At 32.4% G+C, this 55098-nt stretch overlaps 3 protein-coding genes across 7 annotated transcripts; 2 read left to right on the forward strand and 1 right to left on the reverse strand.

Annotated features, from left to right (window-relative positions):
• Window positions 1–220: 220 nt before the first annotated feature.
• On the reverse strand, window positions 221–8781 carry LOC140446182 (uncharacterized). Of its 4 annotated transcripts, none has more exons than XM_072538721.1 (3): window positions 8359–8781; window positions 6846–6971; window positions 221–3954 (listed from the first exon to the last, which is right to left on the reverse strand). In XM_072538721.1, exons 1-3 carry the CDS (start codon window positions 8609–8611, stop codon window positions 2771–2773), a joined length of 1563 nt encoding a protein of 520 aa, XP_072394822.1. In that variant the 5' UTR covers window positions 8612–8781; the 3' UTR covers window positions 221–2770. The 4 variants fall into 4 exon arrangements, 2 of the variants coding, with proteins under 2 accessions (XP_072394822.1, XP_072394829.1); XR_011951467.1 differs by lacking the exons at window positions 221–3954; window positions 6846–6971 and adding exons at window positions 6978–7299; window positions 7389–7699 and having other exon boundaries at window positions 8359–8426; XR_011951464.1 differs by lacking the exons at window positions 221–3954; window positions 6846–6971 and adding exons at window positions 6978–7299; window positions 7389–8087 and having other exon boundaries at window positions 8359–8424.
• A 2475-nt stretch (window positions 8782–11256) lies between these two features.
• On the forward strand, window positions 11257–25194 carry LOC140446317 (uncharacterized). The gene is made up of 2 exons (XM_072538860.1): window positions 11257–11685; window positions 22414–25194. Exons 1-2 carry the CDS (start codon window positions 11421–11423, stop codon window positions 25185–25187), a joined length of 3039 nt encoding a protein of 1012 aa, XP_072394961.1. The 5' UTR covers window positions 11257–11420; the 3' UTR covers window positions 25188–25194.
• Window positions 25195–28403: 3209 nt separating this feature from the next.
• LOC140446319 (uncharacterized) lies at window positions 28404–53230 on the forward strand. 2 transcript variants are annotated; one of them, XR_011951482.1, is made up of 3 exons: window positions 38978–39317; window positions 42536–44192; window positions 51944–52047. XR_011951482.1 is itself a non-coding variant. In XM_072538864.1 (2 exons), exons 1-2 carry the CDS (start codon window positions 28813–28815, stop codon window positions 52549–52551), a joined length of 1524 nt encoding a protein of 507 aa, XP_072394965.1. In that variant the 5' UTR covers window positions 28404–28812; the 3' UTR covers window positions 52552–53230. The 2 variants fall into 2 exon arrangements, 1 of the variants encoding a protein (XP_072394965.1); XM_072538864.1 differs by lacking the exons at window positions 38978–39317; window positions 42536–44192 and adding an exon at window positions 28404–29728 and having other exon boundaries at window positions 51944–53230.
• Window positions 53231–55098: the final 1868 nt, after the last annotated feature.

Here is a 55098-nt window from a genome sequence, read left to right on the forward strand (position 1 = left end):
TTTAACTCCAAAATTGAAAACTGATGATATATGTTGAGATATACTAGAAGTTACGGCAATAGAAATTCAAACTGTGCAGTTTTAGGTCGACTTACCTCGCTTTTCAATATTAAAATAATGACCGCTTTGTTCCCGCTCAATCGACTTGTCTGTCATTTGTGGTTTAGTACTACACGTGTGTTACTGTTGGTTTTATCCACTTTTGTTTTGACCTTTTAAATGAGCTTTAAGTATTCGAGAGAAATGTAATAAGTAGTGTAGTGATAGTATACCTCACCTATCAGATTTCTTATCATTTTATACATAAAATAATATATTTTCGGTTTTCTCTAGAGGGGACCGAATTTCCATAAAAAGTAAAAACCAATTTTGGCGTGACAATTTCATTTTTCTGGAAAAAAAAATTGACAAAATTTATTAGTTTTTCAAAAATTTGATATTAATCTGGGTTTTTAGATGAAAATTCCATGATGGGCAATGCGGGTGTTTTCCTTGAAGAACCTGTCTTAGCAGATGAAGATAATATATCAAGTCCTGCACCTTCACTGTCCTGTGAACCGAATGTTCGAAAGACTTTGGAAGAAGTTATTGATCAAGTATGTGGGATTGATGACGACGACAAAGGTTATCTGGAATATCCAGGTAATGAGGAGGCGTTTGATGATAGTGACGCGGACCCAGATTATATACAAGAAAGTGATACCGACTCCGATAATGACATCCCAAAGAAAAAGCTGCAAAAAATACAACAGCACTTATTGCACATGAGTCAGGAAGAGAAATCTTAAAAAATAAACCTTGACGAAAATCGCTAAAAAATGAAACTAGGCTAATTCGTGAGGAACGAAAACAGAACAGAAACCTTGGGTTATCGTACACCACGTACAGTGGGAAGGTTATAAAAGCACGGACATGTCAGGAGCTATTAATTTGCCGCTTAAAATGCAAAGACAGGATAACTGAAGAAAAACGACAGGAAATTTTCAAAGAATATTGGTCTTTAGCGAGCTTTAACAAACGCGTGTCTTTTATAGCTAGGCTTATAACAACAGACGGAAAGAAAACCACAAAACGTAAATTAGAAAACAAAAAACATAAAAATAGGCTTCTGAAGAATACAAAAAATGGCTACCTCACGAGAAAACCCCTGTATCGAAATTCAAATATCAAGAAGTATTCCATTCCATGGAAATAAAAATCAAACAGCCTAAAAAGGATACCTGCGCTACATGCGATAAATATCATATGCTCCTGAAAACAACTAAAGATGCACAAAAAATGCAATAAATTCAAAATTTTCTTGATAATCACCAACAAGAAGCATCAAACGCTTATGAGGCTAAGCGTATAGATAAAAATACTGCGTTAGAAAATGAATCAAAAATCATTTATACGTTTGATTTGCAACAGTGTCTCCCCACACCTGATCTTTAGACTTCAATAGCATTCTATAAAAGGCAGTTGTGGACCTTTAATTTAACATTAGATATATTTAATGATAATCAAGCAATGTGTTTTATGTGGCATGAGGGCGTAGCTGGACGCGGTGCAAATCAGATTGCGTCATGCTTATACAAGCAGATTTCACATATTTCACCTGAAATAAAAGAGATCACCTTATATTCTGATACGTGTGCAGGACAAAACAAGAACTCTTTTCTACCTGCAATGTTCATGATGGTTTTAAAAGAGAATCCCAATCTATCATACATTAACCACAAATTTCTCGTTCCTGGTCACACCCACATGGAGTGTGATTCAGATCACGCAATCATAGAGAAAAAAAAAGAAAAGATATCCATGTTCGATAGAACACCCAAGAGACTGGATGAATTTGGTAAGATTATGTGGAAATAAGCGAACTTTTTTAGTTACTGAAATGTGCAGATCGGATTTTCTTGAGTTTTCTTCTTTGTATAAGAATGTCCTTCAACAAAGAAAAATTTACAACTTAGGAGAAAAAGTCATGTGGAAACAAATGAAATGGTTGAGATTTTCACAGAATCCTGGTGTCCTTGAATACAAAAGTAGTTTAAATGTAGACGAACCATTTAAAAGCGTATGTTTTTTAAGAAAAGGTAATACGTGGCCTAAAAACATAAAAATTCCTCTGTCATATAAAGGTCCCAATCCAATAAACATCGATAAAAAAAAGAACTTGGTACAGCTATTGCCTTATATTTCAGAAACATTTCATGATTTCATGACGAGGAGAGTGTACACACAGAAATTGGAATTTTTAAAAATTAAATAAACTTTTACGTTGTATTTGACCATAAATGTACCCCCTTAAGTAAACATAAAACTTTTCAGTTTCACATTTTTTTTGTTAATGATTGTGAAAAGTGATATGTCATATTTTTTTTTAAAAATTGTACAACTAGGTCCTTTTTACTAGTAGATCTATTTTAATCCAACAAATTCAAAGCCATTTCCAAAAATTGTTTAACGAAAATACCTTATTTATATCCGTAACAACATTAATTTTGAAAAAACTATAATTGCGTTTTTCTCGAAACTTAAAATTTAGACTTATACCACTCTTCTCCAACACCCGCCAATTGTTATAATGTTGTAACGAATAAATTGACTTTATATTTCCCGAAATAATATTACAATACATTTTGTTGGCCAAATGGTTCAAATTATATTAAAGTTATGGTTCTCCGAACCATAATTTTTGAACATTTATACTTTTTATGTGTCAACTCTCAAATGAATATTTAAAATAAGTCTTTGAGAAAACTGCTTAACACTAATTTCATATTGGTCACTTGTCAGTGTGAATTCTCATATGATTATTTAAATTTTGTTTTCGACTTAATTGCTTACCACAAATTTCACATTTATAACGTGTTTCATCAGTGTGAATTATCATATGATGATTTAAATTTTGTTTTTGAATAAATTGCTTACCACAAATTTCACATTTATAAGGTCTTTCGCCAGTGTGAATTGCTATGTGTTTAATGAAATATTTGTAGATGGAAAACTGTTTAAAGCATACTTTACATTTATACGTTCTCTCACAAGTGTGAAGTCTCATATGATTATTTAAATTTTGTTGTCGACTTAATTGCTTATCACAAATTTCACATTTAAAATATGAAATTTCTCCAGTATGAATTATCATATGATTATTTAAATTTTGTTTTTGAATAAATTGCTTACCACAAATTTCACATTTATAAGGTCTTTCGCCAGTGTGAATTGTCATGTGTGTATTTAAATAATTGTTGCGAGAAAACTTTTTACTGCATATTTCACATGTATAACGTTTCTCACCAGTGTGAACTCTCATATGATTATTAAAATTGGATTGTTGGGTAAACTGTTTACTACATATTTCACATGTATAAGGTTTCTCACCTGTGTGAAGTCTCATATGTTTATTAAAACTAGATTGTTGGGTAAACTTCTTATTACAAATTTCACATTTATAAGGTTTCTCACCAGTGTGAAGTCTCATATGATCATTAAAATTGGATTGTTGGGTAAACTTCTTACTGCATATTTCACATGTATAAGGTTTCTCACCAGTGTGAACTCTCATATGATTATTAAAACTAGATTGTTGGGTAAACTTCTTATTGCAAATTTCACATGTATAAGGTTTCTCACCAGTGTGAAGTCTCATATGATCATTGAGATTGGATTGTTGGGTAAACTTCTTACTGCATACTTCACATGTATAAGGTTTCTCTCCAGAGTGAAGTCTCATATGATCATTAAAACTGGATTGTTGGGTAAACTTCTTACTGCAAATTTCACATTTATATGGTTTTTCACCAGTGTGAACTCTCATATGTGTATTTAAAACTCCTCTATGAGCAAATTTCTTACCACAAATTTCGCATTTATTACGTTTCCCTCCAGTGTGTATTTTCAGAGTAATTGTATTGGGGGGGTCTAATGTTTTTGTAATTTTCGTTGAGGTCTCCTTTATGTGAGCCCCTAAAATAAAAACCAAAGTATATATTTATGTAAGCTAATTAAATGCAAAAAGCAAAATATCTATACTTAATACAAGCCAGTCATGTCTGTTATAAATCTTATTTTCCCTTTTAAATTGAATTTCGAATATAAACGCTCATAGAAGGTTAATGCTTATGGAGACGATCTCCCCCATTTTAAATCTATATAAATAAAAATGAATATCCGAAATGTATATATGCGCATAACTTCACGACGACTGCACTAAATTTGATAGTTCTTTTTTTTGTTGTGTTTATTATTATCAGGAAAAGGTTTGTATGAAAGATAATTTTCAAACAATTGAATGGAAGGACGTAAAACTGTTTTTTGTCATTTTAAATAGCAATATAACTAATAGATGGCGCCATTACTATTATTAACAAATGGAAGCTAGTATTAACAAAATAAATGTCAGAATTGATAGATTGACATAACGTCATAGCTGTATTTGGTATTGCGGCTCCAAATAATAACGCTTAAGTTTCAACATATCAGATTGAAAGATATGTTAACGATGTGGTTTAAAGAATCTTTTCATTTTCCATTCACAAACCTCACCCTAGTGTAGTTCATTTAGCTGTTCACCTAAATGTTTTCATTAGGGACCTACACCACCCGTGCGGGCAACTAGTGTAAATAATAAAGCTTTGTAACCGCTTGATACGAGGCGCTAGAAACTGGGGCGATGATTATTTTTATGGATGTCCTTATTTTTCTTCAACATAGATTGATTCCTACTAAGTAAATTCTATTTTGAATAAATATTGGACCTACTGGTAAATGTAGACATTGTAGAGAAAAATTATTGAGAATTTTTTTTTAAGTAATACCTCATAATAGTGAGGACTGTGAAATTTGAACAGTGGATTGTGGTTTACATTTACAATTTACATTGTCAAAATATGAGTTTTTTAAACGAGAAATATAAAAAAAACTAAGAGTTGTCGGCGAAAACTAAGCATTGCAAAGTGAATGTTAAGTTAATGACAATCTTGTGTTCAAATTTCAGAATAATTGAGAATTCAGTCCAATACATGTAGAGCAACAAATCTTATTCTGTAACATTCAAAATATTACTGTACATTTTTACGTGTTGTTTCAAGGTTATTAAAACAAATGTTGGTGTAAACAGATTTATTAAAAAAAAAACAAAAAGAGAAATCAAACGATTTCTACTTAGCGAAACCGAATTCAAATCTTAACCACTGTGTTTCCTAAAATTTGCGAAACAAACAGCTGGATGAATTAATCGGCAAGGGAATCTAAAATTGCATTCCACAAGCCGTTCATCCTAGTCAAAATTCGTAGTGAATTCAGTTTCTCGTACTTCCAACGAAGTAAATAACAAAATACCGTCATTCAGATTTATTAAAGTTCAGGATCGCACAAATATATTTGGATAAACGAGACTTGAACAAACTGTCTTAAATTATGAAATAATTCTTAAATCTTAGATCATGAAAGATTACATTCTAACGTATGGTTTTCTATGTATTTTATTATTTAAGTGAGTAATAATTTTGTAATTAGTGAGATTTCAAATAATTTAATTTGTTTAATATTTCAACGCCACTGCATGGATCTGATCATAGATATTTTATTGTCTGCACAATTAACTGTTTAAAAGTTTTTTGATAGAGCAACAAATTCCTGTATTGTTAAGGCTCGGATAATTTAAATGGTTAATACTATCATTTATGTAAACCTCTTATTTATAGCTAACATAGTTATAATTATAATTGATTAGGAAACAACGAAAACCAAAATTTACTAAGTGAGTCTAATAATATTAGCAGGGACTACAATGAACTTAAAACAAGAATTCAATTATTGAATATGAATGTAAATTTGGTGCTTCTTTTTGGTTGTAAGACATGAAATTTCACAAAAGATTAAATTAGCCAGTATATGCTTATCCATAAATGTATGAGAAACATTTTAAATGTGATGAAGCCAAATCTGGTCTAGAAGAAAAATTGTGGGTACGGCTAGGACAAAAATTATGAAGAGAGGAAGAAAACGGATTAGGCTTATGTTAAGGAAACCTGCAGATGCAATTGAGGATTCTATAAGTATAATCCTCAAAAAGGAAACTCTTGGATGAGGATGAGAATGATTGCTGAGGGTCAACAGGGACAATGAGTGTTAAATTACAATAAAAAGTAGATAAATACCCATAGTTGGCATAACAGAGAAATAAATGTAAAAGTTTTATGAACTATGCTTTCGCATATGTTTCTCTAAATGAACCTTTTGGGCAAACTGTTTCAAACAAATCTCACATTTAAAAGGTTTCTCCCCAGTGTGCACTTGCATATGCCTCTTCATATCACTAATGAAAAAAAATTGTTTAGTGCAAATCTCGCATTGGAAAGGTCTTTCTGTAGAGTGCATTTGTGTATGGCTTTTTAACTTAGAATTATGTAAAAACTGTTTCGAACAAATTTCACACTTAAAAGGCTTTTCACCAGTATGCAATGACATGTGGTACTTTAAATTAATCTTTTGAGAAAACTGCTTCGAGCAAATTTCACATTTATAAGGATTTTCAATAGAGTGGAATCTTATATGGTGTATTAAACTACCTTTTTGTGAAAACTGTTTTGAACAAATTTCACAACTAAAAGGTTTTTCTCCAGTATGTATCATCATATGTCTTTTTATATCACTAGGGTGAATAAACAACTTGGAACAAGTCTCACATTTCAAAAATTTTTCTCCTGTATGCAAAAGAATATGCCGTTGTAAATTATCCTTTCGAGTAAACTTTTTTGAACAATAATTACATTTGTATGATTTTTCTCCACTGTGCAATTGAATATGATTCTTTAAATGCACCCTTTGAGAAAATGACTTGGAACAAACCTCACATGTATAAGGCTTATTTCCAGTATGCAAAAGCCTATGTCTCTGCAAACTATTTTTTCTAACAAACTGATTCAAGCAAATATCACATTGGAAATATTTTTTTCCGGATTTTGAAAGCAAAGGTAAACCTAAAATAATAAAACATCACTTAGATATACAACATAATTTAAAAAATAAAATAATGGTCAGAACAAACATTTCTATTAGATCTATTAGTTTTATTTCAGAATCTATCATATCATCAAATTTTAAAAACTATTTTTATTTTGAATATCTTATTTAATGATATCATTTGAATATATGAAATAAACATTCAAAGATCAAAGTAACAAAGTTTAATTTAAAACAGAATGGGCAGTAAAATGGCAGTCAAATGAAGTAACATAATTGATTATCCAATTTGAAGGTCAACGTGTGTAGCACCTATAAGTCAGTGGCTAGATAGACAGGTTCATCCTGAAATGATACATTATTTAGTTTTTAATTTAAGTTAGTCACTACCATACTTCACAGGAACGAAGAAAGTTTAAGAGAAACATATTTACCTGATTGCGTTGTTAAAACTGTAAAATTTCTCTCAAAAATAATGGTCTAGTCCTTAGGTAAGGGAATAGGCAGACTTTAAATTGTTAATGGGATAATGCTACAAGATCAATACATATCAATAATGAAAAACAAACTTATACCTCAAGTATATGAATGGTTTCCTAATAATGAATGCCTATTTATGCAAGATCGAACCTAATTTTATACTGCTAAATAAGTGAAACAATTCTGGTTGAGAATGGTATTCTTCTCATGGACTGGGAAGGAAATTCTGCTGATCATAATTCCATAGAAAATGTTTGCCATGCTTCTAAAACGAGAATTTTCCAATGAAAAATTTACCCATAAATAATTGAAAAACTAATATATCATTGGAACCACAATGACAAATTGACGTAAAATGCCTTAAAAGCAGTCAAAGTATGCCAAGGCATATACCAGCAGTGATCAAAGCTAGGGGAGAATCTATAAAAAATATATAAAAATGTAATGTTTCAATGTTATTATTACATTAATTATAATATATTTAATTAATGTATTTTACATGAAAAAATGAAATTTAAAAACAAATTTTTAAACAAAAAGTACTTCAATATTTCATAATATTTTATGGAGATTGGCAGAATTCTGCTTTAGAGCTTATTGTAAAATTTTGTCTTTTGACTGATAGGTAACTCGCTTACATAAACTGTTTGGAGCTAAAAATTAAATAAAAAACATTATGTAGCACATAGATACAGTTTAACTTGTGAACAATTTCCAAAGAATAATTAACAAAATTAAAATTTGGGAATATAAGATCCAGAGAAAGAAAAATCTTGGAAAAAACGAAACTACTCTGACAGTGGAAGAGATTTGTCTACAACAGTATTACAACTTATTTATACTAAGTTGATAGAGCTTTATTATTTCATTTAATTCACAAGAAAATGTGACAATAGTTTATAGGCCAGTTTAAATTTAACATACCATGTTCATTACTTTGATTTCCTTCAAAATCCAATGAATTATGATATTCTTCATTTTTCACATTTTCGATATCTGTTTCTGTATGAATTTTGTCCAAATAATTATCGTCACCACACCAGGATGAAGTTTTCTCTTCTTTCTTCACAAACTCTGTTTTCAGTGAGTTTAAAACTAACATAATCTCGCTTTCATTATATTTTAAATCCATTTTAGAATCCTCTGGCAACTCAACATTTTCTTGCTTCACTTTCATTTTATTTCCAACGGGATGATTTGATTAATTTGGAAATATGCTAGAAACACAGATCACTAATAAAACTTATTCCTTAACCACAGTATATTGCTTTATAAATAATTCTTTAGTTAGCAATATACTGAATATACTGTGCCTTTTACAACCACAACACAAAACAAAAACACAACACCAATTGACAGATCGACAGATGTAAATACGAGTGCGATGTTGCCGGTAGCAACTTTTTTCACCACTTCCCATTATTAATTTCACTACTTTTCCTTTTGATTAGATCATTTCTAATAAAAGACAAGTGCATGTAGTTTAAAGGCCCCAAAACAGTATCTTGATACGATAATATCTTGATTAATTTCCATCTTATAAAAATAAAAGAAACATCAACATTTTCAGTAAACAAATTTTTATTTTCTTAATTATATTTTTCTTTAAGTACAAACAATGTTTGTATTTTGAGAACGATTTCCGAAGTGGAAATTGAAACGTCAATATACGTATTTTAACCTTTAATTGTGGCTTATTCCCATTTAAATAGTAATTAATTTAAAATGCCACAAGAAAATAGCTTCAGAACATTTCTTATTCTTATTGGACGTTGTTGATTTTATTACACCCATGTACCATTTTACACCCTATTTTACTATATTACACCCAACAAATGTTTGTTATAGAACAAAAAAACGGGTGTGGCAGTCCAGTGGGACTGCAGGTAGAAGTTATACTCCTATACACGCGTTCGCCGTTAAAAATTTATATAGGAGTCAATCTACACAATCATTACATATGTAATGCTGTAGGTAAGAGAGAGCAGAAAGGGAAAAAGAATTAGTTATATAGGTATATGGTGCATCGTTTGCTGTATATAAACATTTGACCTGTAATAGGAGTATAGTAAATGAAGGATTGTATCAATATTTTAATGAAAATATATATTTTTATAATGAATAAAAGGAGTTGAATGCAAAAAAAATTTTTTTACACATACTTTGCAGTAAAATTCATTGTTTATTTTGTTATTAATATAAAAATTACAAAACAATAAATACACTGCAACATCATTTAATATAATAATACAATATAAATTAAAATGTAATATTCATAAGTATTTAAAACTGCCAATATAGATAACTTACTTTACGGAGATAAAAATAAAAAATCAACAACTCGGATTATGTTGTAAATTTTCATTTTATTTTAAAATTCATATTTTTTGCATAATTATTTTAGGCTTTTGTATTTCAAAATAATCACTGTATGACAGACAACTGTCAATTTTGAAATCCGTTAGTATCATGTCTAATTGGCAAATCTTTTACGTGTTTGGTTCATACGCTGGTGTACTTGAGTTCGAATCCCAATATGAATTTCCTTTTTTATTTTTGAAATATTTAAAAACCTCACGTTAATGTTATTAAATATATGTAATATACGCAAAAATGCTAAATTTTAAAATAAAATGAAAATTACAACATAATCCGAGTTGCTGGTTTTTTATTTTTATCTTCGTAAAGTAAGTTATTGGGTTGCAGTCTATTGTATTGTAATTTTTATATTAATAACAAAATAAACAATGAATTTTACTGCAGAGTATGTGTAAAAAAATTTTTTTGCGTTCAACTCCTTTTATACATATATGAAAATAAAAATATATATTTTTATTAAAATATTGATACAATCCTTCATTTACTATACTACTATTACAGGTCAAATGTTTATATATAGCAAACGATGCACCATATACCTATATACCTAATTATTTTTCTCTTTCTGCTCTCTCTTACCTATTGCATTAAATATGTAATGATTGTGCAGATTGACTTCCATATAAATTTGTAAATTTGTAACGGCGAACGAGTGTATAGAAGTATAACTTCTACCGGCAGTCCCACTGGACTGCCACACCCGTTTTTTTTGTTTACTTATTGCGACTTGGGAGATATTTTACTAAAGAATGTAGACGCATAATCTATATTCTTTGATTTTACTTTCAACGTTTCTTTGGGGAAATTATAGAAACACTCAAGTGAATAACTATTAAATCAATGGGCCAAAGTATAGAAAAAGTGCCGATGAAGGTAGCTACAAATGATCCGTCAAATTTGTGTTTGCGGTATTGCCATGTCCTTATTATGTATATGTTTTCTGCCTCAAATATGCTTTGAAACAGTACATTTTTATTATATTATTTTATAAAATCGGGTATTTTTTAAAATTTTTTAAATTTATATAAAACACGAACGAATGAATATTTGTTTCTTTTGATATGAGTTGCAGTTAGTTATTAGAAAAAAAAAATTATAATTGGCCTTTGGTAGGTTAGCAAATAAACTTGGCAATATTGTCAAAACTGTGAAAACACTAGTTGCCAGATTGCAACAGATGTTCAGCAGATCTCAATTTTATGCCTATTTTCTTATAATTTTGGGATGAAATGGTACCTGAATACTTTAAAAACTTAAGAATTTAAAAACTTAAAAAGTTAAAGTTAATTTAAATTATAATAAATTAAATTTAAATTAATTAAAATTCTTTTAAAAACTTAAAAGGAATGTTTGTTTGGTAACTTTAATATTATATCGCATGCTCTTTCGTGATTTATTTGTGATATGGCAACACTGCCAAATACAAATCTGTCCCTCATTTGTAGCTAACTTAGTCGGCACTTTCTCTATACTTTTGCCAATCAATGGAATGGAAGTAAAACAAGAACTAAATCATGTGTTGTGTTTTTGTTTTGTGGTGTTGCGGTTGTAAGTTGTGAGGAATAAACTTTAGCACATTTTCAAATTAAGCATCCTGTTAAAATAAAATGAAAGTAAAGCAAGAAAATGTTGAGTTGCCACAGGAGGATTCTAAAAGGGATTTAAAAAATCGTGAAAGCGAGAGCGTGCTAGTTTTAAACACATTGAAAACTGAGTGTGTGAAGAAGGAAGAGGACACTTCATCCTGGTGTAGTGATGATAATTGTTTAGACCAAATTCACACAGAAATTGATATTGCTAATGAAAAATATGAACAAAGTGAAGAATATCCTAATTTATTGGATTTTGAAGGAAATCAAAGTAATGAACATGGTATGTTAAATTTAAATAGGAATGTAAACTATTGTGGCATGTTAAGTAATAAACATTTTCTTGTGTATTAAATGAAATAATAAAGCTCTATCAACTTAGTATAAATCATTTGAAAAACTGGTGTAGACAAATTTCTTCCAGTCATTAGTTTTCTTTTTCCCCATGATTTTTCTGTCTGTGGATCTGATATTCCCAAATTTTCATAGTGGAGATTTTGTTAATCATTATTTGGAAATTGCTTCACAAAATAAATTGTATCTATGTGCTATAAAATGTTTCTTATTTAATTTTTTGCTCCAGAAAGTTTATAACAAAAGACAAAATCAGTCAAATTGCCTAACTATAATGTCTCTATTAATAGCAGACATCAATTTTTATTATTCCACTATTTTTTTGTTTAGAACTTATTTTAATTTTTTTATCTACAATGCATTAATATATCAACTACCTATATTACATATTTACATTTTTTTACTATTTTGTTTATCCCCCTTAGCTTTAATCACTGCTGGTACGTGTCTTGGCATACTTCGCATTTTACTTCAATTTGTATTGTGGTTGCAATGATGAATTAGTTTTTCAATTAAAACAATTTTGTTGGTGATTTTTCATTGGGATTTTCTCGTTTTATAAGCATGACAATAAATATTTTCTATGGAATTAAGTCAGCAGAATTATTAGAAAACCATTCATACAGTTGAGGTATCAGTCTGTTTTTCTATATTGATGTATTGATCTTGTAACATTCTCTCATTAACAATTTGAAGTCTGCCAAGTCCCTCACAAATCATACAAGACTAACCCATTATTTCTGCTGGAAGTTTTACAGCTTTAATAACAATTTCAGGTAAATATGTTTCTTGTCAGAGCTTTAACTACCAATCGATACATTACTAACATTCTGCAAGATATTTTATCTTTCAGTACACATATTGCAAAAAAGCAAAACAATGGCATGCATGTTCACCGGTCTTAATCCCAATAGAATATATCTGCTACCACACAGTCAAAAAAAACTGTATTCTAATTGTATTGTAAATTGATGTGCTCCATAAATGTGTTGGTGTATGGTTTAAACTGGCCAAAAATTTCCAATTTTTTGACAAGTTAAAATTGTGTATAAGTAAATTCCTAGAAAATTTTAAGTGTAGGTTAAACTGGTCCATAGTGGGATGCGGTAAGTAGTGGGACACAGTCCATAGTGAGACGGAGTCCATAGTGGGAATTTCACTCTCCTGGCTATTTTATTGTCACGGTAGAGCTATATTTCACTGTGTGTGCTATCATAAAAGTGCCGCCTCCAAATTTCGTGTTAGTTTTTCAATTAGTACTATGCGTTTCAATATTTTGGAAATTCAGGTGAGTGATCAGCTGAAAATTTTTATTTCCATGTTCTGATTTTTTCGAATAATTTGTCGGAAAGTATCCTATTTATCTTGAATTTTGTATGGATATCTAAAACATACATATCCTCAATATCATCTTATTCTGTTTAAACCTAGCTCTACCACTTTGATAAAATTTTTGGTAATTTGTATCTTGATGTGCCATGGTCCATAGTGGGAATAAAAAAGCTGTCCATACTGGAATGCAGTCTATGCTGAAATATACTAAAACATGCTAAATATTTTCATTCGTTGCAGAATTGAATATGCCACAACTTCCAAGATTCCAACTGTCAGCAGTTTTTGAAAAAAGCCTAGAAAATCGTGAAGTATATGCAAGGTCTGTGCATTTTGCAGTAGAAGATGTAAAACATGTCAACTGTAAATCATCAAATGTGTAAGCAAGTCGGCTCTACAGCACAATGTGAAGTTAGCTAATGAAGCTAATGAAGACAACACAAATGATTTTGAATATGGACGAACACATGGTTTCAAAACAATATTTACAAGTAGAGAAGAGCAGCTATTGTGCGAGTACATAATTCAGGCTTTTGAAATGTGCTACAGCTTAACATTAATACATACTCGTGAATTGGCTTATAAGTATGCCATTACTAACAACAAAACAATGCCTCGAACTTGGCACTCTATGTTATTGCTTCGAAAACCAGAAGCAACTAGCCTTGTCAGGGTTACCAGCTTCAACAAGCATAATGTGGCTACATTTTTCACAAACTTGAGAAGTGTGATAACGAAACATAATATCCAGTTGAACTAGATATACAATTGGGATGAGACTGGTGTGACCAATGTGCATAAACCCGGGAAGGTACTTGCTACCATTAAACAAAAACAAATTGGAAAAGTAACAAGCGCTGAAAGAGGCACATTAATAATAATGTGCACTGCAATATCTGCTAATGGGACTTTTGTGCTTCCATTCTTTGTATTCCTGAGGAAAATATTTAAGTCTTTCATGCTTACTGGGGCTCCTCTAGGATCAGCCGGTGCAGTGTTTCCCTCTGGTTAAATAACGGGGGTAGCAATTTAGAAAACTTCACATCAGGAAATCAAGATTTGTCTATTCAAAGTCATGACTATGTTACAGTAAGATACATGATAAAAAAACCTGTTAAACAGTATGTCAGTCAGGTTATTAAGATAAGAGGAGATGAATATAATATCTCTTTCATGAAGAGAATTGTGGCCGGCACATTTGTTTTTCCCAGCAAACCCGATGTAGATACCGTAGAAGCAGAAGATATTTTACTAAAGCTGCCCCCTCCTGCCATTAGTGGAAGTGCAGCTAGGGCTACTCGCCAGTTTATGTTCCCTGTGATTTTTTTCCAATTTAAAATAGAGTAAAATGGTTTTTTTTTATTAAAAAACCTACTATGGACCACTATGATTCCCACAATGAACCATATAGTGGTTCATATTGGGACGAGTGGTCCATAGTGGGACTTGTTGAATAATATTTATTATAAACAAAGGATTACTTGAAATTATTATTAGTTTGCTTCCTTACATCCATACCCATGCATAGGTACCCTTACTATAATTTACAAACACTTAATCAAAGTGCTATACACTTTTGAAAAAAAAATGTCCCACTATGGACCAGTTTACCTTAACTAGCTGTTTGATTGAATAACTTTGATGTTGAATCCTTTTTTTACTACAAAAAGTTGATGAATAAAATTAAATAGTGACAATAAAAACTTTATGTGCTTATAGGGCTAAGTGGTTCCAAGATTGTGATTATAGTCCAGGAAGTTTTCTATATTTGTTCTATATTTTAATAAATAAAATGGATACATGCGCCAAGTGTAATAACCAATTTGACTTAAACCTAGTTTTTGCTTGTGATGAATGCAGAACTGTGCTTTGTATGGAATGTGGTAATCTAACAGCATCTGAAGTTAAATGCATGCAGTTGAAAACAAAACGTAAACTGAAGTTTTTTTGTGAACAGTGTGAGATGTGATTTCAGAAGGTATAATATATATTTTACCAGCTCTGTTAAAAGAAGTGAGGAAGCTTACTGGAAGGAAAATACTGGAGAGGCAAAATAGGGCTTCCAATATAATTATATTTAATGTTAATGAATCTGTTAAAAATAATCAATCGGAACGTAATTCAGAGCACAAACAAGCAGTACTAAATATTTTGTCTGATTTTAATATTAACAAAAATAATATTAAACTATTTAGATTGGGAAAATTTGCTATTGAAAACAGAACGAGACCCATTAAAGTAGTATTAAATACAGTTGAAAATGCTAAAACTGTTCTCAAAAATAAAAGATTAATTAAAGTGCCGGATGTCAGAATTTGCTTGGATCAACCCAGCAGGAGTATTTCAAGAAAATCAAATTACAGTTAGATGATATAGTTAAGAAAGGTGATATATTCTAAAGCAATCAAATTCATTAATAATAAGCTTACAATAGTGAAAAAAGACATAATTTTATCTTAAAAAAACTAGTAAGTAGCTCTAGTATATTATTTAATATTGATGTTTCATTTTTAAATGCACAGAGCTTGTTGAACAAAATGGACCAAATCAAGTTAAGTCTGCTGTGTTACTGTCCTAAAATAATAGTGGTTAGTGAAGCTGGAGTTACAAATGAAATTGAAGATTCTGAAATTGCTTTGTATGGGTATAAGGTGATACGCTGCAATTCATCCAAACGATCTACAGGAGGTGTTGTGCTATATGTTCAGGATAACCTTAAGTGTATGCTGCTGCAGCTGTTAGAGTTGGGGATCAGTTAACAGACGACATAAAGATAAAAAGAGGTGTGCGACAGGGATGTATATTGTCCCCATTATTGTTCAATACATATTCAGAGCACATTATGAACCTAGCACTAACGGACATGGACGAGGGAATACTTATAAACGGAGAACGATTGAACAGCATAAGATACGCTGATGATACTGTCATTTTCGCAGACAGTCTTGAAGGTCTGCAGACACTTGTCTCCAGGGTGGAAGAAGTAAGTAGCAGGTTTGGGCTTGAACATAAAAAAAAAGCAAATACAGGGTTATAAGCAAAAATAGGATACCACCTGGTCAATTACTAGTTTAGCAACAACCTATAACACAAATCACCAACTTTTGTTATCTGGGTGAAAACTTAAATGAACAGTGGGACCAATCGACGGAAATTAAGATAAGGATCGAGAAGGCAAGATCAGCTTTCGTCAAAATGAAAAAAATAACAGCCACGATATAAAATTGGAAATAAAAGTTCGTTTACTAAAATGCTACGTATTCTCTGTTCTTTTATATGGCGTGGAGTCATGGACCTTAACTGAAGCATCACTGAAGAGACTCTAAGCATTTGAGATGTGGTGCTATAGACGCATGTTGAGGAATTCCTGGATAGACAGAGTTACCAACGAAGAAGTACTACACAGAATGGGTAAAGAGCGCGAACTAGTCGTAACCATAAAACGTCGCAAACTGGAATACCTGGGCCATATAATGCGCAATGAACAACGATATGACCTACTTCAGACTATACTTCAAGGTAAAGTGCATGGGAAAAGAGGTCCAGGACGAAGAAGAATATCCTGTCAACAAAGTCAGAATAGCCATGTTAGTGTCCAATATCCGTAACGAATAGGCACCATAAGAAGAAGTACTGCCGCTAAAACTTTTGTTAAAGAAGATAATTTTTGGTGTAAATTTATTAAAGTAGATATTGGTTCTTACAAGATTGTTTTGGGCAGCATATATCATTCACCTTCTAATTCTAATGCAGTATTTTTAGAGAACTTAGAGCATAAGTATTTTTGATGAATTATTTAAAAGTAATGTCAATTGTATTTTACTTGATGATTTTAATTTGGATTTTTTAAGTACTAGCTTCTACACCCAGAAAATTAAAGCAATGTTTTTACAATGTGGCATTAAGCAGTTAGTAACTGAACCTACTAGATTTACGAATTTTAGTGAAACCTTAATTGATTATGTTCTTGTTAATAATGATCTGGTTAGTTGTTTTGTTCATTCAACTCCCAAGTTGAGTGATCATTCAATAATATCGGCCAGTTTTAGTAATAGTTTTCAAAATTTTAATGTCTCTAGTAAACGTTACAAGAACTACAATATAAATACAATAACAAACTACAATATATTGGCTGAATTGGCAATACCACACAAGCTAATTAGACTCAAAGCCACAATGGATAAATCTCAGGTATGTGTATGAACACAAAACCACCGGACAGACTTTTTCAAAATTTCGCAGGTAGATGGGCTGGCACCAACTTTGTTTAACCTGGCACTGGAGTATGCGGTTAGGCAAATGCAAACTGGACGAGGAAACCTACTGACCAACCGAACGGTTCAAGTGGCCGCTTATGCAGATGATAGTAATATTATGAGTAGAACATTAACAGGAGCACAGGAAACATATATAAAGTTAAAAACGCAAACAAAAATGCTAGGTCTGGAAATTAATACAGAAAAAACAAAAATAATGATACAGACGAGAAGAAATATAGTCCCACAAAACATTATACATGAAGATTACACTGGAACGTTTGGAAAGTTTACATACCTAGGAGTAGAAATATATGACGACGGATCAGAAGATGGAGAAATACGGAAGAGAATAACACAGGCAAACAGAGCTTATTTTGCCATCTCCCATATATTTCGGTCTAAGAGTCTCCACCGAAATACAAAGATAAGAATCTATAAAACCTTCGACCAATAGCATGCTATGGCAGTGAAGCATGGGTCCTGAAAGAAACTTCCAAAAGCAAACTCGACACATTCGAAAGGAAAATACTGAGGAGAATACTAGGACCTGTGAGGAAAAACGGAATCTTCAGAAGTCGATACAACAACGAGCTTTATCAACTTTATAAGGAAGCACCACTGTCAGACTACATTAGAATACAAAGATTGCAATGGGCCGACATGTGATAAGAATGGGAGAGGATAGGCTACCAAAAAGAGCATTGAATGCTAGAATGCAGGGAAAGAGACCGGTTGGAAAGCCAAGAAAGCCCTGGGGAGACACAATAAACCGCGACGCACAAGCCCTTTTGGGAGTCCGTGTATGGAGATCATACACGGACATCATGGTCCCTGTGGCTGATCTTCTCCATACACGGACAGCAAACACGGAAGGCAAAAAATAAAGGAGGCCAAGGCTCAATTTGTGCTGTAGTTCCGTAGAAGAAGAAGAAGTAAACGTTGCAGATGTCTTAACGAGGAAAAAATATATCAAATCCAAATGAATTTACTTTCTTGTGATTTACTTTCTTGATTCTACTGATGTTAATACTATTTAGAATGAAATTTTATCAGTCTGTTATAAATAAAATAGCACATATTCAAACATGTCAGATCAAAAGTAACATACCATTGTTTGACAATGAAGTTAATAGTAAAATTAAAATTAGGGACAAATTATAACGTTTTTAAAAGAGCAAGAGATGTGGTAATTAATATATATTAAAAGCAAAAAAAGAACAATATTATTTTGATAAAATCGATAGGTATAAAAATAACTCTAGACTTATGTGGAAAACGCTAAAAACACTAATTAACAATAATTGTCAAAAATTCCCTTATCGTATTGAATTTCATGGTTAAGTCGTTAGATAATAGGGGTAACATTAATGAAATACTAAACTCCAAAATATTATAAGAGTTTTTTGTAACTTGTGGTCACTTGTTAAATTTTATAAATACTTCTCTTAGATCATCAAAAATTCCAGATTTATTAAAAATCAGTACAGTTGTTCCAATACCAAAAGTTAATAATATTATTAAGGCGGATGATTTTAGACCTATAAATATACTTCCGCCCATTGAGAAATTATTAGAATTGGTAGTATATCATCAAGTCATGGATCACATTGATAAAAATGAAATCTTAATGAATACTCAGTCAGGTTTTCGTAAATAGTATTCCTGCGAAACTGCACTGCAACTTTCACTTTATGAATTCAGGTCTGAATTGGACAATGATAATTATTTAGTAGTAGTTTCCTTGATTTAAAAAGAGATTTTGAAACTATTGATCGTAATATACTTCTCACTAAATTAGAAGGCTATGGTATTGGAGGAAATATGCTTGAATGGTTTAAAGATTACTTATTGAATAGAAAACAACAAGTTAGGATTGATGATATTACTTCTTCTGAAATTAGTGTTAATATTGGGGTACCTCAAGGTAGTGTCTTAGGACTCCTTTTGTTTATACGGTATACTCCCTCGAAACGAATACTTTAGTTAGACAAATAAAAACGGAACACTGGCAGAGTTTCTCAAAACAGATTGAACACAGAGGACAAAGAAAAGAGATGAACGAACTAACCAAAACCAAAACACATTCAGAAGGAAATATGGGTAGACTACTTTTGATCCCTGTTTGTTAAGGTGACGATGATGAACCACCAACACCAGAGGTGACGACAAACGAAGAAATAAATATTGAGGAGGAAGAGATAAAGGAATCATTAAGGAAATTAAAAAATAGAAAATCACCAGGAGAGGACAGAATATCGAACGAACTCTTAAAGTACGGAGGACACGATCTGACCAAACAACTATTAAAACTACATAATTCAAAAAATAATAGAACAAAACAGAATTCCTCAAGAATGGAGATCAAGTATCCTAATACCCCTCTTCAAAAACGGAGACAAATCGGACCCGGAAAATTACAGACTAATTAATTTGTTAAACACAACACTAAAATTAACAACCAAAGTGATAACAAATAAATTAAATGAAATTATAACACTAGCAGAAGAACAACAAGGTTTTAGGTCGGGAAGATCATGTACCGACGCTATATTTATAATGAGGCAAGTGCAAGAGAAATCATTAGAATACAACAAACCGGCAAATCTATGTTTCGTGGACCTTACAACGGCATTTGACCGGGTAAAATTAAAAGACGTTATCCATTTACTGTAGGCAAGAGAGATACCTCTAGGAATAATCAAAACGATCGAAAATATCTACCAAAACAACACAGTAAAAGTAGAAGAACTAACCGATCCTATTGAAGCTGGCAATGGGATAAGACAGGGAGATTCCCTGAGTCCTTTATTGTTCAACCTGATTATGAATAAAATAATAAAAAAAGTAAGAACTAAAAAAGGATACCAAATGCGAGAAAAGCAACTTAAAATAATCTGCTATGCAGACGTCGCAATACTACTCTCTCAAACTGAAGATGATTTACAACGTATGCTGCAGCAATTTAATATAACCGCCAGAAAATGTAACATGTTAATTTTCCCAACAAAGACAAGATGCATGGTTACAACAGCAAATTTAGTAAGACGTAAATTGGAGCTGGAAGGTCAGATAATAGAACAAGTGATGGAGTTTAAATATCTAGGTATCACATTATCTAGCTACGGAAAGCTCGAAACTGAAGTGGAAGATGGAGATGGAGATGGAAGATGAAGATACCATGGAATGGAGTAAACAGAGCGTCAGGCTGCCTAAATGAAACAATATGGAGAAATAAAAATATCGGGAAAGAATCGAAAGGCAGAATTTACAAAACAGTCATCAGACCAATAATGACATACGCGGCAGAAACAAGACCTGACACAGAGAGGACAAAAAGTATATTAGAAACAGCAGAGATGAAAACACTTGGAAACATTGATGGTAAGACACTATGGGGCAGAGCTAGAAGTACAGATATACGACATAGATGCAAGGTGGAGAACATCAAAAACTGGGTAAGAAATAGAAGAGTAAAATGGAACGATCATATAAGCCGAATGACAACAAATAGAGTAGTAAAGACGGCAAGAGACGGTTCCATAATAGAAATACGATCATTAGGAAGACCACGAAAACGATGGAATGACAACTTACTGGAGGCACATTGAAAAACAGACAGAGTTATGTCTATATAAAAAGAAGAAGAAGACTCTGTTCAATGACTTCATGCCACTGACAAATTATCTGTCTCTCAATTTTACCTTTTTTCGGAAGCTGTTTGTTGTTATAATAGTTTTTCTGTAACCAATTGACTTATTGTACATCTTCCATTGATGTAAACTTTTAGATCAGGTTTTAGTGTTAATGACTAATTAAGTAGCCGAAACTGACAGTATTGGCTTCATTAGGCTGAGACTGACACAGTTTCTCGAAGTGACTTTTTTTATTCTGGGCGTTTCTCTAATTTTTCCAAAACATCTAGAACATTTTTAGATACTGCTATTCTTTTTAATTAAACAGCTTAAAAATTATAAGAAAAACACAAAAATAAAATTGATGATAAATGTAGGTCACTCAACGCATCTGACAACTCGAACATGTCAGAAAAACAACTATGACGAGATGTATAGATAACTAATAAGTATCGGACCGGGTTGTAATTAATAATAACAACAGTATAGGAAATACTACCGACTTTAATTACCACTCCAAAACGTAATGCAAAATAACAATATACATTAATTAAACCATCGTCGCGTCTATCGTCCTGAGTTTTTGCCCAGCTCTAAATACGTTGGAGGTCTTCTAATTCGAGTTGGTGGCTTTTTAACTTGCGGCGGCCTGCTCTACAATTTCCGGTTCTGGGTCCGCAAATTTGTTTGGATGCAGAAACAGCGGTTGTGGAGTTACGGGTCATTTTGGTCAGAATGAAGACGTAAAATTTTACCACTAGGGGTTTGAACTTTGTAGCTTAACGATCCAGTGGTTTCAATTATTTTGGAAGGAAGCCACTTTTGACCACCTGGAGCAAATGACCTTGCAAATACAGTCTCGCTTTCTTGAAAACATCTGTGTACTGTTTTGTAAGAATATTTCATCTCTTGCTTAGATAACATCTCTTTTCTAAAGTTGGGCTGTAAACAATCAAATAATGAGCCCAATTTTCGCCCAATTTCGAATTTTAAAAAAGTCTGATTGATGTTTGCGTCAACTTCTGGCCTAGTTTGACGCTGCGATGTTGCGCCAACGCTAAAGATGAAGGACATCTATAGGGGTTGACTCTTCCTGTTGCTCAATCTAGGCGAGGCAGCTGAAATCGACTTCAATCCTTCGGATCAAGAAGAAGATCCAGAATTTATCTTCCCATATGATATGCTGAAATTTGTTGCAGTCGTTCTGAAGTTATGCGTGTACATACATTACCGTATATTCATTTTTATTTATATAGATTTAAACTAAACGACATCGTCTCCATAAACCTTCTATGAGCGTCTGTACTCGTTGGCTAAACAAAATTTACAAGGGAAAATTCGAATGATAGCAGACATGATTGGTTAGCATTATAAAAATTTTTGTTTTTGCATTTATTGAGCTCACATAAATATATACTTGGGTTTTTGTTTCAGGGATTAACATGAAGAAGACCTCAAAGAAAATTACAAAAATATTAGATCTTCCCAATACAAATGCTTTGAAAATACAAACTGGAGAGAAACTTAATAAATGCGAAATTTGTGGTAAACAATTTGCCCATAGAGGAGTTTTAAAGACACATATTAGAGTCCACACAGGTGAAAAACCTTATAAATGTGAAATATGCAGTAAGAAGTTTACCCATCAATCTAATTATAACAATCATATGAGAGTTCACACTGGTGAGAAACCTTATACATTTGAAATATGCAATAAGAAATTTACCCAACAATCCAGTCTCTATGATCATATGAGACTTCACACTGGTGAGAAACCTTATAAATGTGAAATTTGTAATAAGAAGTTTAACCAAACATCTAATTTTAATAATCATATGAGAGTTCACACTGGTGAGAACCCTTATACATGTGAAATATGCAATAAGAAATTTACCAAACAATCCAGTCTCTATGATCATATGAGACTTCACACTGGTGAGAAACCTTATAAATGTGAAATATGCAATAAGACATTTACCCAACAATCCAGTTGTAATAAGCATATGAGAGTTCACACTGGTGAGAAACCTTATACATGTGAAATATGCAGTAAGAAATTTACCCAACAATCCAGTTGTAATAATCATATGAGACTTCACACAGGTGAGAAACCTTATACATGTGAAATTTGCAATAAGAAGTTTACCCATCAATCTAATTTTAATAAGCATATGAGAGTTCACACTGGTGAGAAACCTTATACATGTGAAATATGCAGTAAGAAATTTTCCCAAAAATCCAGTTGTGATAAACATATGAGACTTCACACAGATGAGAAATCTTATACATGTGAGATTTGCAATAAGAAGTTTACCCAACAATTAAATTTTAATAATCATATGAGAATTCACACTGGTGAGAAACCTTATACATGTGAAATTTGCAATAAAATGTTTTCCCAAAAATCCAATTTTAATAATCATGTGAGAGTTCACACTGGTGAGAAACCTTATACCTGTGAAATATGCAGTAAGAAATTTACCCAACAATCCAGTCTCAATGATCATATGAGACTTCACACTGGTGAGAAACCTTATAAATGTGAAATATGCAATAAGAAATTTACCCATCAATCTAATTTTAATAATCATATGAGAGTTCACACTGGTGAGAAACCTTATACATGTGAAATATGCAGTAAGAAATTTACCCAACAATCCAGTCTCTATGATCATATGAGACTTCACACTGGTGAGAAACCTTATAAATGTGAAATATGCAATAAGAAATTTACCCAACAATCAAATTTTAATAATCATATGAGAATTCACACTGGTGAGAAACCTTATACCTGTGAAATTTGTAATAAGAAGTTTACCCATCAATCTACTTTTAATGATCATATGAGAGTTCACACTGGTGAGAAACCTTATACATGTGAAATATGCAATAAGAAATTTACCCAACAATCAAGTTGTAAAAAGCATATGAAAGTTCACACTGGTGAGAAACCTTATACATGTGAAATATGCAGTAAGAAATTTACCGAACAATCCAGTTGTAATAAGCATATGAGACTTCATACAGGTGAGAAACCTTATACATGTGAAATATGCAGTAAGAAATTTACCGAACAATCCAGTTGTAATAAGCATATGAGACTTCATACAGGTGAGAAACCTTATACATGTGAAATATGCAGTAAGAAATTTACCCAACAATCCAGTTGTAATAAACATATGAGACTTCACAGAGATGAGAAATCTTATACATGTGATATTTGCAATAAGAAGTTTACCCAACAATCAAATTTTAATAATCATATGAGAGTTCACACTGGTGAGAAACCTTATACCTGTGAAATTTGCAATAAGAAGTTTACCCAACAATGTAATTTTAATAATCATATGAGCATTCACAATGGTGAGAAATCTTATACATGTGAAATATGCAGTAAGAAATTTACCCAACAATCTAGTCTCAATGATCATATGAGACTTCACACTGGAGAGAAACCTTATAAATGTGAAATTTGCAATAAGAAGTTTACCCAACAACCCAGTTGTGTTAAACATATGCGAGTTCATACCGGTGAGAAACCTTATACATGTGAAATTTGCAATAAAAAGTTTACCCATCAATCCAATTTTAATAATCATATGAGAGTTCACACAGGTGAGAAACCTTATACTTGTGAAATTTGCAATAAAATGTTTTCCCAAAAATTCAATTTAAATAATCATATGAGAGTTCACACTGGTGAGAAACCTTATACTTGTGAAATATGCAGTAAGAAATTTACCCTACAATCCAGTCTCAATGATCATATGAGACTTCATACTGGAGAGAAACCATATAAATGTGAAATTTGCAATAAGAAGTTTACTCAACAATCCAGTTGTATTGGACATATGCGAGTTCATACCGGTGAGAAACCTTATACATGTGAAATTTGCAGTAAGAAATTTACCCAAAAATCCAGTTGTGATAAACATATGAGAGTTCATACAGGTGAGAAACCTTATACATGTGAAATTTGCAATAAAATGTTTTCCCAAAAATCCAATTTTAATAATCATGTGAGAGTTCACACTGGTGAGAAACCTTATACCTGTGAAATATGCAGTAAGAAATTTACCCAACAATCCAGTCTCAATGATCATATGAGACTTCACACTGGAGAGAAACCTTATAAATGTGAAATTTGCAATAAGAAGTTTACCCAACAATCCAGTTGTATTGAACATAATGCGAGTTCATACCGGTGAGAAACCTTATAGGTACATGTGAAATTTGCTGTAAGAAGTGTACTCAACAATATAATTTTAATGATCATATGAGACTTCACACTGGCGAGAAACCTTATAAATCTGAAATTTGTAATAAGAAGTTTACCCAATAATCCAATTTTAATAATCCTATGAGAGGTCACACTGGTGAGAAACCTTGTGAAAAATGTGAAATATGCTTTGAACAGTTTTCTCGCAACAATTATTTAAATAAACACTTGGCAATTTACACTAGCGAAAAAGTTTATAAATGTGAAATTTGTGGTAAACGATTTATTCAAAAACAAAATTTAAATAATCATTTGATAATTCACACTAATGAAAGACGTTATAAATGTGAAATTTGCAGTAAGAAGTACGTAAAAAGAATAAATTTTAAAAAACTATAAATTCTGAGAACCATACATTTAATATAACCACAAAACGTATTGTAATATTATTTTTGGAAATATAAAATCAGTTTATTACATTATAATTGTTCAGATTTAGCCATACGGCTCACACTCACAGATACGGTATCAAAAGGATTGAGCTCTAGCGGGACTCTTTCCGTGTTATCGAACCCTAGGTGACCTCGTATGCTGGAGTATCTCTCAAAAATTTTCGTCCACATCTGGACGTCGCGAGGAGTACAGCTTTCTGCATGGCTTTATAGAGATGTTCATTTAGACCCAGTTGTTTTATGTTCTCTAAGATATTTTTGGCAATAACGCCAGTAATAGAATATTAGATATTGTCTGGGTACTTTCCATTCTCCATTGTCTCCTGATTTGTATTTTTAGATCTCTGTACTTGGCGTTCTTTTCGTTGTATTTAACACGCAAATTATTAGTGTTAGGTATTACCACATCAATAAGTGTTGTTTTCCTAGTAATACTATTAATTAGTATGAGATCCGGTCTATTATGTTTCACTGGTTGGTCTATTAGCACAGTGCGGTCCCCGTATAGCTTGTAGTTGTCATTTTCAAGCATCCTGTCAAGGACGTATTGATAATAAGGAATACGGTCGGTTTGGAGAAGTCTCAGTTTGTAAGCTAGTTCTTGGTGGATAATTTTTTTTACTGAGTCATGGTGTAATTTATAATATAAACGCCTGGCAGCGCGCAGCGTTTGTCGGAACTGAAAGTTTCGTTAATTTGTCGGAATTGTAAGTTAGTTGGCTAAACAAAATTTAAAAGCGAAAATTCGAATGATAGCAGACATGATTGGTTAGCATTATAAAAATTTTTGTTTTTGCATTTATTGAGCTCACATAAATATATACTTGGGTTTTTGTTGCAGGGATTCACATGAAGAAGACCTCAAAGAAAATTACAAAAATATTAGATCTTCCCAATACAAATGCTTTGAAAACACAAACTGGAGAGAAACCTAATAAATGCGAAATTTGTGGTAAACAATTTGCCCATAGACGAGTTTTAAAGACACATATTAGAGTCCACACAGGTGAAAAACTTTATAAATGTGAAATATGCAGTAAGAAGTTTACCAATCAGTCTAATTTTAATAATCATATGAGAGTTCACACTGGTGAGAAACCTTATACATGTGAAATATGCAATAAGAAATTTACCCAACAATCCAGTCTCTATGATCATATGAGAGTTCACACTGGTGAGAAAACTTATAAATGTGAAATATGCAATAAGACATTTACCCAACAATCCAGTTGTAATAAGCATATGAGAGTTCACACTGGTGAGAAACCTTATACATGTGAAATATGCAGTAAGAAATTTACCCAACAATCCAGTTGTAATAATCATATGAGACTTCACACAGGTGAGAAACCTTATACATGTGAAATTTGCAATAAGAAGTTTACATATAAATCCAATTTTAATAATCATATGAGAATTCACACTGGTGAGAAACCTTATACATGTGAAATTTGCAATAAGAAGTTTAACAATCAATCTAATTTTAATAATCATATGAGAATTCACACGGGTGAGAAACCTTATACATGTGAAATATGCAGTAAGAAATTTACCCAAAAATCCAGTTGTGATAATCATATGAGAGTTCACACTGGTGAGAAACCTTATACCTGTGAAATTTGCAATAAGAAGTTTACCCAACAATGTAATTTTAATAATCATATGAGAATTCACACTGGTGAGAAACCTTATACCTGTGAAAATATGCAGTAAGAAATTTACCCAACAATCCAGTCTCAATGATCATATGAGACTTCACACTGGAGAGAAACCTTATAAATGTGAAATTTGCAATAAGAAGTTTACCCAACAATCCAGTTGTATTGAACATATGCGAGTTCACACCGGTGAGAAACCTTATAGGTACATGTGAAATTTGCTGTAAGAAGTATACCCAACAATATAATTTTAATGATCATATGAGACTTTACACTGGCGAGAAACCTTATAAATGTGAAATTTGTAATAAGAAGTTTACCCAATAATCCAATTTTAATAATCCTATGAGAGGTCACACTGGTGAGAAACCTTGTGAAAAATGTGAAATATGCTTTGAACAGTTTTCTCGCAACAATTATTTAAATAAACACTTGGCAATTTACACTAGCGAAAAAGTTTATAAATGTGAAATTTGTGGTAAACGATTTATTCAAAAACAAAATCTAAATCATTTGATAATTCACACTAATGAAAGACGTTATAAATGTGAAATTTGCAGTAAGAAGTACGTAAAAAGAATAAATTTTAAAAAACTATAAATTCTGAGAACCATACATTTAATATAACCACAAAACGTATTGTAATATTATTTTTGGAAATATAAAATCAGTTTATTACATTATAATTGTTCAGATTTAGCCATACGGCTCACACTCACAGATACGGTATCAAAAGGATTGAGCTCTAGCGGGACTCTTTCCGTGTTATCGAACCCTAGGTGACCTGGTATGCTGGAGTATCTCTCAAAAATTTTCGTCCACATCTGGACGTCGCGAGGAGTACAGCTTTCTGCATGGCTTTATAGAGATGTTCATTTAGACCCAGTTGTTTTATGTTCTCTAAGATATTTTTGGCAATAACGCCAGTAATAGAATATTAGGTATTGTCTGGGTACTTTCCATTCTCCATTGTCTCCTGATTTGTATTTTTAGATCTCTGTACTTGGCGTTCTTTTCGTTGTATTTAACACGCAAATTATTGGTGTTAGGTATCACCACATCAATAAGTGTTGTTTGCCTAGTAATACTATTAATTAGTATGAGATCCGGTCTATTATGTTTCACTGGTTGGTCTATTAGCACAGTGCGGTCCCCGTATAGCTTGTAGTTGTCATTTTCAAGCATCCTGTCAAGGACGTATTGATAATAAGGAATACGGTCGGTTTGGAGAAGTCTCAGTTTGTAAGCTAGTTCTTGGTGGATAATTTTTCCTACTGAGTCATGGCGTTCTTTATAATATAAACGCCTGGCAGCGCGCATAGTTTGTCGGAACTGAAAGTTTCGTTAATTTGTCGGAACTGTAAGTTAGTTGGCTTAACTAAATTTAAAAGGGAACATTCGAATGATAGCAGACATGATTGGTTAGCATTATAAAAATTTTTTGTTTTTTGCATTTATTCAGCTCACATAAATATATACCTTGGTTTTTATTCCAGAGACTCACATGAAGGAGACCTCAACGAAAATTACAAGAATATTAGATCTTCCCAATACAAATGCTTTGAAAATACAAACTGGAGGGAAACTTAATAAATGCGAAATTTGTGGTAATCAATTTGCCGATAGAGGAGTTTTAAAGACACATATGAGAGTTCACACAGGTGAAAAACCTTATAGATGTGAAATATGCAGTAAGAAGTTTACCCAACAATCCAATTTTAATGATCATATGAGACTTCACACTGGAGAGAAACCTTATACATGTGAAATTTGCAATAAGAAGTTTACCCAACAATCCAATTTTAATAATCATATGAGAGTTCACACTGGTGAGAAACCTTATACATGTGAAATATGCAGTAAAAAGTTTACTCAAAAAAATAATTTTAATGATCATATGAGAGTTCACACCGGAGAGAAACCTTATAAATGTGAAATTTGCAATAAGATGTTTACCCAACAATCCAGTTCTAATAGACATATGAGACTTCACACAGGTGAGAAACCTTATACATGTGAAATATGCAGTAAGAAATTTACTCAAAAATCTCATTTTAATGATCATATGAGAGTTCACACTGGTGAGAAACCTTATACATGTAAAATATGCAGTAAGAAATTTACCAAACAATCCAATCTCAATGATCATAATATGAGACTTCACACTGGTGAGAAACCTTATAAATGTGAAATTTGTAATAAGAAGTTTCACCAACAATCTAGTTTTAATAAACATACGAGACTTCACACAGGCGAGAAACCTTATACATGTGAAATATGCAGTAAGAAGTTTACTCAAAAATATAATTTTAATGATCATATGAGAGTTCACACTGGAGAGAAACCTTACAAATGTGAAATTTGTGATAAGATGTTTACCCAACAATACAGTTGTAATAAACATATGAGACTTCACACAGGTGAGAAACCTTATACGTGTAAAATATGCAGTAAGAAATTTACTCAAAAATCTAATTTTAATGATCATATGAGAGTTCACACTGGTGAGAAACCTTATACATGTGAAATATGCAGTAAGAAATTTACTCAAAAATCTAATTTTAATGATCATATGAGACTTCATACTGGTGAGAAGCCTTATCAATGTGAAATTTGCAATAAGAAGTTTACACAAAAATCCAATTTTAATAAACATGTGCGAGTTCATACCAGTGAGAAACCTTATAAGTACATGTGAAATTTGCTGTAAGAAGTTTACCCAACAGTACAATTTTAATGATAATATGAGACTTCACACTGGCGAGAAACCTTATAAATGTAAAATTTGCAATAAGAAGTTTACCCAACAATCAAATTTTAATAATCTTATGAGAGGTCACACTGGTGAGAAACCTTATACATGTGAAATATACTTTAAACAGTTTTCTCGCAACAATTATTTAAATAAACACATGGCAATTTTCACTAGCGAAAGAGTTTATAAATGTGCTATTTTTGGTAAGCAATTTATTCAAAAACAAAATTTAAATAATCATCTGATAATTCACACTGATGAAAGACGTTATAAATGTGAAATTAGCATTAAGAAATTACTATTTAAATGGGAATACGCCACAATTAAAGGTTAAAGTATGTTTATTGACGTTTCAATTCCCACTTCGGAAATCGTTCTCAAAATACAAACAGTAAATTAAACAAATTTTGTTTTTTTGTTACTTAGTGAAAAATTCTTCTAATAATTTAATTTTATCTGTTTCATCTATATTGACAATTCAGACATACATTATACATTTTAAAGTAGACGACTTTAAAATAATATTGCCAATATTGTTGAGTTGAGCTCCTGGGACGACTTTACTTATAAAATAGTTCATTCGATTACATGAAATCAACTTTAACTTGAGAAAATCCGTCAGAAAAAATCATAGCATGTAATTCGTCTTTAAAAAGACAAACACATGCCATGATGACAGTAAAATTCTCCTGTTAGTGATTCCATAGTAAATTATGAGGGAAAAACCAAGAAAAAATCTCATAATACTATCCCGACATGGTAAGTATTTGGTCGTGCATTTGGCTTACCTTCAATAAACACCAAATTCTGATTTTATATGTTTGTTATTTAAAAGCATAAATAATGTATCATCTATATGTTACTGACTTACTAATGCTGGTATTTTCTTTTTAATAACTTCCTCTTTCAATATGGGTAACCAAATCCTACTACATTCTGCCGAGGAATTTGCGACACAATTGGTCTCATTTAGCATAATTAGAGCCGCTTCTTTGATTTTTCTCTTTTTACTATCCATTTCTTTGAGGACTATATTTGAGTCATTCCATTGAACTCTATGCTTATTATCCCATGCGCATTTACATATTTGAGATCTATCAATTCTCTATTTTTAATATAAGATTGATGTTCACTTATTCTAACATTTAATGGCCTTGATTTTTCACCTCAATAAAACTGGTCGCATTCACAAGGTATTTTATAAATGCAATTCTTTGTCCTTTCTTGTTCATTGTTAGGATTGGTTTTGGACAAAATAGAACTCAACGTGTTTGTTGTTTTGAATGTTGTTGAAATGTTGAATTTATTTCCTATCTTTTTAAGTTTTTCTGATAATCCTTTTATGTATGGATGGGATAATGAACATAGGGTTCAATGGAATGACTCAAATATAGTCCTAAAAGAAATGGATGGTAAAAAAAATCAAAGAAGCGGCTCTAATTATGCTAAATGAGACCAATTGTGGGGAATTAACAAACAATGTACTATTACGAATTTAGTAAATTCGTAATAGTAATAGTTAAATTCGTAATAGTACCTTACGTACTATTACGAATAATTCGTTAAAATTAATTAAATTAACCCGAACTATTCCTTCGGTAGCTTCTGGCAAGATGAATGAACTTTAACTCATAGGTGCAAATAATTATTAAAATTTAAATGGTTGCAATAAACAATCAAAAACAATTCAAAGGTTCAGGTAAAACTAGGTGAAGAACTTACCGCTAATTACCAAGATTTGCACTACTTTACGAAACAACGAACAAAACGAATTCAATATGAATGCATCGATGCACTAGCGGGTGCGTCTGTTCCTCTTAACGACTAAAACTCTTGTGCTTAACGAAATGTATTTCCGAGCTTCAGCGGTACTAGTAAGAGACCGTAGGAATACAGGGAGGACAAATGTCTTGATTAGTTCACACAACCATATTTGAATTTAATTGTCTCCGAATTTGTATTTCTAGATCTCTGTACTTGGCGATTTTTTCGTTGTATTTAACACGCAAATTATTGGTGTTAGGTATCACCACATCAATAAGGGTTGTTTGCCTAGTAAGTTCATTAACTAGTATGAGATCCGGTCTATTATGTGCCACTGGTTGGTCTGTTAGCACTTCCACTCCGTCATTATATATTTTAAAAAGGTCACTATATTATTATCTACTTTATATATTTTCAATATATCTATAAGCCATTTATGTGCCACTGAATCAAATTCCTTCTTGTAGTCAATGAAGGCAGTAAAAAGGTTCCTCTTTTTGGTGTATGCCTGGTTAGAAATGAGTCGATAATAAGTTGTTCTTTGCAACCTATGGAACTCTTAGCGCACCCTTTCTGTTGAGGATCTATGATATTGTTTAGAGCACAGTGTTGGTGATGCGCTGGGCTACACAGGATGTGACCAATTTGTACAAAGTTGGAAGACAAGTAATTTTTATTAAATAAGTGGTTCCTTGTGTAAGAGATGATGGTATTTCCTGTGGATGAGAGATAACATGATTAATCAACATTGACAAATACTCATGAACAGTTCAAAACTTCTTTGTCCAGAAGTTTTGAACTCCGTCTGGTATAGGGAATTTCCAGTTATGAAGCTCTTTTATAGTATTTGAGACTTCTTCAGTGCTAAAGGGTTCGTAAGGAATATTATTGTAATGCTGACAGTTGTTCGTTGTGTCTTCAATCCATCCAGCATTGGTGTTATGCGTAGCTGGCGTTGAAAGTTGTTATATACCTGTTATTTGTATTACATTTTATATATTGTACATATTTTGTAAATAACATATTTATTATTTTAAAAAGGAAAAATTCGTTTAAATAAATAAAAGAATAGTTGACAAATTATTTTACTAAACATTCCTCTGCAGAGAAAGATCTAAGAATTTCCCTCTGTATAAAATTTACTCGTCCTTTTTGCTATTAATGGACTTGGATATGGATAGATTATAGAGATGGTGGACAGATGAACAAGGATATTTATTGTTGGTTCGTTGATTTTGAAACAGCATTCCGTCGAGTATGCCGTGAAAGAGACAAAGGGCTTATTAAATTCGAAACTTTTTAAATTCGAAACATTTTAATTTTTTTAAAAATCAGATTAGGTAAGTACAAATAAATTTTCTAGGTTATAACTAACAGGCTGTAAATATTGTCCTGGACGCCTTCAAGGCATATACGTATAGATTAACATAAAAAGAGACGCTACTATACTTGCTTGATGTAAGGTGGTGTTCGTCACTTAGCTCTACAGACTACTCAGTCTATGTTAATATTTACGTCTATCCTTCAAAGAGGCGTATAGATAACGAAATTGGTTGTAATTTCTATATTTGTATAGAAATGTCTAAAAATCTATATTTGTATATCTATTTCTATTATATATTTGTGTAATGCATGTTTACGTAGATTATGTATAAACTGTAGATGGTGTGCCTCAGACTTCCTTTTAATCCGCTAGTGTTGGTATCTTCTTGTTATTGACTTCTTCTTTTAGTATTTGCAACCAAAGCCTGCTACATTCTGCTGATGAGTTTCCTACACATTTTTCTTTTTTAAGTGGGAGGAGAGATGTTTCTTTCACTTTCCTCTTGTTCATGTCTGTTTCTTTCATGATTATTGATGCATCTTTCAATTGTAATCTGTGCTTGCTGTTCGAGGCATGTTTCCATATCTGAGATTTGTCGAAGTACCTTTTCTTGATATATGTTTAATGCTCGTTTATCGTGTCTTGCTGTTTCTCCGATATAGAAATTATTGCATTCACGGATATTTTATAGATACAGTTCTTTGATCTTTCTTGTGTGTTGCTGGGTTTGGTTTTGGACAGGATAGATCTCAGTGTGTTGGTTGTTTTGAATGTTGTTGTGATGTTGCACTTATTTCCAATCCTTTTCAATTTTTCTGATGGGCCTGTTACATATGGTATTGTTGTCATCTTCGAATCCCGTCTTGTGAGTGTTTCTGGATTGCTTGTGATGTTTTGTTGTTTCCTTTCTTCAATCTTTTCACAACGAGAGACGGTGGGATGTTGAAGGGGGACCACAAGAGCGTTGGTGTTGACGAAACATAAGTAAGCTGTCAATTAGTAGTAAACGGAAATGTATCCCTGGTTGTACATTGCCTAGAGCAAGACGAGCATAACCTTACAGTCTGTCCCAAACCCTTCTTTCAGTGCGTCACTAATTTTGACATAATATAGGATTTTAAGAATGTCGAAAATTATTGCATGTCATTTTAGTTAAATTTGACAGTTGCAGGATCGTAATCCCTCTTTTTCTAATTGAAAATAAATTAATAATTTTAATATTAGTCTTTGTTCTTTCTCGATATATCTCGGCATATTTAAAATATTTTTATGACAATAAATACAAAATTAAATTTTCACTGTAAAATGTCTGATAATACTAACCTGGAATGACAATTATTTTATCAGTTGACGTTGTGAAAGTACTGTCAAGATCGAGACCTTCTGCGTCAAATTATATTTATGCGCATCATTGATTGGATATCTATTTAGCGTATTCTAAACTCCAACCAATTATACATCCGTAAGTAGAATTAGCTTTACGATAAATAATTTTCTAAGTTCTATGTATAATAATCACAGACTCACGTTTTTTTTTGTCACTTCTAGCTTAATGTGTTAGAGAGAATTCGATCAACTATGACGCACTGAAAGAAGGGTTTGGGACGAACTGTATGTACGTTTTTTTACTGTCCTGGGTAAATGATTATACAATCGAAACCCAAAAAAAAACAAAGAAGGAGGAAGAAGTGACGTACATTCGTAAACGTAGATGTCAAATCGAAATATATACCAAATATTCTTTGTATAGCATTTTTCATATAAAAATGCTTGTACGTCATTCAAGACGTCAGAACTCCACGGCGTTACCAAAACATCAGAATAGTTAGTAAGTGAGGAATTTTAAAATGTCAACCTTTTGTCAAACTATTATATTAACAGTTATTCTAGTTAGTTAATCTTACCGATTTTTCTATCAGATGTCGCTATTGCGTCCATAACGAAGTCATGTTATTGTTACTTCTAATAAGACAGAGAATTTTATTTTTCACGTTAAGAACGGCTATGAATAACTATTCTGATGAGCTTTATTAAAGCGAAATACGTATCAATAGATACATAGACGCTTTGAACGTGAAATAAAATCTTTTCTGTCTTTTTCATTAACAGTAAATACACAAGACTACTGCAACACACTAAAATACATAAAAAAACATTTTAATACTAAATTATATAATCTACATTTTAAACTTACCTCTTTTAGGGCTTTAATAGTAAAAACGTCCCGCCATTATTTCTTGTTCAAAATAATCTATCTTATATGAAAGCTTATCAGCTTTCTACATACTATTTATTTGGTTTTACATAGCACAATCACAATACACAACAATAATTAGTTTTTAAATAATATGTACTTATAAATACAAATTATTAATATATATTATATTTTGATTAAATTGTGAGGGAAATCAAAACATAAACAAAATTCTTACTCTAAAAAGATGGCAACACTTTATACACTTTTGCCACACGCTGAACTGTCAATAGAATTTGAAGTATTCCCATATCAGTTGCGTACAATTGTCTAATATATTTAATTAAAATTATTATTTTGTGGAATATTAGACTTAGACTTATTTTATAAAATTTTTATTATTAATAATAAATGTTTTTGGTTATTTAATCAATATAATTCTAAAATTTCCCATATAATAATGATTACATTTTTCTGATTATTACACCATGTTGACGCCTATGAAAGATCGGGCAGTTCCGTATGGGTTTCGTATTATTAGCTGTGTAAGGAAAATTTGAACTCTAAGGTTGATGTTCGGGAAATTTTAAATAGAAGTGACGTCATTTTGTATAAATCGTTACGTGTATGTGTTTTACTTTGAAAAATAGTATATATACTCTGACGACGACGAGGATCAAAATCAAAATTGTTTATTGTTTACTTATTGCGAATTGGGAGATATTTTACTAAAGAATGTAGACACATAATCTATATTCTTTGATTGGCAAAAGTATATAGAAAGTGCCGAGTGCCGATGAAGTTAGCTACAAATGATCCGTCAAATTTGTGTTTGCGGTATTGCCATGTCCTTATTATGTATATGTTTATGCCTCAAATATGCTTTAAAACAATACATTTATATAAAACACGAACCAATGAATATTTGTTTCTTTTGATATTAGTTGCATTTAGTTATTAGAAAAAAAAATTATAAGTGGCTTTTGGTAGATTAGAAAATAAACTTGGCAATACTGTCAAAACTTTAAAAACACTTGTTGCCAGATTGCAACAGATGATTATGACTATTTTCTTATAATTTTGGGATGAAATGGTACCTGAATAAAAAATTAAAGTTAATTTAAATTATAATTAATTAAATTTAAATTAATTGAAGAGCACAGGAATAAAACAAGGAATGTCCATTTTTACAGAAATTAAGATTACTGGCTCAATCTGTTCAAAAGTATTGAAACTTTCTCTGGACAGACTATCTGTCGAATACAACAGGAACAGTCCACACAATTTAATTTTAAAATATTGACGTACCTGAATAAAACTTTGTATGTCCCCGCGCGACCGGAATAAAACTAGAAATGTCCATTTCCAATGATGTTTGTTTCCCGCTTAGTGTAGTGTTCATTCTTGCCGCTATGTATTAGCAGGTTTGTGTGTATTAGTAACGTAATAGATACGTAGTATTATAGGTTATTGTATTAGTAAAAATGAGTAAAAATATTGTATTAAGTTCGAAAAAAAGGCAAAAAACTAGTAGATTACAAGATTTTATGAAGAAGTTAAGACGTTGTTCTCATGAAATGGGCCCACCATGCCACTGCAAACGTCTTAAGTGTTTTGATGTGTTGTATGACTTGGAACGGAATAGCATATTGTCTGATTTTAACAATATGCCATCCATTGATGAGCAGAATAGCTACCTTTGTGGATTAATATCAGTGGTTCCAGTTCAAAGACGCAGAAGTCGGCTGCCCGAAAGAATAGCTTCATACCATCAAAGTAGTTTTATTTATAAAATAAGGGTCAAAAGAGATAATAAGGGTCAGAAATATAAAAAAAATGTGTGTTTGTAGCAAATATTTATTAGCATTCATGGAATCACTAAAGGTAAATTAGAACATTTACAAATATCTCTTAAACAAAATGGCGTAGCACCAAAAGATATAAGAGGCAAACACAGTGCATTAAGTAATAAGTTATCTGATGCTTTATACAATAAAGTCTATGAACATATTAAATCTTTTAGGGGAAGGCTTCCCATTACAGCCTTAAAAAGTCAAAAAAGTTGTACTTACCAGAAAGCCATTAAAAAGATGTTCTTAATGTTTAAACAACTGTATCCTAATGAAAAGTTTCGTATGAAACATACAGAATGGTTTTTAATACGAAATTTAACATAAGTTTTGGGTATCCACATAGTGGCACGTGTAGTGTATGTGACAATTTCACTGCAGAAAGAAATAAATTGAATATGCAACCGTATTACGAGGCAGACATAAAGCGATTGGAGGTAGAGCACGAATTGCATAAAAGAAAAGCACAATGGTTTTATGATAGAAAGAAGGAAGCTAAAATTAGAGCTAGGACCAATCAAGATTTTGCAGCCATTGCGTTGGATTTCTAGAAAAATGTTTTTTTACCCCATGTATCAACCAATGACGTATATTATTGCAGGCAGTTGTCAATTTATTCATTTAACATTCACGTATTAGCTTCTGGGAGGTCATTTTTTTATTCTTATCCTAAACATGTTGCTAGGAAAGGATAAAATGAAGTGATCTCTTTTCTTTTTGATTTTATAATAAATCAATGATGTTAGAAGGTTTGCACATTTTTTGTGATTCTGCTGGAGGGCAGAACCAAAATTTCACAATGTTCAGGTTTATGCATTTTATGGTACATCAGGTCAAACGACTTGATTACATCCAAATAACATTTCCCACACGAGGTCACTCGTATTTAGAATGTGACAAAAATATGGGATTAATAAACCTCAAAACAAGAATGGAGTTGCCGGATGAATGGTACGAGTTGATTCGAGATTCAAGAAAGAATCCGTTTCCATTTACAGTTATTGAAGTTGAACAAAATATGGTAAGAAACTGGAACCAGTTTTTGCAACCAGAGTTTACACCAAAATGTTTATTTGCTATTCAACCTGTAAGAGAGATTTTTTGCAAAAAGGAAAATTGTCGCCTAATTACTTACCGCACCTCTTATAATGGTCACTGGCTACAAAGCCCCATAACTAAAGCAAACAAGAATAAACCGCAACACCTTCAATTGGCAGAAAACGAATTTAGACTTCCTTCTGTGAGTTATTCTGGTAAGAATGTATTAATTTTTTTTGGCCTAGGTCAGATTTTAATCATAAGTTTTTGCTTCAGATTATCTTCCAATCAACGAAGCCAAGTACCTAGATCTTATGAAACTAAAACGCTTTTGCAAAAACCCAAACGCAGCAAACTTTTTTACCACTATTCCTCACCAAATCAAGCAGAACCAAACAAAAAAAAGTAGTGTAAAAAATATATACCTGCTGGGTATATTTTTAACTGATGAGAGATTTTTGTAACATTTTTATTAAGCAGATTGTTCAAAAGATTTTTTCGTTGTTCCTATAAAAGAATAAAAGTTAAAAACTGCAATATCTCAAAATCTTAATTTTGTGACAATCCTTGTTTTATTCCTGTGCTCTTCAATTAAGTTTCTTTTAAAAACTCAAAAATAATGTTTACAAACATTAATTAATATTATATCGCATGCTCTTTCGTGATTTATTTGTGATATGGCAACACTGCCCAATACAAATCTGTCCCTCATTTGTAGCTAACTTCATCGGCACTTTCTCTATACTTCTGCCATTTGATTTTACTTTCAACGTTTCTTTGGGGAAGTTATTGAAACACCAAAGTGAAATAACTATTAAATCAATGGAAGTAAAACAAGAACTAAGTAATTTACCAGATGAATTTAAGATCCAAATAGAAAATATTGAATTCTCTCGTACTATCTGTTCTTGTTCTGTTAAAACTGAGATAAAGGAAGAATTGTTGGAGTCAAAATCACTTAATAATGATACAAACAGTTATTTTGACAATGGCAACTTCTTACATCAAACAAGCAAGGAAGTTAATATTGAAAACATCAAATTAGAAGAGGAGGCTAATCCTGAACTAGTTCACACTGAAAATAGTATGTTTTCCTTTATATTACAATAATTGGCATACCCAATTTAATGTTTATTTAACTTATCTACCAACCTGCTAGCATTTATACTTGACTCCATGGGTCATAAGTTTTGCCTGTTCAGTCTTCAGGCACAGTATATTAGTAAAGAATCTTCTGGTCTGTTAAGTATTAGGTTATGAAGTCTATCTATTAGTGTGTATCCTTCAGTTTTGAAAATTTTGGCTGGGATGTTATTAATGGCTTTATTATTCTTTAATAGCATTCATTATTTCCTATATTGTGGGTAAGTGTGTTAATTTGTAACCTTACAACTTGGTGCACATTCAACTATGATACTTAAGTGATCTCTGCCAATCTTAAACCTTGTTACTATCCTTTCATTTACATATGTATAGCTTGTTGCATTGTGGTACTCTGCTATAAATCATTGTGTAGTTATCTAAATCTATTTTCTGCTTTTTTAGTTGTTTGTGGAGATGTTTCTTTTTTACTATTCTTCTTGCATTTCAGATGGATATTTTAAGTCTACCTATCCTTTAATTTAAACCAAATCTAGGCTTATTTGAATTTTCTGATTTAGCTGTCTCCCTTGACAAACCTTGTTTCTGTTTTTAGGTGCTAAAAATTCATCTTATACCCTCTCTCAACTACTACATAACAGACACCCATTGTATCCCATGCGCCCATTGGTTATGTGATACTTTCTGTCCTTGAGGGATTGAGGTTGATTTCTAGAAATCCAAATCAGTTTGTTATGATCCATCAGAGATTTCTCCTCTAAAATCGTCTTTTTTGACTTTACCTACCTTTATATATATTTATATATATTGCCATAAATTAATTTATTTCATTGGAAAGCATATGAGGGTCATCCTTCAAACAGAAATTACCTTGATGTTTGGAATTACCCTTAATCTCTTTTACCAATTGCCAAGTAATTAAGTTTTATTTTCTCTATTTTCAATTCATTCTTTATAACAATTTTTTATGTTTTTCTGTCCTGTAAATATCTTTATAATCAACATTATTGGTAGACAGTGTAAACAAAACTGTCTTATTTGCTGTATTTATCTCTTTGAGTGGAAAACATTGTATAAAATTTTTCTGAACTATATTCATAAAAGCATCCCACTGATTATCTAACTCTAATGTCTCAAAAACAGATATCCAGTCTACATTACCTAACATGAATTTAATAAAAAAAAATTTTATTCTCCTTGCTAAATATTCATTTTTTTAGTATATTTGATACAAATTCATTTAATTCAAATTTTACCATTTGAGCAGATGTCAAGATTTGCTTAAGCAGCATATCCAAGTATCCTTTTCAACTAAATCACAAAGTATTTGGTCTAATTTGTTCATTAAAACTTGTAGGTCTTCTGTTCAGTAGATGGATAGGATTACAATCTTCTTATTAATTCGCACCTTTGCAGCGGAACACTCAAACACCATTCTTTCTGATAAACTAGAAATATCTTCTCGGGCTTTTGCAATAAATGTGTATTTGATGTATACTGCACTGCCACCATGCTCCTGTGAACTGTTTCTACCATATGAAGAGATCAGTTTAAAATTACGCACATTGTAGTCCCACAGTTGTTCTTCTGTTTTCCAGTGCTCAGTTAAACAAAGAACAAAGCATTTATCATAATCTTCTAGGATAAAATTAATGGCATCAAAACTTGTTTTAATTGATTGCATATTTAAGTGAATTACTGATAATTTCTTTTGGTGTGTGCCATAGACTGTCTTTTGACAATGGGGTGCCTCTGTACCTTCTGAAAATGGTTAAAAATTACACTGTTCGGCCATAATTCTTGCTGCATTAAATGAGGTATTTTTAGTTCTGGAACAGTAATTTTAAATGAATTTTTGTACTTATCTGTCCTGGTTTTCATTTTTTAGCAGATAACGTTTTCATCCAGTTTTCTTTCTTTTAGATAGTTAAGTATTTCCTGAGCTTCCGTTTTTGGATCGAAACCTGACAGGAAAATCGCCATATGTTTTGTGACCACATGCAGGGTATTTTCAGCATTCTCATTGGTTCCCTGGAGTAGATCTGGTCGTTCAATAAGTGTTGGACGAGTTGTTTTGTAAAAACCTCTTTTTTTTGGGTTTCCCATTTATCATTTATCTTCATTCAGCTGACGGTTGATATCTTTAACAGGCGTCACGGGTGCAATTGAACTGCTTGATATTATTGGTTTAGGTGGCAGCTCAGACAAATCAACAGAACAAAGTGGCTGTTCTGTGACTGCGTTTATATTTTTTGGTAACTTTTTCTCTATGCTTTCTATTTTTTCCCATAGCAGCTTTTTATTTTCCTCTAGGATTTGATTTTTACTTTTTAACTCACAAATTAGTTTATTTAGCAGATGAGTGATAGTTTTTTCCATACCATCCCCACTATTTAAGGTTATGGTAGAATCACAACAAATCACACGCGTTTTATCTAAAAAAGTTTTTCGGTCCAATCCCGTGCCGTGCCTTATTTTGGAACGCTTTTCCACACTTTACACATATTATTGTGCTTCTTTTCTTAGTTTCGCAACAAGTAAACTTGGTTTTTTCGCTCTCGCTGTTGTGATCATCCTCATCTGACGCTATCTTTCTGCTCATGCATAGGACGCAAAAGTCCTATGCATGGGTTAAAAGAAATGACCAGAGACAGAGATCTTTGTAGACGGGCAATACATGACATCAAGATGACCACTACACTCCCTCCGGGGGGCCAGGATTGGACAGAGAGAGAGAGAGAGAGAGAGAGAGAGAGAGAGAGAGAGAGAGAGAGAGAGAGAGATACAAAGAATAAATGGGAATAGAATCGAAATAAATGCATATTGAAATTGAAAAATAAAGATTAAACAGAATATATAGTTGATAGAAGAGTTGAGTGCCAACTATTTTGTATGTTCTGCAGCCTTTAAGTATAGTGTCATTGTAATAAAACTGATGAATTATGCAACAAAATCAAATACAATCAAACCATATTGTTTGTGGTATTACTATTTTAAAAAATTTAAAAACCTTTTTTTTTATATGATTTTCTCAAATTTTGCTGCCCCCTGAAACCAGCTGCGCGGGGCCCTTCCCGGGCTTGCTCGTGTTTTAATTAATTTGTTTTATTACATTGTCTCTTTTTCTTCGTATTCCACAGTTTCTACATTAAAATTTTTCGTTGCAGAAAAAACATTTTTATAGTTTAGTTTTTATTTTAGATATTTACCAAAAGGAATATGGAAAGGAAATTATGAAAACATTGCCTGAACATTCGTGTCAACTAAAGCAGAATCAACAAGCTGAAGAAAAAAGATTATATTGCGATATTTGCTTTAAGCCGTTAACTCAAAAAAGTCATTTAAACAGACATATAAAAGTTCATACTGAAAAAACACTCAAAAAATGTGAAATTTGTTTTAAGATATTTATCCGTATAACTGATCTGAAAAGACATTTTAGAACACACACTGGAGAAAAAGCTTATCAATGTGATATTTGTGTTAAGCAGTTCAGTCATCCAAGTCTATTGAAGAGACATAGTAGAATGCATACTGGAGAAAAACCTTATCAATGTGGTATCTGTACTAAGCAATTTAGCCAAAAAGATCATTTAAGGCAACATATGAAAGTTCATACAGGAGAAAGACCTTACAAGTGTGAAATTTGTTTTGAGGAGTTTATTAAGAAAGGCAATTTAAATATGCATATGAAAGTTCACACTGGTGAAAAGCCTTATCAATGTGAAGTATGTTTTAAGCTTTTTGCTCGTGCAGATGTTTTGAAGAGACATTATAGAACACACACGGGAGAAAAACCTTATCAATGTGAAATTTGTATCAAGCAATTTACTCAAAAAGTTCATTTAAGAGAACATATGAAAGTTCATACAGGAGAAAGACCTTACAAGTGTGAAATTTGTTTTGAGGGGTTTATTAAGAAAGGCAATTTAAATATGCATATGAAAGTTCACACTGGTGAAAAGCCTTATCAATGTGAAGTATGTTTTAAGCTTTTTGCTCGTGCAGATGATTTGAAGAGACATCATAGAACACACACGGGAGAAAAACCTTATCATTGTGAAATTTGTATCAAGCAATTTACTCAAAAAGTTCATTTGAGGAAACATATGAAAGTTCATACAGGAGAAAGACCTTACAAGTGTGCAATTTGCTTTGAGGAGTTTAATGGGAAAGGCAATTTAAATAACCATATGACAGGTCACACTGGTGAAAAGCATTATCAATGTGAAGTATGTTTTAAGCTTTTTGCTCGTGCAGCTGATTTGAAGAGACATTTTAGAACACACACTGGAGAAAAAGCTTATCAATGTGATATTTGTGTTAAACAATTTACTCAAAAAGAACATTTAATCCAACATATGAAAGTTCATACGGGAGAAAGACCTTACAAGTGTGAAATGTGTTTCAAGCAGTTTAACCATAAGGGCAATTTAAAGAAGCATATGAAAGTTCACAGTGGTGAAAAGCCTTATCAATGTGAAATATGTTTTAAGCTTTTTGCCTGTGCACCTGATTTGAAGAGACATATTAGAATACACACTTGAGAAAAACCCTACACATGTAAAATATATGTAATAAATTTTTCTCTAAAAGACGATTTAAATAAACATGTGCAATTGCACAATGGGGAATGTAAATAAAAATAGATATTTGAAATTTAAGAATAATAATTGAAGGAGCAAGTGGATGAAGGGGTTATGGTTATGGGGTAAAAAGCGATATTTGAGTAAATTAGATTTATGTAAGATTTGTTGGCAGTTTTAGAACAAATCAGATTATTACTTTGAGTTGTTTCATTAGGAAAAGCAAATGTTGAGTTATCTTAATGAACATTAATATTGTATTTTTCAATAAGGTACGTATACAAAAATGGTGGTTTGGTACATGACCCCTTCTTGCATGGACTAGTTTGGCTGTGTGTACCTAAATAACATAATATTAGGATTAAGTACTTGAATGAAAGTATAATAAACAATTTAAACCAAAAACTATAATGTATTTTAAACAAAACAAGCAAAAACTGCAATGGAAATAAAGGTATATGGTAAAGGTTTTTGTTTGGTATTTTCAACATCAAGGCCAATAATATTTTCATAGAAACCCTAATGTTCCTTTGGTATGAACGGCAACTGCTCACGAATGTTTGCAATTTTTTTTTCAGCTGTGTTTCCTGTTTTGTTACTAATTCTGAGGAATTCAATATTTGTTGGGGGCACTTTGGATGGTGGATGTTTGAAGAGCAATACTTTCTTAAAAGGGGCGTACTCGTCGTACGATTCTTTATATAAGTAGCTACCAAACTCTTCGGCAACGAATTCATTTAATGCCATCCCTAAAAGGAACTTTTTTATTTAGAATGTTCTTTTTTTATTAACTAGTCCCATTTTATTTGCCAAACCATCAACATCTCGAAAGTATAGTTTCATATTATTTACAACGGAACTCTTTGTGTACGCTCTTCTAAGAATTTGTCTATATTGCTCAGGGGTAAAAATGCTACCGTGCTTTCTTAAAACTTTCTCAACTCTTCCAAAATCCCTGTCCGAGTCCAAATAGGTGTGCCCCACCCCAGGAAATTTATCATCTATAAGATGGAACACACCCTTTAAAATCAATAGTTGGTAAAAGCAGATCATCTGGAAGTTTTTATTATGTCCAGCGCACGAATCGGACCAGACCATAAAGTGTTTCTTTGTATTAATATTTTCAATATTCACGAAATTCCACAAAGAGCTAACAACTTCTGAACTTCCTCTGCCAGCAACGTCTTCAGTCCAGGTTTGCATTATAGATTTATGGCCTTCAGCAGTAACGACATGTATGCCTAAATTATAGAACTGTCTGAGGTAAACTGCCTTTGATGGAGTGAGTTTCGGTAAAGGCATGGTTTGTTAGAGGTCTACTGTAATGTAACATACATTTCCGTCTTTTAAAGCATTTTCATGGTCTTTTGACACCAGCTTAAATCCCAACTTTATATTTTCTTTATGTTCTTCTGTAGACTGTCCAGAGTCGCATGTGCTACAGGTGTCACTTTTTTAACGAGAGAACGATAAATTAAACTTTTTGGAGAAAATATTTGCATATGTAGATTTCTTGACCAAGTAACTGGTACATTAAGCTCTTTGCATTCCTCAATATACAGTTTATACATAAGTGACATGTTGAGGTTTGGGGCCAGATATCTCTTATGTGGATTGCTGTTCCTTGAATAATGTGATTCCTCTGTGGGAAACTTACTAATATGAGTCATAATAGCTTGTTCTACAGCATCACTAATCGTATGGGGTCTGTTCATATGATGACTTCGCCTGTCTCTAGATGGAACTGATGTTCCACTCTAGTTTTTCTTTAATAATATCCACCTTTTGCGACTAATTTGTTATAAAGCACAAAATGCAATTATACAAACAAAAACTTGTTGATTTTCTAAAATCACTGAGTACTTATAGGAGGAAGATTTATGTTTGTGAGCATTTTTTCGTTCCCGTACAACAGGTAAAGGTGTAATAATAAGGCATTTTTGGAATTTACATCAAGCTTGTAGAAGTCATTAAATAATGAAGTTGATCTCATATGAGATCAGAACAGGGACGTTTTGCTGGTACGACATCACCTTTATATTAAATATAGCTTGCTCCTCTTCTCTGCTAATAGCTGCAACATTTTTCTTCCATATATTTGGCTCACTAATGCGGTTTCTTGAGGTTTTTGGTTTTATTGGGAAGAATTTTATTATATTTGTCCCTCTGGCGGTAAGACTTTTATCTGTATTAGTACTACGTGCATTGGGGATTTCAGTAGGTACTCTTAAAACTTCTTCAGATTCACTTTTTTCATTTTCTGAACTTGACGGTTAATAGTCGCTACCACTTGATTCGTAGTTTGGACAGTCGCTCGATCAATCTTCATTTAAATAACGATTATCTAGAAAGAATAATGTGCATGTTAAATAAAAATAATTTAAATCTCTCTATTGATATAAGTACCAGAACATAGTTGTACGTTACTTCCAATCTTATTCACTTCTTCAGGAAAGAAATTTTCTTTGTTGCTGGAAAGGTCTAAAACAAAAATTCTCGGTGAGTACTTAATTAGGTATACAAAATTTCATCATCATCATTGGTGCTACAGCCCTATAAAAGAGCCTCGACCTTCCCAAGTCTATTACGCCAGTCAGTTCTATCCATTGCCAACTGTTGCCAGTTTGCTGCGACTATTTGTCTACCATCCTCATCTACACCATCCCTCCATCTGAGTTTTGGTCTACCCCTTTTTCTACTTCCCACAGGTTGTGACATAAGGATTCTTCTAGGAGGGTTGTTCTGCTGTGATCTTGCCAGATGTCCTGCCCATCTTAGTCTTCCTATTTTTATAAAGGATACTACGTCTTTACCACCAAATATATGTTTATATCTGTGATATATCTCGTAGTTGTACCTCCTTCTCCAAACACCATTTTCACAGATGCCACCAAATATTCTTCTCAGGATCCTTCGTTCAAATATAAGCAGGAGATTTTCATCTGCCTTGGATACAAAATTTCATAGAATCAATATATTTTGTACATGTACTATGTACGCACGGTGATTTATTATAAATATGTACAATCAATGGTTAATATGAGTTGTAAAATTTATTTAACTGTTTTAGAAGCCAGATAATATTAGTAATAGAGTAGAATAAAATCTGCAAACATTTATACTGAAAAACTAACAACTTAATTATATTCTTCAAATAAAAAAGTTAGAGGTGGAAACATAATACACAATACCTTTACTTGAAGCTGCAATATTCGGTGTGTCCATATCATGTAGCACATAGTCAGTGGAACTTTCTTTTAGATGATGAATATTCCAATGCATGTTAGTACTTTGAATTGAAGGTGCCAAAGAACGTACTAAAAGTATAAAAATAAATCCACAAGAATTATGATCTATTAGATAGATTTGGTTATTTAAAGATTTGGAGTAAACTCCCAGTGTTATTAATCATGAGGCAGGGTCGTCTTCAGCTTCAGAGCCTTTATAGGGATCAGGTGACGTTTAATTTCCTCCATCAAAACCAAAACGTCAAAAGCAAATGAACCTGTTTGGTGCTCTAAGTGATGATTTAAAAGACTAGTAAAAGGCTTTAGTAAAAATGATAACCAAGAATTATTAATCTCTCTATAGTGGAAGACGAAGGTTTTATTAAATTATATAGATATATATATATATATATATATATATATATATATATATATATATATATATATATATAAAACTTGCTGCAACTATGTCATCGTATGGCACCATATGCAGAACGGATAGTAGGAAAATACCAGGCTGGTTTTAGAGGTGGTAAATCGACAATTCATCAGATTGCAATCCTGAAACAAATTTTGGAAAAACACTGGAATATGGCATTGATACTCATCACATATTTATAGACTATAAAGCAGCCTATGACTCTGTGAATAGAAGAGAAATGTTCAAAGCAATGAAAGAGCTAGGAATACCAAATCAGTTGGTAAATTTAACAAAACTAACTCTTGAAAAAGTTGAATGTAGAGTACGAATTTAGGGAACTGTCTGAACCTTTTAAAACAAATAATGGGCTACCCAGGGAGACCCTATCTCCTGCATATTGTTTAATCTGGCTCCGAAAAAAGTAATGCGTATGTCACAAATCACAACCACTGGTTCAATATATAATAAATCCGTGCAAATCCCGGCCTTTGATGATATCAATATTGTTGGAAGAACGGAAAACGCTGTACGAGAGGCGTATGTAGCATTAAAAGAAACAGCTACAAAAATGGGTTTAATAATAAACACCAACAAAACGAAGTATATGAAAATATAAGCACGCAACTACAAATCCTACGATCACTCGTTATAGAAAACGACGCCATCGAAGCAACGAACGAATTTGTATACCTGGGAGCGCTCTAACACTGAAAATAATACTACCGCAGAATTTGCACGGCCAACAGATGCTATTTTGGGCTCAATCTCCTCCTTAAATCCACAATTATATCGAGAAATACAAAAATAAAACTCTACAAAACAATAATACGCCCAGTCCTAACATATGGTTCAGAGACCTGGACTCTAACATAAAATAATGAAAACATGTTAGAATGTTTCGAAAGAAAAGTACTAAGGCGAGTCTGAGGTGGATAGGACATGTAATGTGGATGGAACAAAATGACCCAGCTAGAAAAACGCTTCTTGATAGACCCATCGGTCAGAGAAGAAGAGGAAGACCCAGAACAAGGTTTCTTGATAACATCGATGAAGATATGAGAAATACGAGAATACGTGCTTGGCAGAGAAAGGCGATGGATAGGGACGACTGGAAAGAAATTCTTGAGGAGTCTAGGACCCACTCAGGGTTGTAAAGCCATAATAGATGATAAACCTGCTGCAACCCAAATATAAACTGCCAAATTGTAAAAAGCTTTCATATGAACTTCTTCTCAAAATGTATACTCAAGAAGTTTCTAGGATAGAATCATTACTTAGTGCTACCGACAATGTTTCAGTTACGACAGACATTTGACAGCAACAGGAGTTATGTTATGGTAACATGTCATTTTCATTTTATCTGCAAAGAAGAATTTTTCTTTAAAGTGTTATCAACGGAAGAAATTTTAGTACACCACACAAGTGAAAATATTTTCAATATTTTGAAGATTTTCTCTAGGTGGAATATTCTTCATAAAATCACTACCATAGTGTCAGACAATGGGCCGAATATTAAATGTGTATAAATGAATTTTTAAAAAAACATCACCACCCTTGCGTAGCACATACGTTGAACTTCTTCTTAAAGAAAAACTTACTTTCCCTTGGAGAATCAGCTGGAGAAGGCCGTAACGTTCTTGATTTCTCATTACATGTCCTAGATATTGCAACTTTTTAGTTTTGACGGTCATGAGAATTTCACATTCTTTCCCCATTCTACGCAGGACCTCCACATTAGTAACTCTGTCAACCCAGGATATACGTAAGATGCGCCTATAACACCACATTTCGAAAGCTTCGAGCCGATTCATAGATGCAACCGTCAGTGTCCATGCTTCCATTCCGTAGAGCAGAACTGTGAATATGTAGCAGTTCAATAGACGGCATTTTGTTTTTAATGATATGTCTCGACTGTTGAAAATGGTTCTCCTTCTAACGAATGCTGCTTTTGCTTTTATTATTCGCTGTTTAATTTCTGTTGAATGGTCCCATTGACTATTTAAATTGGTGCCTAGATATGTATATTGCTCGACTCTTTCGATATTCTGTTAGTTGATTGAATTTGGTTTTCTTTATGTTAAGAGCTAGTCCGTATCTGTTGCTGACTTCTGTTATGCGATTTGTTAATATCTGTAAGTCATTCAGATTATCGGCAAAAACTATAGTGTCATCTGCATATCTAATGTTTTTCAACCATTCACCGTTTATTAGTATTCCTTTCGCACAACCGTCTAAATCATCCTTAAATAGCCATTCAGAATAAATATTGAACAACAATGGAGACAAAATACAGCCCTGTCGTACTCCACGTTCTATTGCAATTTTATCAGTTGAACTTAACGTTGAACTTAAGTATAAATAATGCTCTCAAGGATAATCCCTAATTTCAGTGCATTTTAAGTAAGTGTAAAACAATTGTGGGACACTTCAATCACAGTGCATTATCGTGCAACAAAACTCAAGTCGGTACAACAACAAATGGGGTTTTCAGTTCTTAAGGTAAAACAGGACGTTACAACTTGATGGAATTCAACTTTATTGAATTCCATGGTCTGGGAGTGTTAGAGAACTATATTTGTTACTGTCTCGGATGGTCTATTGGTAACATCCACTTTTCTTCTTTTCAAGGTTTTTTTGACTACTTGCCAAGGATTTTCTTTATTTTGCTCGCTCTCATCAAATCCTAAGAATTCTTCATCGCTAGTTGATGATCTTCTATGGTGGTGTTGGCTATTACTTATTGCACACTGTCTGGGAATTGGTTGAGCTTCAATATTCTGAGGTTGCTGGTGTTGTGGTGTGTATGTGTTGCAGGGTGGGACATCCTGTATAGTAAGTCCATTATTTGTTGGTTGTAATTAATTCCTGGCCCATTAAAAGTAGGTAATGTATTCATTTTTTATCTGCTAGTCAATTAGTTGACCACTTTTATCATTACACTGATAAGCTAATTTGTTTTGTTTTTGTTTTTGATTTACACTTTCCGTAGCACTATTGATAACGGAAGCAATCTACTGTATACTACGAAAGTCAAGCGGCTACTGTTTCTATTTAAAACAAAACCTCTTCAACCCTATAAAAAAGATTAACTCAAAAGGTACATATTAAAATCCTTCCCCGCATAATTTAAATTCTGTAAATTTTCAAACTAATTATTTCATATTTTTGAAATCGGTATTTCAAAAGCGTTTAAATGAGGTGTCACATGATGTACTTTCCCATTAAAAAAAAATCAAAATTATAACTTTCACCTGAAGAGGGATTGCGTAAAGTTCGAAACATTAATGCTATAATATACTACGATTATTTTAAAAATCGACCTGTCCGAGCGTTTTAAGAATCCACCGTCCTAATTCTATCTTTACCTGTTTCGGAAATATTAAGTGTTTTCAGATTTATTGCAAAATTGGCTACAACACACTCAATGCTTTTCAGCTATTTCAGCGTTCCTTTTTACTACAAATGAAATACAATGAAATATTTTTGATAATAGTTTTGTTTACTTTAGTGTAAAACGCCTGATTGTAGCAAATTGTTGTCTGTCGACATGACAGTAGTTTGATACTCGTTTGAATTTCGTTTACTGAATATCACAACAATGGTTCCTTTAACAGAAATGCCCGTTCTACAGATGATTGGTTATGGAAAATACACACACACACACACACACACCACATACAAATGGGTGTTGCTGGCTTATTCATGAAAACATTAAAAATTTGCCCCCTATATCCCAAGGAACAATTAGTAAAATAGAAAAGCAGTTTCTATACCAGGTTTATTCCCAAGATAAGCTCGAGAACACACCTATTGGTGGTTGTGTCGTATTTTTGCAGTTTGTCATTGGTTAGAAATTTATTTCATTTTTATATGCTTTTGGATCATAAGTTTTTAATAAATCTTTTATAGAAATTTAATTACGAATTGCCGTTTTTCTCGTAGAATAGTAGATATAATAATTTTCTAGATATTCAGTAAAGTTTAAAAAATACGGGTGTGTAGTGCCGATTTTTCGTTATAAAATTTTTATTGAATTTATATCAAGTTGTAAACTACTTTCCGGAGACAATTCTACAAATATCTAAAGTCCGACATACTGCAACCTTCTTAAGTTATTTTTATACAGATTAAATACAGATTTCAAGTGATTATCTTCCAACCATTTTCTTTCCATTATTTAGTTATGAATTTTAAATTTCAGCCGAGAGATTGGTTTCCTTAAAATTTGTATGCTTGACATGCCAGTAGTTCTATTATGACCTATTCTGTTTATTACTAGATTTATCCATTCTAAACTTGCTGTTTTCCTCCTATTCGGTAGTAATTTTTATCTATTTAAAAATTCTGACAAATTTTTATAGTATTTTTATTTTAGGTTTTCACCAGCAGGAACATGGAATTGAAATTGTGAAAACATTACCTGGGCAGTCGTGTTATAAAGAACCCATAACTCATCAAGTTGAAGAAAAAACATTAAAATGTGAAATCTGCCTTAAGCAGTTTACTCATGAACTTAGTTTGAAGAAACATTTAAGGACACACACTGGACAAAAACCATATCAATGTGAAATTTGTGTTAAGCAGTTCAGTTATCCAAGTGACTTAAAAATCCATGGTAGAACGCACACTGGAGAAAAACCTTATCAATGTGAAATTTGTGTTAAGCAGTTTACTCGGAAACATCATTTAAGTGGGCATATGAGAATTCACACTGGAGAAAAACCTCACCAATGTGAATTTTGCTTTAAGCAGTTTGCTCATGCAAGTGATTTGAAAAAACATTTTAGCACACACAGTGAAGAAAGAAATCGAGAAAAACCTTATCATTGTGAAATTTGTGTTAAGCAGTTCGCTCGGTCACGTGATTTGAAGAGACATTCTAGAACGCATACTGGAGAAAAACCTTATCAATGTATAATTTGTGTTAAAGACTATGCTCGAAAAGATGATTTAACTAGACATATGAACGTGCACAATAGATAGCGATAAATATAAATTAACTTTAGAATATTTATTACACCAATAAAGATATGAGGACAAATAGACAATGACGTTTATTTCCACTGCTATATTTCTCATATACTCCAGTCGTCAGAGATTTGATCTCTAAAAACGAGATGAACAAGCTAAATTTTGCTGAGAACGTCAATTTTAGGATCATATAAAAGATGCAAAAAAGTTTGTCACTATATACCCGGACTTTCCTCTAAAACCACCCCTCGCAGGGAGGAAAACGGAAGACATTGATTTACCAAGAATCTGTACACCATAGAAAAAAATGTTTCAAACAAGAAATGTAGCTGAGATAATTTTGAACAAAAATGTTTATTAACACGTTTCTTGTAGAATGAACCGTTCTCTCAGAAACAACGCATGAAGCGACTGGCGATTTTGAATGAGTTACGCGCCCGAAATATATTTTTTAAATAAAAATTGTATCAACTCGAGGTAGAAATTCGATATTTATTGATCAACTTGTCCTATCGGCAAAAATCTATGTATTTTAAAGATGAAGAGTGCCGTTTTTGCGTTTTTCCGAAAATGAAGTCATTTTCTATAAAGCTGTTAAATAAATAAAAGTTGCACGATTTTTGCCATTTGTTACGATTCTCATAAGATCAATTAAATGTATCACTTCCACTGACCGGTCGCTCTGCAATTTCTATTGTTAGCGCCCAATCTTCAAAACCTATACCCACCATAAAATTTCGATTTTGAGTTTGACAACAAATATGAGACATTTGAAATATGTTTAAAAAACGCAGAATTTAAACTGTTACATTATACACGATCTCACATCACGAGAAATGCTTTCACGAAAACAGTAGATGTAATATTTAGCTGAAGTGGTCTAGTTTTGAAAAAGGTACTTGTTCTGTGAAAAAAAAAGGAGTTTGCAGCTTTTAATTGTAATTTTATCTTTAGGTACAGTTAATTTAAAAATTAGGGCAGTATGGATAACGATCATTTGCTTAAAATAAAGGTTTTTGGATAGTTAATCATTTAACGTAGTTATTTTGTACCTAAGTTCAAAAATTATTACACAATACCAATTTTTAGGCACGTTACCACGTAAGTTATGACATGGATTCATTTAAGTACAGTTATAAAAAAATTACTGCTTTCTTTGGAAATTTTAACTAGATATCATTAAAATAGAAGGTGTACAGTTTACGTACATAATCATAAGTTGAAGATTTGTTTTGAAATAGTGACGATAACTGTACCTAAAAAGTATATAAATTTTAACATTGTGACATACCACCTTAAAACGATTTAGATAAGGAAGCTGTACTCTTCACCATTAAAACGCATTTTGATTTTTGTCGATAGGACTCTGATAAAAAAGTATCGAACGTTGAGTTCATTATACAAAAAGTGCTAATAAACATTTTTGTTTAAAATTATTTTAGCTACATTTCTTGTTTGAAACATTTTTTTCTATGGCTTACAGATTCTTGGTAAATTGATGTTTTTCGTTTCTCCCACCTCTGCGAGGGGAGTTTTAGGGTAAAGCCCAGGGGTAGGAGTGGTAAACTTTTTTGCGGTCCCAAAATTAACATTCTGAGCAAAATTCAGCTTGGTCGTATGAATTGCAGCAAGATTTGCACCGGCTGAGCGCAGTCGCATCATTGTCACCAGCGCCACCTCTTTAACATATATGTCTAGAGGCGTGATCATCAATTAGCCTATATTTGTCCACTGCTGAACGTAGGCCTCCCGTAAAATTTTCCACCTATTTTTATCTTGAGCTTCTTGTATCCAGTTTGTGGTGATGTGCTTGATATCATCCGTCCATCTAGTCGGTGGTCGTCCTCTGCTTCGATATGCCTCTTGCCTTGGTCGACATTCCAGAATCTTTCTAGTCCATCTATCATCCGTTAATATGGCAACATTTCCGGCCCAAGGCCACTTAGCCATGGCTATTTTTTCAACTGCATCTGTGACTCCTGTAAATCTTCTTATTTCTAGGTTTGGTACTTTATCTCTGATGGTAATACCTAATATTGTTCTTTCCATAGCGCGTTGTGTAACTCTTATTTTATCTATTGTTCTTTTTGTCAGAGTCAGTGTTTCTGCACCATGTAAGAACCGGTAAAACGCACTGGTTAAAGACCTTTCTTTTTAAACAAACTGGGATAATAGACTTGAAAATGTTATTCAATCTACCAAAGGCAGCCCATGTGAGACCTATCCTTCTTTGTATTTCAGTTATCTGATTATCTCGGCCTAAGCGAATCTCATCTTCTTCTTCTTCAGTGCCTTATCCGGTCCGGATGTTGGCGATCATCAAGGCTATCATGGTTTTGTTGACTGCTCTGCGAAACAGCTCCGCTGAGGTCATCCCAAACCATTGTCGGAGATTTTTCAACCACGAGATACGACGGCGTCCCGATCTTCTTCTGCCAAATACTTTACCCTGCATAACAAGTTGAAGAATTCGATATTTTTCTTCGTTCCGCATCACGTGGCCGAGGTACTCAAGCTTGCGTTGTTTAATTAAATTAAGCACTTCTTTTTCTTTTGTCA

Source organism: Diabrotica undecimpunctata, chromosome 1 (genome assembly GCF_040954645.1).
Source record: "Diabrotica undecimpunctata isolate CICGRU chromosome 1, icDiaUnde3, whole genome shotgun sequence".
Lineage (NCBI taxonomy): Eukaryota > Metazoa > Arthropoda > Insecta > Coleoptera > Chrysomelidae > Diabrotica > Diabrotica undecimpunctata.

Coding starts and splice junctions, on each gene's coding strand:
- LOC140446182 (XM_072538721.1), bottom strand. CDS start 8,611: ATGAAAGTGAAGCAAGAAAATGTTGAGTTGCCAGAGGATTCTAAAATG. Junction 6,972..8,358: donor AAATCAAAGTAATGAACATG/GTATGTTAAATT, acceptor TTATTATTTTAG/GTTTACCTTTGCTTTCAAAA. Junction 3,955..6,845: donor TGGAAATAAGCCTTATACAT/GTGAGGTTTGTT, acceptor TTTTTATTTTAG/GGGCTCACATAAAGGAGACC.
- LOC140446317 (XM_072538860.1), top strand. CDS start 11,421: ATGAAAGTAAAGCAAGAAAATGTTGAGTTGCCACAGGAGGATTCTAAA. Junction 11,686..22,413: donor AAATCAAAGTAATGAACATG/GTATGTTAAATT, acceptor TTTTTGTTTCAG/GGATTAACATGAAGAAGACC.
- LOC140446319 (XM_072538864.1), top strand. CDS start 28,813: ATGAAGGAGACCTCAACGAAAATTACAAGAATATTAGATCTTCCCAAT. Junction 29,729..51,943: donor ACATATGAGACTTCACACAG/GTGAGAAACCTT, acceptor TTTTTATTTTAG/GTTTTCACCAGCAGGAACAT.